The sequence below is a fragment of the Sinohyriopsis cumingii genome, chromosome 1 (genome assembly GCF_028554795.1).
Source record: "Sinohyriopsis cumingii isolate HCF-2022 chromosome 1, ASM2855479v2, whole genome shotgun sequence".
Classification (NCBI taxonomy): domain Eukaryota; kingdom Metazoa; phylum Mollusca; class Bivalvia; order Unionida; family Unionidae; genus Sinohyriopsis; species Sinohyriopsis cumingii.
This window is the reverse complement of record NC_142961.1, coordinates 134717371-134789459: the sequence shown is the minus strand read 5'-3', so window position 1 is coordinate 134789459 and position 72089 is coordinate 134717371. Positions and strand designations below refer to the sequence as shown.

General features: G+C 36.4%; 2 protein-coding genes and 1 pseudogene across 2 annotated transcripts; all 3 read left to right on the top strand.

Annotated features, from left to right (window-relative positions):
- Positions 1 to 21695: 21695 nt before the first annotated feature.
- On the top strand, positions 21696 to 27200 carry LOC149807899 (protein CFDP2-like). The gene is made up of 2 exons (XM_089962627.1): positions 21696 to 22231; positions 27083 to 27200. The coding sequence occupies exons 1-2, from the start codon at positions 21696 to 21698 to the stop codon at positions 27198 to 27200; spliced, it is 654 nt and encodes a 217-aa protein (XP_089818753.1).
- A 16741-nt stretch (positions 27201 to 43941) lies between these two features.
- Positions 43942 to 56302, top strand: LOC149807898 (tyrosine-protein kinase Src64B-like). Its single transcript, XM_089962499.1, has 4 exons — positions 43942 to 44238; positions 49224 to 49362; positions 54933 to 55064; positions 56295 to 56302. Exons 1-4 carry the CDS (start codon positions 43942 to 43944, stop codon positions 56300 to 56302), a joined length of 576 nt encoding a protein of 191 aa, XP_089818625.1.
- An 8871-nt stretch (positions 56303 to 65173) lies between these two features.
- Positions 65174 to 68108, top strand: LOC149807897 (tyrosine-protein kinase SRK3 pseudogene; annotated as a pseudogene).
- The last annotated feature ends 3981 nt before the right edge of the window (positions 68109 to 72089 follow it).

The window sequence follows — 72089 nt, the reverse complement described above, 5'->3', positions numbered from 1 at the left end:
GAAAAAGGAGAAGAAGAAGAGGAAGGGTTTCAAACTCCACCAGAAAAAGTACGCAAGTTAACAACACCACCTACCTCCAGAATTGGATGGATTAAAAAGATGATGGCCACCCCTTCTTCATCACAAGAGAAAAAGAAAGTGAAGACAGAAGTGAAGGCAGAAGTGAAACAAGAACCGATATCCCCCGCTCAGACATCCTCCTCTTCGACACCTATTGCCGGCCGCACACGCAAAGCATTGCAATCCAAGAAAGTACCCCAAGAGAAAAAGAGTAGCATCCTGCAAGAGTGGGTGTCTTATTAACACAAAAAATAAAAATGGAAAAAGTCTTAGCCAGCATTTACTACTATCCCTCCCATCCTGCAGGTTACGCAGGAGTTCAAAAATTGTATCGTGCTGCCAAAACGCGACTGAAAAGTCTCCGTTTACCTCAAGTGCAACGATGGTTACAAGAACAAGCTACCTACACTTTACACAAACCCATTCGAAGCAAGTTTGCCAGAAGTCGCACCCGAGTGGAAGGCATCGATCATCAATGGCAAGCCGATTTAGCCGATGTCTCTCATTTGGCCAGCTACAATCGTGGCTACAAATATTTGTTTTGTGTCATCGACGTCTTTTCCAAATTTGCTTGGGTCGTACCCTTGACTTCCAAATCGAGCAGCGAGTTAGTGCGAGCCCTGCAACGGGTGTTGAAACAAAGCAGTCGTCACCCTCTTCGATGGCAAACGGACAAAGGTACCGAATTTCTGAACCAAGCTTTCCAAAAAGAATTAAAGAAACGTGACATTCATTTTTTACCACCGAGAATCCCGAAACCAAAGCCAGCATCGTGGAACGTTTTCAACGCACTTTGAAAGAACGCATGTGGAAATATTTTACGCATCACCACACTCTGAAGTACATCGACATCTTACCGCACCTGGTGCAAGCGTACAACCAATCTTACCATCGAAGCATCGGACGTGCCCCGCAAGAAGTGACTCCCGACAACGAAGTACTGGTGTTTGAGCGCCTGTTTGGTATGTCCCCGACGAGGGCTGTCCCCAAGAAAATTGGAGAGTTGACCGTAGGAGATTGGGTGCGCATTGGCAAAACCAAACGCACTTTCGACAAAGGTTACTTATCTAACTGGACGACCGAATTGTTTCGCGTCACTGGACGAGTGCATGGCCGTCATCCTACCGTCTATAAATTGGAAGACATGAACGGAGAAGTGCTCAAAGGAACGTTTTATTTACCCGAGTTACAACGTGTCACCAAAAAAGAAGACGACTGTACGACATCGAAAGCATTCTCGAACGCAGAACCCGTAAAGTGGGCAAACGACGTGTCAAAGAAGTCAAAGTACGTTAGAAAGGATATCCACCCAGTTTTGATTCTTGGATCGACGCTTCGCAAGTCATCGACTATAAAAAGAAGTGACCATCATGCCCTTTCACACAGACGCAGCTACGTCGACCACTCCTCCTTCACCCAGTTCTTCTGTGCAAGATTTACAAAAACAACCCTTGTGGGTGTGGTGTGGAGAACGTGTGCCTAAAACGCAAATCGTCTTTTTCTGCCAAATCTTCGTGGTGTATTGTGTCATCGGGGCAGCCATCGCCAATTTGAGGTTGCAACAAGGAGACAAACAATTGTGGACCATTTTATTGAGCAGTTGCATCGGTTACCTGCTTCCTAATCCCTCCCTGAAATTCACCTCGAACGGGAACCCCGGGAACTTTGTGTCCAGTGCCAGTGCCAGTCACCACTTCAATCACAACCAGAACCCCATTTTAGACGGAGACACGCCTCTGACGTCCAGTAACCCCTCGGACAGCCACAGAACTCTGGAATTATGAGTCACCAAAACCAATTTTACTTAACTTTACCCAGTGACAGTTCCATGGAGGTGTTTCCCAAGAACACGTTGTGCTGTTACACGGCCAAATTACCTCAGGCCATCCCCTTAGATCACGAAGCCCATTGGGAAGTGGCTTTAGTAGAAATGATTCACCCGACCCAAGTCCTCAATGTCCTTCCCAATCAAAATTTTTTTGATGTGGAAGTTCATGACGAGCAAATGCAACAGTGGATGGATAGCAATGTCAAATATGACAAGAAAACCCGTACACAAAGGTACACCACCTATCACTTGTTCATTCCCCCAGGCTATTATTTTAGTGGTCAACATTTGGTCAGCACCATAACCTCCAGGTTTAATGTCGTGTTTCTGAAAGCTTTGGAGCATGTCAACAAAAATGTCACCATGGAGTACCACAAAGCAGCTCGTCGCTTCTTGATGAAATTTGAACGGAGTAAAATCATGTCCATTTTATTTTGTCCTGAATTGTTTGACATGTTGGGCGGAGACATGGACATGAGAAAGACCATGATCAAGAAAAACGAATTACCCATCGTTTACGACAACGAGTCTTTTAGCAAGTTATTTCGTGCCCCGGTAGAACTGAACCAAGGACTGAATCTGATGTTCGTGTATTCCGATGTGGTGGAGTACAACGTGGTGGGACACACCTCCGTACCGTTACTGCGTGTCATTCCTTTCAAAGTAGATTCTGCCACGAACGCTGACGAGGAAGGTGGAAACACTTACCACGTCCACCGCGAATTTGTCCATCCTCACTATTTGCCGGTCAGCAAGTCGTATTTGGACACGGTCAACATTACTATAAAAGGAGATTTGGGACAAAATATTCCATTCACCAAAGGAAAAGTCACGGTGAAACTCCATTTTCGAAAACGGTTCTCTCACGACTCTTAAGTCATGTATCCAGTGTACCGAGGGGTTGCTCAACAGCGAGGACACGGCTTAGGAGATATGTTAAAATCGGCCTTTCGTTCGGTGGCCCCGGTGTTGAAACCGATGGTGACACGCGGATTGCACGCCTTGAAAGATGCGGCACTGACGCAAGGCAAAGAATTTCTCCAAAATGTCATCATCGACAAACAAAACCCTAAAGAAGCCTTCATGAGGGCAGGCAAAAATGTCTTGCTGCAAACGGGCAAAGACATTTTAGGCCAACGAGAGACACCTATAAATGCCCTGCACGCTACAGAGTCAGGCATTCAGCAAGGACAAGGCAGAAAGAGACGACGAAGAAAATACCCTTTCACCAGACTTCAAGCGAGAAAGGCCAAGAAAAGAAGAACCGTTCGAGACTTAGACGTTTTCGATTATTGAGAAAAGAGACAAAAAAATGATGCACCGAGAATCTTGCGCTTGTTCCAAGACGGAACTGGACCTGTTTGCCATGCCCCCCACGATGATGACGATGCAAGAATCCCAGTGGGTGGAATTTCACCCCGTCTCCTCACTGACCGATTCCGCTCCCATCGAGTTTGAAATCAAAGGACAGCCCGAAGATTACATCGATCTGAATAGCAGTTACTTGTACCTGAAAGTCAAAATTCTAGATAAGACTGGAGGTGCTATAGACGATGAAGCAGTAGCTCCCGTCAACAATTTCATGCATTCCTTGTTCAGTGGAGTGGACTTGTACTTGAATAACAAACTGGTCAGTAGCAGCATGGATACTTACCCTTATCCTGCCTACCTGGAAAATCTCTTGACGTACGGAATAGATGCCAAGAACACTCATCTCAATGCCTGTGTGGTATGGGAAGCTGACGAACCTACCAAGTTTGAAATATTGGAAACTGATGAAAAGAAAGACAACAATGATGGATTTGTAGAACGAAGAAAGAGAATCACGGGAGCCGACACAAGTTTAGAACTGATGGATCGTTTGCATTTGGACATGTGGTTGCAAGAAAAGTATTTGCTGAACGGGGTGGATGTCCGCCTGGGACTGAATCGTAGCAGTGCCGCTTTCCATTTGATGGCTGATAGTGACGGTTACAGAACCAAAATCCTAGAAGCCAGACTCTACGTACGCCGTGTGGAAGTGTTACCTAAAGTGGGAAACGACATCAGTCAGACGTTGAGCAGAACGACTGCCAAGTATCCCATACGACGCGTGGAAGTGAAAACCTTCACCATTCCCAAGGGATAGCGATCCATGATCGAAGATCATCTGTTCCAAGGACAGTTACCCAAACGTTTGATCGTTGGTATCGTCGAGAATACAGCCTTCAACGGAGCTGCCGAAAAAAATCCTTTCTACTTTCAACACTTTGGCGTGTCCAAGATCGAAGTCCGTCGCGATGGCAAGACCTTGTGTACCCGACCTTTCGAACCTGACTTTACCAAGAAGAATTACTTGAGATCGTACTTGTCCCTGTACGAAGCCACCGGACAGTTAGGAACCAATACCAGTCACGGTATTACGTACGAGGATTATGCAGGAGGCTACGCTTTGTGGGCTTTCGATTTCACTCCAGACCAAGGCAGCGACGAGGGACATTTCCACCCTATAAAATCCGGCCAGATTCGTGTGGAAATTCAGTTTAAAGACCGAGACCCTGATGAAACGGTGAACGTCATCCTGTATGCAGAATTCGATAATACAATAGAAATCAACAGTTTGAGAGAAGTCATCCTAGATTACTAGAAACCATGGAAGAGTGTTATCCCTCTTTACCTAGTGGAGAAACTTTTAGTGTTGGATTATTGTTAAAAAATGTTAGAGTTGTTGTTTAGTGTTAAGTGATTTTTGAATAAAAAATGCTGTGTTTTGAAAAAATTGTTTGATGTTATATTGTTGGATTATTGTTAAAAATGTTAGAGTTGTTGTTTAGTGTTAAGTGATTTTTGAATAAAAAAATGTTGTGTTTTGAAAAAAATGCCTTTGTCTTTTGTTTAGCTATAAGAATGTTGGATTGATGCTCTTTCATTTCTTACTATCCCTCTCATGACACTCACTAAACGTTTCGACTCAAAAACCGTGTGGGGGATGTTTTCCTTCACGTCCGCGCTTTGACTTTAAGAACCGGGGTTGTTTCCAGTCTAACCATCCATTGTCGACTCATCCTCCTACGAAGATGTGCTCCAAACTAGCTAAGCTCAACGAAGCCTACGTGAATTTGCATAGGGTCAGACCCAGTCTGATACCGAAGCCAGAAGAAATAGAGAATGTGAGAATGTTAAAAATCACTGAAGACCTGATAGAAGAGCTCTTCAGAGAAGAAATGAACAGGGAAAAAGAAGAATGGACAGAGAAGTACAGACTTCAGAGACAGCAGCAACAGCAGCAACAACAACAACAGCAGCAGCAACCTGAAGCTGACAGAGGCTTTGTCGATTGTCGTATCGACACCAAAGAGTTCTTCTTCTCTTTTCGAAGAAGCAGACCTATCACCAGAAAGTCTATCCTCAGAGGACATCGCATTCTTAGAAACTAAAAAAGAATGCCATAGCAAACAAAAAAACAGCCCTTTTCAGGGCTACCCAATACTCTAGAAAAGAAATAACAATCCATTTGCCAATGTGTGTAGGTAGAGTAGTGTGAAGATAAACAATAACTCTTTTTTAAAAAAATGTGAGGGTATGTGTTTGTGTTTGTAAGTGGTTAAGTAAGTTGGTATGGATAGTAGATTAAAATGATGTCTTTTCTTTTGGTGTTTGAGGTGTAAATTTGGGGTTAGATTGGATTGCTTTGCGTATGTGGATAGTCTATTGAAGTGATTTATCAAAAAAATTTCAATTAGTGATGGGTAGCATAAAAAAGTGAGTGAGTGTTTCTTTTAGGTCCGCGCGTTGTTGTTTTTTGGTTATGATCTAGGTAAGATCAATTTTATGTTTTAGGGGGATGTTTTCCATCACGTCCGCGCTTTCACTATAAATTGAAACTCGCTGGGCAGTCTAGCTACCCTTGTTGATTGATCAACACAAGAATGAATAGCAGAATAAGCAAACTTCTTGAACTCCAGATACATCTGGAATATGTCAGGAGCCTGTTAAATGAACTGGCCGCGGAGGCTATAGTAGAAGAGGAAAGAATGAAGAACGAAGAGGAGGAGAGAAGACAGAGAGAAGAGGAGGAAAAGAAACTAGAAGAGAGGATGTCGTACAATATTCCCGAGACAGAGGATTGGGGTGTTGAAAGGAATCATCCTCCCTCTGCGCTCCCCAGAAGAAAGGTGAAAGGAGACTGGGGAATAAGATGCGTGTGTGGCGCCAGGCCAGGAAGGTGCAACCATTAGATAGGTGCATCTGGAGTTCAAAAGAAACAACAGCCCTTTTAAGGGCCACCCAATACTCTAGAAAAGAAATAACTATCGATTTGCCAATGTGTGTGTGTGTGTGTGTGTGTGTGTGTGTGTGTGTGTGTGTGTGTGTGTGTGTGTGTGTGTGTGTGTAGGTAGAGTAGTGTGATTATAAACACTAACTCTTTTTTCATAGTGCAAGGGTATGTGTTTGTGTGTTTGTGTTTGTAACTGCTCACGTACGATTGTGTGGATAGTAGATTATGGATTTTGTTTATTGTTTCTTAGCGTATGTGGAGAGTATAGTTTGGGTTTTGTAACCGCTCACGTACGATTGTGTGGATAGTAGATTATGGATTTTGTTTATTGTTTCTTAGCGTATGTGGAGAGTATAGTTTGGGTTTTGTAACCGCTCACGTACGATTGTGTGGATAGTAGATTATGGATTTTGTTTATTGTTTCTTAGCGTATGTGGAGAGTATAGTTTGGGTTTTGTAACAGATCACGTACGATTGTGTGGATAGTAGATTATGGATTTTGTTTATTGTTTCTTAGCGTATGTGGAGAGTATAGTTTGGGTTTTATTATATGAAATGAGAAAAGTAGGGGGATGTTTTCCTTCACGTCCGCGCTTTCACTATAGGAAGCCACAGTATTTGTCGTTCAAACCATTCTACAAAGAAGATGGCTTCTAACCAAATGGATAAAATGCAAACATTGCAAGACGTTTTAGACAACTTAGGAATGATGGAACAGATGTTAATAAGACTCGTTGAAGACCATTATTCCTATAGTCCCCATCGTGTAAAAAGATGGAAATTAATAACTTGAGAAAGGTAAAGGACAAGATAAGTAGTGTAATGAAAGAGATAAAGGAGAAGAAGGAGGATGAAGAGAAAAGGATAAGGATGAGAGCATGGAATGAAAAAATTGAAAAAGAAGAAGAAAATGAAAAGAGGAAGAAAGAAGAGGAGGAAGAGAAGAAGAAAGAAGAGGAGGAGAAAAAAAGAAAGAAAAGAAGAGAAAGAGTGTTGGAGATAAAATAAGAAGTTGGTGGAGAAAAAGAAGAAATTAGAAGCAGAAGAAGAAGAAAACCCAAAGGCCCTTTTCAGGGCCAGCCATATTTCTCGAAAAGAGATAGCCTTTCCATTGCCTACCCTTTTTTAAATTTAAATTTAAATTTAAATTTAAAAAAACTTTTTTTTTTAAAAAAAATCCCATATTCAATTCCCCTTGTCCCTAGACAAACCCAAACTCTATTCCCATGTTCAATTCCCCTTGTCCCTAGACAAGCCCAAACTCTATGTTAAATTCCCATTGTCCCTAGAGTGGCCCAGCGTTTTTCTCCATGTTAAATTTCCATTGTCCCTAGAGTGGCCCAGGGGTGTTTTTAATGCTAAGTCCCATTGTCCCTAGGGTGGCCCCATTTACTACTTATGGAGACATGTCTGAGTGTTTTGCAATAGTACATAAAATCGAAGATCAAATAATGCAGTGTGAAAAAATATTTCAGACAAACTAATCAGGAGTAAAACATCTGAATTCCAAACTTCAGCTTCTGAGCCATTTTGAATTGTTAAGGAAGATGGACCCTAGTCAGTTTGCAAAGGTCAATGTCGCAGAAACTATACTGTTAGCCTCTCCTGATCCTTTCATAGTAAGAAGGTCCACACTAAAATTGGCAAGTACTGGAATGTCAAAGAAAGGAAAGTTCAGGGAATAACCGTTATAGTTATTCGGTACAAGATGTTTTATATTATATTGATCGTACTATAATAATATAATCAAAGATACTATGCCAATTTCTCCATCGTCAAAAGCGTCAAATGTTTATGTGTAGGAAACGATACTATGTTGATCTAATTATAAGCACTTTTTATTATATTACGCTGTTATCTGTCTTTCTGTTTCTAATTTTGTTTCCGAATAACTCCAGTTGTACAACGTCAAAATATACCAATCTCTATGAATGTCTGGCTCTAGGGGTCAGGAAAACCCTATTGATTTCAAATATTAAGGTCTCCGTGACTGAAAGAAACAATAGTTTCTGTATAATAACGAGTGTGTTCTACTATACACAGTTTTAAGCCTTTTCGGATATGAGAAAGCTAAGGAGTAATTAAGAGATAAAATATTGATTTCTCGAAGCATTAAAATACTTATATACTATCTGCGCCGTGGAGGACTTAAAGAATCCTATAATGAGAGATTGTTTGTGCCACCTCAAGTGATGCTTCTAAACACGTTTCTATGTTGGCATGTTTTGATCAGATATCAGTTCTGTCCCCTTATGGTACATATAAAAATTACTTCTAAGCGCTATTCAGCTGACATTCATATAATTCTAGAAGACATTTATGAAATAACTATCACTTTTTTAAAGATGCTAGGGATTTTCCAAATTTCATGAACTAGTGTTTTATGTTCAGTAGAAAGTATCTTTAATGCGTTTTCTTCTCGAAGGGTGTAATCATATAATGTAGATGAAAATTCATTATAGCTCAATGTCTTTATGTTTCCTTCAAATTACTATACAATTTAAAACGTTACTGCCAACATATTCTGACAAAAAGATATTTTGAAAACATCACAACAAATATGCGTGATAAATTATCATGATAGCCCAAATGGATTAAAATATCTATTATGATTGTCGGTTTATCATTTGACTTGAAAGTATAATAATCTATCTAACGATATTTAGTCAGCTAAGCTTTAAAGGATGTCATCATATTATTTTATTGAAATGAAATTAGGTATGTAAGGATAAGGATTCCCTTATTTTGGTAATATGTATATAAACTTGTAGAATCAAATAAATTATTATTTCAAGAGCTTTTGAAATATTATTTAAAAAGAGTCAAGCATATCATTGTATACAACATTTAAATAATTATTTAAGGATATCTACTTTATTACTTTTAGTCCACGAAAAAAAAACGATTTTGTAAAATACATTTTAAAGAAAGCGTTATAAACATATTTGTAAATATTATATAATAGCATTCAAAATACATCTTTAACATATCAATATTTCCAAGACACATACATGCCTCATTACAGCTATAGCGGTGAGATGTATGGGATGAGAGAATGAATTACAAAGAAACGTACTTTGACAAAGCCTATTTGTTGTAGATTTTTGTTTGTAAGCTTTACGCCTTAGTGTCATGGAGATACCAGTCTCTCTTTCAGTGTCTGCTTCTCTCTTTCTCTCCCTCTGTATATATAAATCCTTTCAAATGTACTGGATCCAGCAAGGGATCACGTGTGTCAGGGATTGATTAAGATAAATGCAATAAACTGACAACGCTACAAATTTTCTATGGCCCTTGTGGCGATAAAAGTTACAAAACCTGTCAACATATGATAGAGACCAGGTCATTTTGCACAGGGACTAGAGATACATTAAACATACATGGTCCAAACAAAACGTGCAAAACAATGTCATTTATCTCATCACATGTAAAATCTGCAGCCTTCAGTATGTCGGAGAAACTGAAAAGCTACACAAAAGGATCAACTGTCATAGATCTTATTGGATAACAAAGAAGCTGTACAGAAGCCTGGTAGCAGATCACTTCTCCCCTGGCCACACTTTCAGTTGCTCACAACCCTAACTGGAGTCCACAAACCACGAAAGAAATGGAATCTTACTGGATACGCCGCCTTAGAACATCGAAACCAAACGGTTTAAGCCAACAAGACTGGAAAAAAGACAATCATGCGCAAAAAAGTATATTTTGCAGCCGACACATTTTCTTTTAAAAGAATTCTCTAAATTTGCTTAATAGCCTATGACTACTATAACAATGAAATATCCGAGATATAATCTGCACTTACATAAATTTACATAAAGTAACAGATGTCGTTATGGCTCATCATTTTCTAGGTCAACACGAATAGTTTCCAGTATCAGCAACAAGCTGAAATAAACTAGTTGACACATAATATAAATAAAGGGTTGAATTTATGTAGAAACAGCCACGTACAGTTCTGCAAACATAACTGTTTTTCTGTTTTATTTGTTTGTCTTGTCTATGTTTTTGTATTTTTTGCCTTTGAAAAAGACTAAATAACGAGCCGACAGCGCTCAGGCTAGCTAGATACTAGTTTCACAATGCTCGTTGTCATTTTATTGCTTATATATATATATATATATATATATATATATATATATATATATATATATATATATATATATATATATATATATATATATATATATATATATATATATATATATATATATATATATATATATATATATATATTATATGCTCATTTTTTCCCCGTTAACTTTACATTGTCAGAATCGTTCAATCTTCCCCGATACTGAACGCGTGCGACAATACACATATAGCATTCACGTGAATAAAGGAACTACTTTCTTTTGTAAACAAACAATGGACTCAGACGCCAGCACTTTTGATTTGTAAACAAATCATGTACACTCGCGTAAGAGGCTCTTTACGTTGTGGTTGCTTAAATTTGTTTCTGAATGAACTAAAACATGTTTCGTGGAATGCAAAAAAATGTTTTCTCGCATTCCGCGTGGATATAATGTTTCGGATTTAGGCTAGCTACATTATATAAATGACGGAAGATTAGGTCCTTACAAATAACATACACGTGACAAGGCATATACTGTTTTTTTACCTGGTGATAAGAATGGCAAAATAAAATATACTTAGTTTTACATCCTGAATTTCCTCAAAATGTATTTTCTAAATTCTGCAAATCCGAATTACATGAGCCATGTCATCGGTTTTCAATCTGGATTACACATTTCGAAATTGTGCTGTAATTTCGATGATAAGTGCAATTGATTCCTCCTTATTGCACTCAGAATGAAATAATCATTAAGTTCCATAGCGTCTTTTTGATAATTGTAATTGAAAGACTTCATATCTTCCCCACATTATGATTTCAAACATTCAATGACAGAAACAGACACATTTGCAGACGTAAACACGCTTCTCCCGGGCCACTTCAATCCGATGTATTTCATGTATAATTTGCACAGATGAATCCAGTCCAAAATCATAAACTTTCGTCGAATCGAAACAAAATACCAAAATATATTCATTCTAGATCAAATCGAACAGTTGTTGCAATGCGCATTCATTCAAAATATGACTTTAAATTTCAATTTTAACTAGACACGCCATTTTCTTTCGAAAGTTATGTCCAGCGCGCGACTAAGTTCAAATTTATCTGGACGGAGTTCTCTGCGCATTAATAATGATGTCATTGTGTAATGACAAATCTGCGCTTGTGTATTTAGTTTGGAATACGGCATTCATTCATTTACTTTATTTCTTGTAGTGTATTTTGTTTATATAATTAAGCCTTAGGAAGAATAAAAAAAATGAGCATATAATAAAAAGGTTACTGGATTTGTATGGGAAAATATGAACTCGTTTTGTCAGAAAGGATATGTTGCACTCACAAGTTCGTGCAGTATTCCATACAAAAAACTCATAATTTCCCATACAAATGCAGTAACCTATAAATATATGGGCTTTGATGAGTACAAATACTCAGCTGTGTGATTCATCAGAACGGATGTTCCAGAGAAACCAAGGTGTAGCTGTCCACACTGAGTTAAAACAGTCGCAGTACAGTGTACTGTTACTTATGGTAACAGGCGTTGCTTGACCTGACATTACTATGATTGCATATATAATACGAAAACGTGTCTTCATCTGACATTCCAAAACCTCTCAGTAACCGCTGGAAGACAATGTAGATTAAAACCATTATTGTACATAGTTTTCGTTTGGACAATTATTTTGCTAAGTTTGGTTGACCTCTATCCATCAGTGGTTTTTGTTAGACAAAGTTACAAAGAGACAACACCATATACATAACTGGTACACAAAATCGAATTCCAGATGCAACTTGCCTGGCACATACGAACCTCAAAGTTCCTGTGGTTTGTTTACGGGGTGTATTTTATTACAAGCTCTCGCGCATAGCGATACAACGATTGCAAGATTGAAGATCAGCCTGGACAATCATCTGAATCTCTAAACATTTCGTTTCGCACTTAGCAATTCACCAGGGGGTATGTTCAAGTACAATGGAAAACTCTAACAATTACCCAATATTTAAGAGATATCCAACGTCATTCAACCTGACCGTCAGGTACTTCCTTTTGCTATTTTTTAAGAGCATGGTGGCTCGTTCTGTGGTTTATATTTCACTCAATATTTTATTATGCTTATTTTCACACAAAATTTTGCTAACCTTTTTTTTGAAACGAAATCGCTGGCGATTTTACATAAAATTTAATGAGTATCGTTTATCATATTTCGCAACTCTGTTCGGTATCATATCTACGAGCATATCGTCAATGACTCGCAGTTCCTGTATTAGATTTAACAAAATAAACTTTTCACCACGCAGATAAGCTCCAAGTTGATAAAGAATTTTATTATAAGTCGCTATTGATATTTTAGAGGACATATTTTTGTTCTTGTATTTTGGCCAGATCTTTTTATTCACCGTCGATTTAATAACACCTATCCCGGGTACTATCAGCAATAACGGATGTAATATCCCCCACCCCCAAATAATTCACTTATTGTTAATATCATAGAAAAATAATTCAGCTCGTTTGTTATTTTAATATAAAATGTTCTAGCTTGTCTGACACAGTACATTTATTTTTATGGTACTATCTATAGTATTTTATTAGTTCGTCTATATCGTAGTCTTGGAACCAGATGAAAAATGATTGAAGTCTACTATTTTCATTTTTTTGTCATTGTGAAACTGTTTCTGTAACTGTTTCAATGGCAGAAGTAAAAATGTTTTCAGCTGAAGTTTTATTGATTAGGGAACTAACTTTGTTATTGACAGGATCGGCATAAAACTCAGATGAGATCATCATATCTAATATCTGGTAAAACTAAGGATGAAAATGGAGGGTTAAAATGAGTCGTAATTCAGTATTATCATTGACTCAGTCACGATAGGTATCATATATTTCGTCGATATAACTAACAACATATGATAACTGACCCAGATTAAAAATTTTCATTACTAAATGCTGTCTGAGAAATGCATAAGCTGTTGCAAAACTTAAAAGACCGTGAATATAAGCTTCCCCTATGTATGTCAATGGCTGGTAGGTATAGGTGTCCAGCAATCAGCTCTTTGATATTTTTGTATTTTGCTTCTGTCAGTAACTTTCCAGCTTCTATTTTTATAGTGTTTCAACAAAATGATTTTAGAAGTAACGTATTTCATAATCTTCGTCAATAACAGGTCTCACAGTTGTAATATAGTCAAGTTCGTGATAAAATATATCTCGTTCGGCATCATCATATAACTCAACCCTATTCTCAATATCTGATACTTCGTTTAGTGCAGCACTATGACTAGATATTATGTTGTTAGCAGGTTAGTGTCAGCACTGTTATCTATTATTTCTAACAGCGTCTTTATATGATAATAGCCTATGCCTAGCACACGAAATACTAGCTACGGTGTCGACGCCTCAACTTGATTTGTTGTGGTTGAGGCTACGAACTGATCCCGTATCATATAATGGAGCAAGAAAAATCATCACTAAAGTGAGAAAAACAAACAGTGTAGAAATCTACTACATAAGTATAATCATGTTGTGAAAGAAGTTTGACTTATTTTGAATTTATTAAGCCCTTACACGATAAAATAAATTGGCATGGTTACTCTAACCGTATCCTGTCCCCCATGACTGATAACGCGAGACTCTCGCCGTGACCCCTTTTCTACGTAAGGCTTGCCAGACCATATTTTGGATATTCTACGCTATATTATTATCAATCAAGTGCGAATAATCGCTTCTTGGTGGAATTTCAAAGTTGCCGAAAAACCGTATTTACTTTTATTGCGCAGAATTTCTGACCCAAACGGCGCCAAAATTTTACTACGATTTGTTTACATTTCCAAATAAGGCGTCAACGTCCTTATATGTCACACAAACAAACGAGGCTGAGAACGGAAGTAATCATTATTTGAAATAATATGTCGGACGACCTAAACCAAAATATCGGCTAAAAAAGGTAAACGAGATTTTAAAACTATTTCTACAATGATTTTCGATACTTCCGGTATTAAATAAGAGGACTACTCAATTTATTGGATTATATGCAAGGAGTATGTTTAAGGTGTTATTATTAGGCTAAAAGATTGTCGGGTGTGAATCACACCCGGCTTGCTCCATTAACACGTATATGGTCATGTTAGTACCCTGTTCACGAGGTACGAGTAAGGGTACTAATATTAATACTAACGAAATACTAGACGTTTACTAAATGTGTCCTTGAACTTGCAATGTTTAAAAAACTTCTGTTTCCTTGTTTCAGCTAGTTTGTCAAGATGTTGGCATGATGCTTGTTATTGATGAAACATTGGCAGATATTAATTCTCATCTTTCTGCGACATCGTTTCCAGCTGCTGATTGTCAAAGCCGAATATGTTCGTATCTCCACAGTAATTATCCTCACTTTTTTACCATGTCATGTATACAGTTTCGTTTCATTTGGCTAAGCATGTTTGTCATTGATTTTGTTTAGCAGAGTTCTAGCCCTTAGTTGTGAAACCTTTGTACTTCAGTTTAACAGAATATTAAATATCAACAAAATTAGAATCATGTTAATGAGGTTATCACTCCTGGAATATGCTTGTTTAAATAAACCTTAGAAACATGGTGAAATCGTATAATAGATTTTGGTTTTTTAAGTCCCAGGAAAGAAAAACGTTTTAAAATTCTATCGTATATGATAAATATTTATATTTTAAACAGTACGAATTTAAGCAGCAACAACAAAAAAATTGAATTCTACTCTGGAAAAATAATTAATCTTCTTAGTCCATATCCTCGAAAATATAAAGAGTAACAACAAACAAAACACAAATTAAAATATATACGATTCATTACATTATGGGATGAAATGCTGCAACAGCTTTTATAATTGTATACATTTTGGTAAGACTATATATATCGTGTTGTTGGTGTGTATAGTGGAAATATATTATATAACAGTACTTAACTATGAAGGGCAACACGATGTATTTTAAGTAAGCCTGATAAGGATCAAGATAGTATAAATAATAAATACAAAGATGACAATAGCATTACTATTGATACTAAATTCAAAATATGACACTATTCATATGATAAATACTTTTTACAGTGAAATTAAGAAAGCACATGAAAGCATATGAATTATCAAAAAGGTATATGCCACCATGATACATAATTTAAAATGTCTCCAAACCCTTCTTTCTGCGAAGAAATCCAGTATGAAAGCATCATGTATACCTGATGAAAATATAATTCCTCCTTTGTATATAATTCCCGTGACTAAAATACTTCACAATGATTTCATGAAAAGTCAATTATAATGAATGAAGATTAACTGACTAGGGATATTATACTTTTAACAGTGCAATAAACCATATATTAGTCTAATGTTAACACCGATGTCTCTGTTTTTAATTGGGCATGCTTGCAATATTACACAATGTAATATAATTTGTGTTCCAGGGTAATAAGTGTTATTTCGTAAATGCGTATGCCAAAAAAGTATAGGAAATGGCTATCATTCCCCACAAACTTTGCTTTTGTGACCAGGACAGTGATACTTTTAAATTTATCTATCTCCAATGTGAAAACGGACGATTGTGTGTCTTTTCGTTCACATAAAGTCAGGAAAAAAACATATGAATAAAAATTAACACGTATTGATACTAATGTAATGCAAATATGACCACAAAAAATTTTAGAAGTGAGTAGTGTTTCGAGATTTACTATTATGCTGCAAATCACTTTCACGAATCAGCCTCAAAATGTAGTCTCCCATCATGTTCTCGTTGCACTGTCCGTGGTTGGAACAATCCTAGTCCAGTATATACGGGTGAAAGCGCCCACCTTGCTCCTTCAAGTACGCTCCCATGTTCTCCTTGAATTTATCAACATGTGCATCAAGAATATGGATAACTAATCGTTTTAGATTCCGTTTGGAAAAGCTGTAATTTACATAACAGGAAACCGTCTTATTTGTAGCGTCTTACTTGAGCCATATGAAAATGACCAAAGGCCTCTCTCTCTCTCTCTCTCTCTCTCTCTCTCTCTCTCTCTCTCTCTCTCTCTCTCTCTCTCTCTCTCTCTCTCTCTCTGGACCATCATAGCCAAGAAACTAAGTGAATGCGTCTGATACACGAATGATACTTCTCCGTAAATATTTAGTGAAATGTATTGCTGAAATGAATTAAAAAGACGATTTCGGGGGAGAGGACACTTTACCGCCAGTTTAATACTGGCATATATGCCTTGTTACTGTAGTTGTCTGTCTTCAGCAATTTTTCTACATAGCTATCCCTCTATCTGACTATGTCTCTCACCCTTCATGGAAGATGAGCATCCAGTAAATTGTATATAATACTGACTTCTACGTGATATAAAAATCGACAGCGTCTAATTTTCACTTTATGTGATGTTGGCACTGTGTATAATTTCTAGTTTTGCCTTCCATTCTCTTTCGTTAGTCTTCCGTCTTATCTTTGTTAGTGTTTCGGTTTAATTTTACATCGTTTTCCAATCATGGTTAAGTCAAAATAATTATATATATATATATATATATATATATATATATATATATATATATATATATATATATATATATATATATATATATATATATATATATATATATATCACATACATTACAAATAACATGGCTTTTAAAGTGTTCGTATAAAGCAATTTGATATATCAATATTGGTATATCAAATTGTGTTCCGCCATGGCGCAATAATAAGAATATATAAACATTCCCGTGACCGTGTGCAGTTGATTCTAGATCACTGATGAATTCCCACGCATTAATTATTAGATACTTAGGAAAATAACGATAAAAAGTATTAATAATCCCCGTTTTCTAAATGAATTTGACATGGTACACATTTTTATCGCAATCCTCTCTGCTTTCTGTTCCACCCTCCCTCTCATGCATAACGGACAAGCTAAGAAGAACTGGGGAGTTAGAGAGAAATAGATTATGGGAAGGATTAAAACCTTGAAATAGAAATTACACCAAATAGCATAGAAGAACATGGTTCGTTGTAACGATATGTGTGCACTTTCCTTGGGATTTATCTACATTGTTTATCAATGATACAATGTTGCAAATCATGTCGACATTACACGGTTAAATTTCACGTTTAAGAGGTACACATAATGCAGTTGGGATAATGGAGAAATCCTGCCAGTCATTAAATATTCATTTATACAAATATGCAAATGACTTTGGTTGAAACAATGGTTTTCATTGGACATTATTGTTTTTAAAAAAATAACATTGACATTGAGACTTGTGCTACTAGAACTTTAGCATTTATTATGTTATCAGACCGGCAGTGTATATACTTTAACCGTTACTAATAATTCATTGTACGTTTCATTTCAGCGCTGGTAATTTCATTTTATTTTGTTTATGATTACAATTTTTAAAGTACTATTTGAAATTAGACCGCCATTGGTGGCGTTATCAATTTTCGTGGATTGGTTGAATTGCAAGGTTATTTCGTTTTTAAATTAGAATTGAAATTAAACGATACAATACGCCTCATACCCATTTATGACCATTATCAGTTTTCGTGGTTTAGTAATAAGATAGCATTATTGTACCTGCACGGCAGTACTCGTAGTAGTATGTAGTCTGACACCGTTACTAAGAAATAAGTTCCATTTTATTTGGGTACTGGCAATTACATTTCTTTCCGACTAATCCACTTTAAGTTTATTACCGTTATTAATTTTCGAGGACTGGTAAAAAAACATTGAAAAACCCACAGGGGCTCGTTATTTACTTTCTTGTATATAATCCTTCTTAAATCACAGTATTAGATGCTTCTTTGTGACTGTACAATTATCAATGCGTCATTGTCTAGGCATGGTGTTTTTCATGCAATCTGTGGTTTCTACAGCTTTGAAGTACTAATATAAATTACAGTGTATTGTCCCAGCGGCATAGTTTATTATAAGCAACAAGATATTTGAGAAGCGTCATTCTGGGCATTATAAGCAACGGTAACTTGAAGAGTATCATCACACTTTATTTTCTTTCTACATGCTAATCTGTAATCTTTAATATTAAAGCCGAGTCTGAATTGCTCAAAATAATTATATTTTCAGATATTATTGCATTAGTTCAGACGCTGAATGCTGTAGTTACGCACTGACAGAAAATGAAAGATTAATACAAAAGGAGTCTAATTGTTTTACAATGGATCGGGAACAAAATGATCAAGATTTTGAAAAGTATTATAACAAATTCGCGTTGTATGACTGAACTAAGGTTTTCGCATCATTCTAGGTCACATACTTCTTGTGCACGTTATACATCAGTGAATATTCTAAATAAAAACGTGGTAAATGGCGAGCATAGCTACTAAATTTCAAGAGTCTAGGAGGGATATTTCAAACATGAAATTTTAGACCATCAGTAAATTTGTATGCTTTGGGCGAACACTATGAGAAGCGTCATACTGGTCATCATAAACAATGGTAACTTTAAGAGCATCATCACAGTTTGTTGTCTTTCTTTATGCTAATCTGCAATCTTTTATGTTAAGGCCCAGTCTAACTTGCTCACAATAATTCTATTTCCAGAGGCATTAGTCTACTACCTGTATTAAGCAAAGTGTTTGCATATATTTTAAATAAGATAATAAATGAATTGGTGGAGGAAAACGAATTACTGAGCAAAGAGCAAGTTGGTTTTAGAACGGGGTATTTCTACCGCAGATAATATATTTGTATTATACATATTTATTAGTAAATATTTAAGAAACCTTAGGGGTAGATTCTATGCAGTATTTATTAACTATGAAAAAGCATTTGATAGGATGGAGATACGTTTACTGCACCAAAGCTAGTTAGTGAAAATATTAGTGGACGAATCCATAATTCAATTTAAATTTAGGTAAAAGCATGTGCTAAGTCCAACAGTCTTAATAACGATATGTTTCATTTCCCTTTGGGCGTGCGCCAGGGTTGTGTTTTATCTCCTGTACCGTTTTCCTTATTTTTGAATGATTTGAAACCCATTGTAGCTGAAGGAAGCAGGGGAGTGTCTGTTGAAACGTTAGAGCTATTTTCACTGTTGTATACAAACGATTTAATAATCATCTTTGCTGATACTGCTCGCCAGTTGCAAAATATGCTCAATAGGTTGCATACATATTGCCTAAAGTGGAAATTAAAGGTGAATTTAAAAAATACAAGAGTGGTTGTATTTCGCAGAGGTGGCTATCTCAGAAGTTACGAAAAGTGGTACTATGTCCATACAAAGGTAAACATTACATGCTATTATTTAGGATGCATATTTTCTTCAAAAACTATTGGTATATGTGCCAGAAAACTATCGTTCCAGGCGCTGAAAACTGAGCAATTATTGAAACAAAGTATTTCAAAATGTAGCAGATTACCCGTAACTGGATTGCTTCGTCTGTTTGACCCGAAGATAGCTCCTATACTTAATTATGGAGCTGCAATTGGGGTTTTCAATGATGTCAATGATATTGAAAGAGCTCATTTGTCATTTTGTAAATATAACATTTGTATATCTAAGTTTACTCCAAATGCATTCGTATATAACGAATTGGGAGAATTATATGCAGTGTATAAGATATAAACGTATTTTGAAATATTGGATAAGAATTCTAAAAATGCTAGAAGACAGATATCCTAAACATTACTAGAATTTACTGTTACGATGGGGGATTGTGATTGATGGACTATGTTAAAAAGCATATATATACATTTGGATTTGTCAATGTTTGGTGTACTCAGGGCATAAATGATAAAAACATTTTTCTTAGATTGTTCAACCAGAGATGTGGATATATTTTTTGGAAAAAAGGTGCCGGAAGAAATTAAGTCGATGGAAAGACTGCGCTTCTATAGGTCATTGGGAGTAGAATTTACTTGTCAAAATATCTAGAATTGGTGGGAGATAACGATCTTTGTTATATAATAACTCTGCTTAGAGTGGGGAAATTGCCAGTCAGATGTAATGTGGGAAGATATGAAAGTATATGTTATGAGGAAAGATTGTGCCGAATTTGTAATGTTAATATCGAACATGAATTCCGCTTTATTACTGGATATCCGCTATATGGAGAAATGCGCAGAAAATACATAACCACCTTCTAATATAAAAATTCAACTTTAGAAACATTTAGGTCCTTTATGCACAATGATGCTAGTGAAATTCTGATGTCTAATTTAGCAATGTTTACTATAAAAGTCTTAAAGATTAAAGAAACCATTTTTTCAACGACGACTCATTATACCAATACTGCTCCACACAATTTTTAGGGTTATTACCCTTAAGTCAGTGTTCTTGGTTACCTGCAGTATATAATTGTATCTCACCTATATCCGACAAAAGTAATAATTTCAAGAGGTACATTTAATCATGCAGCATACTGATGCCTAAAGTTACATTTGCACCTGGTTATAAAATTGGATAAAGACTGTATCGATTCGGTAATTTCAATATATATATATATATATATATATGTATATATATATATATATATATATATATATATATATATATATATATATATATATATATATATATATATATATATATATATATATATATATATATATATATATATATATATATATATATATATATATATATATATATATATATATATATCAGTTATATATTTTGGGTGGTGTTCGGGGTCATCTGGGAGGGTTAGTACCTCTGGTGGATGGGCATGTCGTCCATCTTTGGTCCTCACCAGGCGCTCAGCCCTCACCTGTGGCTCCAAGTAGCTGTAGCATGCGCAGCGGCCACACCACGGGCAACGGCTTCGACTGGCCGGCTAAACCAGGTAAAAGGTAGCCGACGGTGACTTTGGAGCTTGCCTATCCTTGCATTCAAAGCCAGTTTCGGCAGACTGGGCGGAAGAGATCAACTGAGTGATCCAACGGTCACGAAGGCGAATCTGCAAACGTTCTACGGAGAGCGCAGGGTATGACAAGGCACGGAAGACGTCATAGCCATCCAATGCAGCCGAAGTAGTCCCCAGCCGTGACGAATCTTCCTACCACTGAGTTCTAACTACCAAGGCCGAGAGAGTGAGGCTGTCTCTGTGCAAAGGCTGTTTCACTTTAATCTCCTTCACGCACAGGTTATGTTGTGCACCTATCATTCATCCTCATCATCACACTCATTGTTCCTTACCTGCACCTACCAAAGTCTTACGGCGATGGGCGACTGGCGACGCAACAGGTGGAGATGACCACTGGGAGTTGTAGTCAGAGACCTGCACGTAGGCGGCCCTTGGACAAGTGGTCGTTTTGCTCTGCACCCAGGGCAGCAGAACAGTTCGGCAGCATCCAGGGGCGACTGAGCAGACATTTTCAGGACGGCGCTGCTCACCCTGAATACGGCTAGGCCTAGAAAAGGTGGCCTAAAAAAAGCTTGCCCTAAAATATCGGGCCAGCATGCCAAGATCATCCATATCCGTGGTCGAAATAATCAAAGAAGAAACATTCTTATTGGAGCATGGAACATCCGTACTCTCATGGACAAAGAGAAATAGCAAGATCACACAGGAGAACAGCTCTAGTTGCTAAGGAGCTTTCACGCTACAATATTGACATTGCAGCCTTGAGTGAAACCAGGTTCGCAGAGGAGGGTTCTCTTACTGAGCTAGGAAGCGGCTACACATTCTTCTGGAAAGGAAAAGCCCAAAATGAGGACAGGATCCATGGCGTCGGCCTGGCTATCAAATCATGTCTTCTGAAGCAGCTTCCGGAAGTGGTTGTTGGTATCAATGAGAGGCTAATGAAATTGCAAATACCTGTCAGCCACAAACGCCATGCAACAATCATCAGTGCCTACGCCCCTACCATATCGAGTCCAGCAGAAGCCATCGAGCAGTTCTATACCGACCTCAGCTCTGTACTTAGCTCAGTTCCAGCTGACGACAAGATCATACTACCTGGGGACTTCAACGCCCGTGTTGGCTGTGATTATGGTCGATGGAAAGGTGTGCTTGGCAAACACTGTGTCCCAAAGAAGCGAATCCATCAAGACTGGTTCGACGAGAACAACGATGCCATTGAAGATCTGCTTGCCAGAAAGAACAAAGCATTCATGGACTGGCAGAATGACACAAACTCCATCAACAAAAAAGACCGCTTAAAATTCTATCAAGCTGAGGCTCAGAGGGAAATCCGCAAGATGCATGACCATTGGTGGGAAAAGAAAGCTGATGAAGTGCAAAGCTATGCTGACACTAACAACTCAGAGAGTTCTATAACGCCATCAGGTCAATCTTCAGCCACGCAAAGTCCAGCTCTGCGCGCTTGCTCGCTGCAGATGGCATTACACTAATAAAGGACAAGAATGGCATTAAGGAAAGATGGAAAGAACACTTTAGTCAGCTCCTAAACATGCCCTCATCGGTCAGCCAATCTGTTCTTGACCAAATACCCCAGCAGCCAACGCATCACCAACTGGATATTCTACCAACGATGGAGAAGTTGAGGAGGGCCATTAAACAAATTAACTGTGGCAAGGCACCTGGAAAGGATGGTATCCCAGCGGAGGTGTACAAGGCTCTCAGTGAACAGACTCTGAAGGCATTCCACGATGTGCTAATCAGCATCTGGACGGAAGAAGAGATGCCAAAACGACCTCAGGGACGCATCAATCATGACCGTCTTTAAAAATAAAGGCACACGTGTGGATTGCAGTAACTACAGAGGCATCTCCCTGCTGTCCATAGCTGGCAAAATACTTGCTCGCATCATCCTCAACAGGCGTATTGCGGCAGTGTCAGAAGATAACCTCCCCGAATCTCAGTGTGGTTTTCGCCCGGACCGCAGCACCGTTGACATGATCTTCGCAGTGAGACAAGTCCAAGAGAAGTGCCTTGAGCAGAACATGAATCTGCATGATGTCTTCGTGGACCTGACAAAGGCTTTTGATACAGTCAACAGAGACGCACTGTGGGTAGTACTCAAGAAACTTGGTTGTCCTCAGAAGTTTACCAACCTCATTCGGATCCTCCACGTTGACATGACTGGAGAGATTCTCTCAGACGGTGAACCTTCTGAGAAATTCCCAATATCTAATGGTGTCAAATAGGGCTGTGTACTTGCTCCGATACTCTTCAACCTCTTCTTCGCACATGTACTGTTCCATGCCATCCGTGACCTTGACATTGGCATCTACATTAGGTATCGCCTGGATGGATCAGTGTTTGATCTCCGTCGCCTAGCTGCAAAAACAAAGACGCTACAAAGACTCATCATTGAAGCACTCTTTGCAGATGACTGTGCCCTCATGGCCCATGAAGAGACTCACCTACAGGCAATCATGGACAGATTCTCTGAAGCCTCCTACTTATTTAGACTGACAATCAGCCTAGGAAAGACAGAAGTCCTCTTCCAGCCCACCCCAACCACTGTCCCCTCACAACCTTGTATCACCATTGGCGACACGCAGCTGAAGAATGTGAACAGTTTCAAATACCTTGGCAGCACAATATTTAGCGACGGCTCCCTGGACAAAGAAATCACTGCGAGGATCCAAAAAACCAGTCAAGTACTCGGACGACTTCTATCCAAGGTTTTGCAGCACAAGGACATACGCCTGTCAACAAAGATGAAAGTGTACAATGCAGTTATCCTCACGTCTCTCTTGTATTTCTGTGAAACGTGGTCACTCTACCCAAGACATATCAGTCAGTGGGAAGAATTTCACCAGCGCTCCCTGAGATCCATTATGCGGATCAAGTGGCAGGACCGAATCACCAACCAGGAAGTCCTTGACAGAGCCAACACAACAAGCATCGAAGCCAAACTAATCCAGGCCCAGCTTCGTTGGACTGGCCATGTCATCCGCATGATCAAAGCAGAATCCCAAAGCAGTTTTTCTATGGCGAGCTAGCCCAGGGAAACCGAAACCAAGGCCGCCGTCATAAGAGGTACAAAGACAACCTCAAGATGAACATCAAATGGACAGACCTCCAACCACGCCAGCTCGAGCTCGCTGCCTTAGACAGAAGCCATTGGCTAGTGCTGACCAGAAAAGCGTGTTCCACCTTTGAGGATGACCGCCGCCAGCGTCTTGCTGAAACTCGGGAGAGACGTCACAGAACTGTATCACAAATACCACCAACCACTGGTGTCCCATGCCCCACCTGCAACCGCCTGTGTGCATCGGAATTTGGACTCAAGAGCCACATGCGCGTCCACCGTTGAATGAGATCGCACAACTTGTCTTCCTCGACTCGAGAGACTACCCATCATTTTTTGGGGTTCGTTAGTAAGTTATTGGCTAGTGTGGATCTTTTGTGTCTATTTCCCTTGATTTTACATTATTATACAAATTATTTGCATGTTCTTTAGGTACGGAAATTCCCTTGATAATCATCAGTTCTTGTACTGCAAAACATGTTTCCTAATTAGATTGTTGTCTTCTTTTACTGCGAAGATGCTAAACATAGCGAGAATACGATCCATTGGCAGCGGCACTGACTCAATATTAAAATCTTTTATCAACCCTATATTGACAAGACACAGCTTCTGCTGAATTCTTCTTGCCCAATACATGGAATTTTATTTACTGTGACCGTCGCAGCTGTTTTCCCATGATGTTAGACTTTCAGTTTGAAAATTACTTTGAAGTGACGGCGCAAACTTAAACGTCTTATTTTCAATACAGAAAGTTTATAAGTTTATATATATATATATATATATATATATATATATATATATATATATATATATATATATATATATATATATATATATATATATACAGAAATTTCCTCCTATGCAAACACTAAAATGCTGGTTTTCAGTCAGTATTAAGCAAACTAGTTTTCGTGTAATACAAGGCAAACTGATATTGAGTAAGCATTGGGTAAGCTAAGGTGATTCGGTGCTCTAAATCTAGGGTAGATATGTGTTGTATTATCTTATATTTCAATACTTTCGAACGGAATAGAAGTAGTTTACATTTTACAGATAGACATAAATCTTTCATTGTTATAAGTAGAAGGCACTCCATATAAGATGAAAATCTTCAATGTACTTCAGATCTGATGTTTTCGAACTTGAACAGAAAATGCTACTAACTTGCAGTAAAATGTTACTTTCACAACAAATTCTGAGTCAGTTTATAAATGTAGCAAATTTAACTCGGTGCACAACAGGTCCTAATACACAATTCATTCATCATACAATAAGGAAAAGAGAACTGTTTGTAACGATGTGAACTGACCATGGGTAAAGTTGGTCAGTGTACTAAATCTCGGACAGCAGAACATAAATTTGTAACAAATTGCCGAAGAATCAAATCTACCTCATTTGACACTGCATATTCTTTGTAACAAATATTTCTACCAGGGGGTTCTAAAACAAAAACAGCAATACAAATCATAAAACCATGCTTGGCTACAATACAGTATTTACAACAACGGATATGTTTGTGTTTGGATTGTGAAAGTAAACTAACGCCTGACTTAAAGTGTGTTCTTTTCTCCATTGTGGCGAGTGTCTACTCTTTTCTCTTATTTCATACCATAAATTATTATATTTACATGTACATATGTAAGGTGTATATTCCTATCTTTTTTTTTGCTCTTCATACACGCCTGTGGTAGGGTTATAAAACTGATCATGCTAATAAGGATGTCCGCTTTGTTTACAATGTAAATTATAGGGATTGTTTAAACGAATAACTGTCTTATTTTATTATTAATGTGAATACTCTGGAAATTATCTTGGATAAAGAAGTTAGTTATGATAAGGGATTTAAATTTTGTCATATCCCTTCTTTTACATCTTACCATGTGTGGTCAACATATGAGGTGGTATTAGTCACTCCAAATGGGGTGTTGAATAGAAAATGTGTGGTATTGGTCAGTTTAAACATGTTGAATGCTAAATATGGAGTGTATTCGATAGAGAATTGCTATGTGTTGGATAGTAGATGATCAGTGCTAAATAATATATGCGGACGTTTTAACATTACATTTCCTGTTTGACCTTACACAGTCCCAATCAAGTCGAAGATGTGGAAATTTGTAACATGGGATTTCCGACCTTACCACCAGAACACCTTCCCCGTGTTAAACCCGTGAGCAAATTGTTATCTTGTTAAAATGACAAGAGTTTTAATGTTGTAAATTCACTATTATATCCTGTATAATCAGAAACTTAAAGAAGTTTCAAACATAAGTTTTATTTTCAACCACAATAGAGTCGGGGCATATAACGTCGCCACTGACATTCTGTCTATACATCCAACTTTCTCGCTAGTAAAGGTTTTGAACTCAAGTGTGGTTTCATGCACTATGGTGAGTTTTTGTTAGGTTATGTGTTTTATGGTACAGCAACACATATATATTATTTAGTGCCAGGTCAATTGGTTTAAAGTGCCTTGTCCAGTGGTATAACATGGTAGTCGACAAAGTCCGTTCTGATGAACCAGCATTCCTGTGGCCACAAGCTGGACATGTTAAACACTGATTCACTGTGGCTCCGTTTGGGTAACAATGCATGTACCATGAACACAGTTCTAATTTATGTTACTATGTTTTTGAAATTTCTTCGTTTCGCCCATTTTAATAAGTAGAGACATCGGCATGAGTCTACATCAGTTTAAACCTCTTCATTATAAGCATTGTCATTGTATTGTTAAAATAGTGATATGGTAGGCAATGTTTAAACGTTCATAAACTGTACCTTGTGGCATATTTATAGTCAGATATGGTATTATGCAGGACAAATTAGATAATTAATTTTTTTTATTGTAAATAAACATATTTGTATACCATTTTCGCAATATTTTTCATATTTCAGTACCATTCTTAAAGAAAACTTCTGTCTAGTACAGACGTCTGTAATTTCATTATTTTTCCTTTAAATTTTCAGTGACAATGACTGGTGGCTTGTCAGACAGACAAATCCCAGAGATGCCAATACATTTATTGAGGGATATGTTCCTCGGAATTACGTTGCTGCAAAAGACAGCGTGGAAGCTGAGGAGTAAGTTAATTTAAATAAATCTTAGAATCTTGTAGATATATATCATTGTCGGTGAACCTAAATGCGCGCATTCGATTCTGTTATTTAGCACCAATGAGTTAACAAAAATATTTTTTCTTCTATTTTTAACATCGCAATGACATGAACAGCATTATTTCTTAAAGCAGTTAGTATAAGAGAAAAGTGTTACAGATATAGTATTTATTTATTTATTAAAGAATCATTAAGTAGCTCTTTTAAAATGAGATATTTTAAAACATTAATTATAATCTATTATCTGTCTGGAATTTGTTAAGGATACATAAAATACTTGTCGTTTGTGTTTACTGTAGAACAGTAACGACATCGAGATTTTAGAATGGTATTTATAGGTTGATTGCTTCCAAAACAAGACCATTTCCAGGTCATGGTGATTTTGAAAAACTTTATTAATTTTAGTGATTAAATTATCTCTGCTTGATTCAAATGAAATTTATCAATCTCTTTTCTTGTATCTTGAACATCAAACGAATCACAAAAACCAAGATGGGTTGTCATGACTTGCACAACACCTTGATTCTTTATTTAACCATATATCATACAACGCCTCTCTTTATATAACTTTCTGTCAGACGACACCTGGCTTCCCTATGTGACATGATGTCCTCTTCTGGTTAGGAGAGAATCTTCTTAACGTAATACATTGTAATACATCTAGGATTTGTGCCATTTGTATTTACATTTGTATTTTATTGATTTATTAGGTTTTTGTTATTATTTTATTATCGTAAGTCGGTGTTGCGGATTTTTTTCAGCCCTAGTAATTAGCCAATGTCTTGGGAAAAACGTCTTTTATTGTTGGCATTATGGTAATTCAAGGGTAAAGTCACATGTGATATGAGGCTGGAAATCATGGTTCGACTGACCTAGAAACAGAGTAGGAAAATAATTCGAGCGTTTTGAGTTGTGATTTGTATGTTATGGTATTTAAGTACTTATGCTACTCTACGCAATTCTAACACGGGATAGTCCATGCGATTGTAAGGTTCTCATGCAGTTATGAAGTTGGGTGTGTATATGAAGTTGGGGTATTTTGTGGTCATTGAGTGAATAAAGGAAAATTATTTTATTCTTGGCGAGTTTTTATAAATTTCATTGAACAATGAATGTTGTCAACAAGTTTTTGGAAATAAGGGTAAACAATTGTCTTCGAGCCAAACCCAAGCGATTGTTCGATTCGTTCGGTAATAAGGCCCCTTTGCGTATAGGATTATCTTTTCCAATTTGTGAAGTTGGACACTGAAACTTGCATCAAACAAATCACAATAAGATACAAATATCATATCAAATGCCTACAAATTATATGAAGACAAAGTGCGTAGCTAGACGTAATTTGTGCCTAAAATAAATTTTCTCCATATATTTGCACAATATAGGCTAATTCGTCCATTGCAAACCTTTCTGATTAAAAAGATAAAAAGAAGTAAAGATAAATTAATTAAAGTTTCAATTAGTTGAATTAAATCTGTTTACCCTGTCGTGATTATGGAAGTGGCATTTAGTGGTACCCTGGTTTATCTGTAATGAGTGTTCCCAGGTTTAAGTGTCCTTCAGTCCACCCATATGTCACATGCAATAACAATATTTAAAAGTAACCTGACTAGAAAGACTAATCTGTTTGAATACCAGCTGTAACAAAAGACTGGTATTTTAATGTACAGATCAGACGTTTTATATAATTATCGAGCATTGGTGAGAGACCACCCATATCGAGAAATCACTTTGATTGAGAGAAGGGTAGTCACTCCAGGCACACATACTGTGGCACTCACTTATTAATTGTGTTAAGTTTAGACATTTCATCCAATACAAAACTATCATGGTTGATTAAAACTTGTACTGTTATATTTAGGGCATTATATTCATTCACTGAACTCGGAACCACGACTTATTTAGTGTTTTATTCAACTATGAAACATATGCAAATGAATGTGTCTCATACTATATGTGATAGAATGCTATCTTTATTTTTTGATAATGTTGAATATTTCATGAATGCCAAAGATCAAAGAACTTGCAGATTTGCGACATTCAGCCACATATTTCTTTGATCATTGGTACTTATGAATTATTAAACAGAATTACTCTGCAAACATGTATTGGCATCTATATTTATTCTACAGATGGTTCATGGGCAGGATGACCAAAAAGGAGGCAGAATTGTTGCTGTTGACTCCCGGGCAAGAACCAGGCATCTTTCTAGTCAGAACGATTGACAGTTATCCATGTATTTTGCAGCACGTGATATTGTACAAGGCCTTTACACCCCTTTGTATCCACACAAACACGGCAAATTTTGCCTAGCCTGGAATGTACAGGCAAGGCAGAGATGCACTTGGTGTTATGCTAACGTCCATTTGTGTAAATGTTCCATTTAGAAGCTATATTCATTTAGAATAAAACCATCTGATTGGAAAATTGATTTTATTTGGGTGGTACATTACCCAGACACGTTGTCTCAGGCTAGTGTGATGCTTCAGATCAGAATGCCAAAATCGGCCACTCAGTGTAGAGTCTCTGGTTATTTTTATGTAAAGTAGATATTAAGTTTCTCCCATGAGGCTGGAATTGCAAACCTCATAACAAAACCTTGCATCTGAATTATACTTATGAAATAGAAGCCACTTCAGAATATGATTTGCTTGCAACAAAAACAAGTATATATCACAATTACACCAATCATTCGAGAAAAATAATAGAAATCAAAGTATCTACATTACACGACTTGTTATCTGCTTTTACCATCAACGTTTATGGATCACAGAGTATGAAATAGAGAGCAAACATAAATACATGTAACTAGATACTATTACATTTTGACGGCTGGTTTAGAATGGTTGACCAAAAGTGTCTAAATCAATTGGATTTAATTTGAGGTGTAAAGTCATAAAATATTCTTACATGAAATTTCCATTTTTAAAAAAATGTTTCCAATTAGAATTTTATCAAAAATTTCCCTGGTTATACATTTTACTAGCTTGGACATACAGGTTATTTTACTCGCAGAATAGACCCTGCTTTTTGGAAAGATGGTTGTTTGATGATGCAAATATGTTATACATTTGTTTATAAAAACAGAGATAAAATTACTAGTTGAATTTTGAAATCACTAAAAGGCTCCTCAAAATTTTCGACGAAATTGAATTATGTCCTGTCAATCAGAGACCATAATCCGAACCAGGTAGATTGTGTAAAGCACTACAGGATACGCAACATAGATAATGGCGGCTGTTACATAGCAGCCAGGCGAACATTTGCCAGGCTGACAGATCTGGTGGATCATTACAAAGGTATATAAACATTTTTTTCTTCCAAACTTAATATGTGTTTCTTGTCTTAGTATAGCAGTGGCCTACTTGATGCTTGATATTTGTATTTTCTTTTATCATCAATTTATGATTTTTAAATTTCCTTGCTTGTGACACTTAGCGACAACATTTAAAATATTTGCCTAGTATGTTTTCGGTCTTCCAAAAGGTTATGATGATGATGATTATAATGGTAATGAAAAACGAAACAATTTGTCTTCAACAATGTCGACCTAACTTTCATATGTTGAATGAGGATTGTACTGTTTCAAAATTTGGTTATTAGGCGGATGCGAGTCAATTACGGGATTGCAGGTTCTCTTGAGTCTCTTTTGTTATTCTCAATTCTAATTGAATTATTGAATTGATTACTCGCCTCATTCAATTCATAATATGAGAGTTAGGGAGACAGTATTGAAGATAAAATGACGCTATAATTTTCATACGAATTTAAAGTTCTGCAAACACTACTTTTACTAGTATGAATCTTCCATTTATTGGATTAATCTTCATTCTTCCTTAAGTCTCCATGGAAACAAGCAAAATAAAAATGAAATAATAATGAACTGCCTGCCACAAGCACGCTTGCATTTGGGCGTTGCATTAGAACTTAACAAAGTTTGATATCTCCCTTCTTCTTGCTTTCAGCAAATGCAGACGGTCTTTGCAGGGTCTTGACCAATCCATGTCACAAACCGAAGCCTGTAATAAGTGATTTGTCCAGAGCAACAAAATATGCCTGGGAGATTCCACGTTTTTTAACTTGAGTTTGTGACAAAAATTGGTACTGGCAATTTTGGCGAGGTTTGGAAAGGTAGATAGCTTAGGCTGCCATATATATATATATATATATATATATATATATATATATATATATATATATATATATATATATATATATATATATATATATATATATATATATATATATATATAACAAAAATACCATAACATATATATCTCTAAAACATTACATCATTATTCACCTCCATGCTCTTCCGATGTAAGAGGTTTGATCATTCTGCAGTAATTGGATTGATTAGGTAAGTTAGAAAATGCTATAATCTGAATCAACGATGATGCCCTTTCTGCATATATTTTCAATTAAGCAAGCTTAATACTCAGCCCGTAATTAGTAGAAGACGGTGATGTATAGGCTGCTATATAATTTAAAAATAAAATGGCGTATCTTTAGATTTATATCAGCAATATCGCCAAAGAGAAATTCAAACCACATTTACATGAATGGCATTTATCCAAGAAAAGTGCTCAGTTATATGTATGGGAGGACAGTGGGGATGTAATATCGGGTAAGGTTAGATCAATTCTGATAACTTCGTTAGTTAATAAAAGCATAGTGGATTATGTCTACACATGACGAAGCACCATTGTTGGATGGATGGGTTTAATATAAGCTGTTAGATTGCGACTGATTTTATTATTGCTTATTCATCAGTTATTTATACATTTCAAATTGTTTGTGTACATGCAATGTAATTAGTAATAAATGTGTGGATTTGTTTTCTGTTTACTCTGTGGACTAATGAGTATGCTCCTTGGGAACAGTATAATTAAACAGGTAGTAAAAGTTATTGTATTCATACAATGACTAATATTTGAATCAAATACTAATTATTTTCACATTCAGTTACCTACTCAGTATGCTTTCACAATAATGTATCTATTCGGTATTGAACAGTGTCATACTAGATAATGCAGTGCATTTGTGATCCAAAGTATGGATGTTTTCATGAGTAAAATATAGCATTATTCAATGACACGTTTACTTAAGAAAGGTACACTATAATGACATTTTCTTTTCTTGTTAAGATGACAAAACTAACAGCTGTGAAGAACAGTTTTATTCACTACAAGTCAGCATGACATCTGGTTACCAAAAGGTAAAAATGGCGCATTAGCCATCAAAATTTCTCTTTCTCATATATATATATATATATATATATATATATATATATATATATATATATATATATATATATATATATATATATATATATATATATATATATATATATATATAATTTTCCGTGATTGCGGGTGATCCCTCTCTGTATTTTGACATGATTCTAAAAAGAAAATAAGAAGTTTACTTGAATTTGAGTTCAAGATCTGGTTTTCTCCCTAGGAAGTTATATTTTGTCTTAGTCTTGTAATTTGAATTTGGAATAAATATGTTTGTTCTAGATGTGAATGAGTATGGGAATTGTTGAGCAAAAAGACTATTTTAATTTCATGCGAAGCCTCAACTTTAGTGACTAATTGTAGTATTTACTGATGCATGAACATGTATGCATCTGTTTATAGCCATATTGGCTGCCATTTTAAGACTACTCAAATCCGGAAACCTTTACTCAGTAAATTCTTTTGTTTTGCGGGATAGATAATACTTATCGGTTACTATATTGGTACGTGAAAGTATGAACGATTTGTTTTCGGATGGATACTGCATGACAGAAGCAGGCGGGTGAACAGACTACTTGTTACAGAAGTCCCTTTTTTGTTGAAAATATAGCTTCCTACAAAAATGAAATATAAGGTCAATAATGCTAAAAAGAGGCCTCTGTGTTAGCTCATTTTTGTTATTTTATCTGTTTTCAAATTTTCATGCACTATCGTTTACCGACGCGGGACACTCCTTTTTGGTTGTCGCTCCTTCTGCTGGTGGCGTAATTAAATCAGTAAATCATTAATAACACTAACCATGGAATCTTACACATCTAAACTAGCTCGCCAGCGACTAGAGGTAATTAAGAAATATCTCCCGGTCCGTAATTCTGTCAAGCAACAACTACAAGCTCGTCAGGAGTGTCAGGTGGAATTTACAGAAGTTACTGAACAGTTACTATAAGCACTTGCAAAACCAACAAAAGATGTTATTACAGCAACTGAGGCAGCCCAAAAAGCACATGAAACATTGCCTGTTGATATTGCTGGCCGTATTCTAGCAAGTAGACTACAACCCTGGAAGCCTCCTCAACCACAACCTGAAGATCAGCCTCCTCCAAACGTTAGGACTAATATCACAGATAAATTTACGCCTGAAGGAATTGCCGCTGTCAATACCCCAGATAAATTAATTACTATTGCCGCGTTTGAATATAATGATAGAGATAGGTATGTAAAACTCGAATATGTTAAAACTATGAGATATGATGATTAGGTTAAGGATGTGTATTGCAGAAATGTGATAGAGATCATTTTTGGAACCTAACTTGCAGTTGTGCGTGCACGAAATCCTTACGGCGATGATGCAATATGCCGCCCTATCGGTAATGTTGGTAAAATAATGGTGACAGAACTTTTATTGTGGATGCTACCAATGTTACCATCACTCGCTGAAGAACAACAGTTACTTTCTATTATAAACTCGGGTGGTAAATCAAAATTATCATGGTTGACGATAACCATAGATAGTATTCAAAGTACAATTAATGATTTATTCGCATGGCCGATAGCATCCGAGCAATGTGTCACTCGTGATCTGTAATTAAATCACCTAATGATATTTTAATGTCATATCATCACGTTAGTGTCGGTCTGACTCCCCGTCAGATTAAAAGCCACAATCAGTATCAAATAAGAATTCTAGTGTAATAAAATAGTACTGAAATCAGTACAGATCGCAGGTAGTACAAATAAACTATCACGGACAGAACGTCAGCTCAGGCATTTCAATGACACCAAACGATCAATGACCGGCATTAGATTTAACCGTTCTCCCGGTGCTTTTAAAGACGTTCGGTTTATTTCCACTCTTCGTTAATAGCCACTGAAGCCCCAGCTTTTGCAAAAGCAGCTGAACTTCGTCATGTTGGAACTGCTGCTGGCTTGGCATTAAAGAAATCAACAGGTCACGGAATAAAGGCTTCCAAAAAAGTCAGATCCATTCCGGATTGGGTCTAAGACTGCCAGGAACCCCTCATTCATGGTACGGTCAAGGTATAATACTGCCCGGGTCACACCGTTGATGTTACCCATGTCCAATTTTGATTTACTTGATGCTCCTAAAAAACTTAAACGTAAAAACCGTCAAGTGTTTTTTATGCGTGATGAATTACCAAAAGAACCAAACCGTGTTGAAACCGGTATCATTTATTGCGATGGAAGTACTCGTACAGGTACTCACCGAGTTGCATACGCGATTGACCCAAGTGGAGTTGTTTATTTCGATTTGTTCGGGTTGGCGCCACCAAAAGAATTTTTAAAATATGTCATTGGACTTCAAAACAATCCCGTCTGGTATTCAATATTACCAACATTGACAATAACTTATCCGCCAATGTGTGGCCGTGAAGTACTGACATCGTCAGGGACACCGCCTCATTAAGTCGTCCACGAGTATACCGCGTGCCCAACGTTTTAAACGGGTCCTAGTGAATATACATTGGTAGTAATTTTCAAGCCTCATTGTGAATTCTCCAAGTATACAACAATTGACCAGGTTAAGGATGAGCTAGCTAATCTTTTCGCTTTGGGTAGATTTGCACCACACTGAAGTTGTTGTTTTTCAGGATCAACAAGGACGATTAAAGACGAGCAATACCCCGTTGACACACATTATTCTCCGATTTCCAAATGCATCTGAAGTGTTTGCTCAAAACGGTAAAATTTAAAACTCGGAGGAATCAATCTTAACACTCATGGGACACATTGTAAGAGATGTTAAGTACGGCGATCTCAACATGTGCAGGAATGCAATTATTAAAGTGAGAGAACCAAACTCAGACGATGATGTGGCAATAAAACTTTCTCTCAATATATTGCTAAAAATAAAATTACTGGTCTTGGAGAACCAGGATCAAACGATAACGCTGCAATGAAGAAATACGTCGATAATATCATCATCCCGATCATGACCTCGTTAATGACAATCAATGATGGATTGACCACATTTAGGTCTGAATATCTTATTCATGTAAACGTGTTTAGAAATGTTGGTAGAAACACAAATAGAACCATTAAAGAATTTTTGGAAATGCAGCAGTCAGGGACATTTAAACATTCTGACATATAAAAATTACCGATAGTAAAGTATATACAGAAGTGTATGGATCAACATTATAGACACTACTCAATAAATCCATCAAATATCGCGCTGAGGTTACCGGCATATACAGGTTCTCAGTACTCCGCGTTAAAACATTTAAAGTATATACCACAGTTTCACGGCGTTTTCCAGTCCTGACTGAGTCAGGCGCATCTTTTGGATCTGTTTAGTAGTACTGGAACAAAACTACGTGGGAGTATTCGAGGTGGAAACCAAAAAAGACCTCAGCGTGTTGTATTAGTGGTGTATTGAATTAGTCGCTAAACTACCACCTACTTAAATTATATAATAAACCAATTGATTGACGTTGTTGTAGTGAAACATTACAGATATGAACATGTGTGCTTGTTGCAGACCCAACTGAAATACATTATTGATGAGTATACAGAAAAACAGAAACAAGAAAACAAAAAAATACCGTAGACTAATCGTCGTTACCATTATAATTGTATATTCTGCATCTGCCGTAGTCGCTGAAACAGCAACTATAATTGGATCATTATCAGTCATATTCATAATAGCACCAGTAATAAGAATTGGTGTTGTTGCTATAACTGGTGTTGCTTGTGTTCTCAATATCATTGCAAAAAAGATATCCACGAGTGAGGCTGATACATTACACGAATATACAACGTTGCTATCAGAGGAAACACATGCACACGCCAAATTATCATCGCTGATATCATCAGGTCTCAACGATGGAATACTATCAGATCAGGAATTCACAGAAATGTTTAAACCAAACCTCCCTTGACAGAGTCAAGGACAAAGTCAGAGATTTAGGTCCATAATTCAAATCAGGAAGCAAATAATAATGTCACAATAATTGCTAGAACTAATCATCGCTAATGCGACACCACCAACAACCACGATGACAGCAGCAAGCTCAATCAATCCCAAGTTGATTAATTATTATTATAAGCTAATAAATTAAGTAATATTATAATCTATTTAATGTTTAAAATCTGATACTGAATAAATATTATTATTATCAGAATAAAAATAATTATGATAAGAGTCTGAATAAATATTTAAACTAGAACAAAAAAAAAATTATAATTTGAATAAATAATATAATCTGATCCCTAATAAATATTATAATCAAAATGAAAAATAAATATTATTTTAACAGGATGGACCAGAATGGATTCTTGGATCAAATGACAATACAACACAATATGTTGACAGATAGAAGTTAATGATTTGAATTAATAAAATAAATGTATATATAAAACAAATACACTCTAAACATGCGTCTCATTCAATTACTACTTTATCCAAAGATTCACAAATAGGAAAACAAAAACTGATTCATATATTCAAATTTATAACGGTAAGATTCGTATATTCTCATTTAATGGAAGTGAGATTCACCTAATCTCACGTAATTTCATGTAATGATAGTGAGATTAAATAATCTCATGCAATGTAAATAAGATTTAAATAATCTCATGTAATCAAAATGACCCAGTTGTACTCATTTGATACAACAATCAATTGAAACAAACATATGACTCGGTCATTAATACAGCTGTATGATTCTAAATATTTGTAAAAACTTGCAAATGTATCCATTGACAAACTACACAGTTCTCCCAAATTAGTGGGTTGGTCCACACTTGATGATTACATCATCTTCCATATCCATATAGACAAACAGACGGCCAGACAAACAGCCTGAGATACCCGCACACACATACGCACAGGCAGCACACAGTTATCTTAAATTGGGTTGGCCCACTTGTATTGGTCACGCCCACCCTTGATGGATCCACTATGCGCACAGACACACATACAGACAGGTACAGACAGCTACAATAAAACCAAACAGGTCATAGCAACAGGTACGGAATTAAAATCTATAGATACATGCTACTAAATTAAACCCTTTATAGCAGCTTATAACACTTCAAAAGTTCACAACGTTTCAAATCCGTGTAGTAGTAAAGGCATCATTTCACGATACGGCATTAAAACTTAATATGCTTCACATATCAAATAAAATACAAATATAACACTTACCCCTATGGCTGGAGAACAAAAATGGAGAACGTTCACTCCTTGACAAGATCCAAAGACCAGTCTGTCAGTTAGAAAACAAACTTGCCTTAAATCTACAGGAGAGTGAGTATTAGTAAGGGTAGAATACCCGTGGATACCGTGCTTTTAGTGTCACTGTCCGCAAGCTATCTACGACGAAATAGATGCTAGTTCAGTTGCTTAGCTAGAAAAAACAATTAGTCACCATAGGTAACTTTGTAGGCAGTTACTACGGACATTATCAAATCGTTCTAAGTCGAAACCAAGTTATCTCTTGCATTTTTTGTCACAATTATATCAGAATAAAAATAAATATTATAATTTGAATAAATATTATAATCTCATTCTGAATAAACATTATTTTCAGTATAAAAATAAATATTACATGCGCTATTATTCGGTGGTACAAATTTCACTTTCACTTAGAATATCGTGTTGTTTTCATTTTGAGTGCAGTAAGAAAAATGTTACTGCATTTGGAATGTTGTTGAAATTACAGTACATTTTCAAAATTTTTGCAGAACTAAGAAATTACATTTCGATAAAGTTCAAGATTAAAAACTGTATCTTTTTTGCCATTCTTATTACAAGAATAAGTAATATGTTTTTTTTTTTTCCTTTTTTGCTCCCTTAAGCTATGTTATGAGATGTATGGCTTCTATTGCCATAATCAATCCGAAACATTGTATCAACAATCAACAAAGTAAACGCAGAAAATTGCCTAGCAGCTGGTGTGTGACATTACATGCAGGCAGTGGAAACAAATTATTCGTCGCCTTGACTTATTGCCCGAGGACCTTACTTTTCTACCACAAATCTTCAGTTACATATTTTCCCATGAATTTAGTACTTTCGCTAATAAAATATTGTGATCTGATAGATATGCGATATCCGTTGCCCTCACTGTGCTTGTCTATGCTATTTTTATATACAACAGAGAGAGAGAGAGAGAGAGAGAGAGAGAGAGAGAGCACTGATCATATTCTGAATCATCCCATTAACACAAAGTTAGGAACAATTCTCCTAAATAACTGTTTAAACGATCAGAATAGTATTTTCAAAAGTGCGCCTCTCCCTTCTGATGTGGTCATTGCGAATATCACGTTCATTTGTTTGCCTGTTTGCAAGTTTCACTTGTGACTCAGTAAATCTGTCCACGTTGTTCACTATATCATCTGTACGTTCTAATAGACGAAAAAGCTGTTTTAGTTCATCCATAAAAAAAATGTACACACTGAAAAATAAAGTCTACTACATGAGTGTACATGGTTTGTTTACAAAGTAGGTCCAAATACATTATACAAAGCACACGTGTCGTGAACGTGCAAGGAATATCAAGGTGTTCAATATCGTAGAATACTGCACGATTCTGACAATTTAAAGCTAACGGAGAAAAGAGTATATACTAATAATAATATAACCTAAACAAAGATCTCAATGAAACAAAATAGCATTAACCTTTGTTTCTTATGTACTTGGTAAATAGTACCTTTTCTTTACATGACAAAAGCAGTTTTCCTTTTTATTGTTTTGTCTTTTAAATCCGATCACAGGGGCCAGCATTTTATAGTTAAGATCACTTGAATTATGTTTGCATAAAAATTTAATTTTTGCAATAGAGACTAACAACTGCTGAAACCTTTATGCGGGTGAGCTATGTTGGCATTAATATGTTGGAAGCATTTCCTTCTGAGCTCACATATTCGAAAAACTCTTCAATTCAATACAGATTTTTCCACAACAAACATTGTATATATTAGGTAAATTTAGATACGTACCGTGTTTTGCATGAATCGTGAGTGATGAACAGTTCAGGAATTCTTTTTCTAGGTCGCTTTGGTAGTATAATTTCTTATCAAATACGATGTTTGGCAACTTGTATATCATCGTATGCAATAATGCAATCCTTTTCCTGTAGCCATTTCAAGTTACCGGGAGGAGCCCTAAGTGGTCTAACCTGTGTCTGCGTGGATTCGAGTCTCAGGTTTGGCCAGTGTGGGTATGTGAGAAGCTTGCCAGTATCTTCTCTTGGGTCGGTGGTTATTTCCGGGGCTTTCCAGGGTTAATTCTCCTCATTAATACTGGCTGCCATGTATGGCCTATCTTGTGCTGAAATATTGCGTTAAACAACAACAAGTTACCCTGATATTATTGGCAAATATATGATTGTGATCCATCAATATAGAAGCACCAATCAGATGCGACTTTGTCAATTCAAGATGGTTGTTTTGGTGATGTGACTGGATTCGTCAATTGACTGTCATCATGACCATTATCATGGCTCAACATCAGATTACAAAATAAATGGATTCATTTTACAATCTTCAGAACACTGCCAATTAGAGCTTTATGAATAGATCTTTCTCCAATTACATGCCCATGCTTTAAAGTAAGCCCACCTACTGGGCTCGAACTTAAAGAGAATCGATGATCTGTAAATTTGCATAGACTCTTAAACCCCTTCCCATAAAAAACCCGTTGGATCCGTAAAAATATTTGCTTGAGGCTAGCATAAATGAATGAGTGATTTTATATTGTATCTACCTATCAAACTATTAGATAGTATTTCTTTCCACAGTTACTAGAGCTGTTATTGTGTCGAGTACCTACCTGCAAAGACACTGCCCCTTTCAAGTGATATGTATATTTAATTAATTCTTTATTTATTAGTTTAATTTTTTATTTTATTACATGCTATTTTTTTTTCAACATTGTATGCTTGACTTGACCTTGTCCAAACTAAGTTCATTTCTGCTTGACCTGATTGACATTTTTATTAAAAAAATAGTCATTAACGTTAACAACTAATAATAGTTTCATTATTCTCGATGTGTATGAGGTCTATATCAGGATTATTATTGATGGAGTAAATAAGTTGACTTCGGTCGGGGTTTGGGAATATTGTGCTGTAAATAAACAAGGCTCGTTAGATCATTCAAGAAGGGATTTTATTCCCATTAGGTAATACTTTTCTTTAAAAAAATGTTAATTGTGATCTGAGGTCAAGTAGAGAAATGTATAATCTTGTGATTGTGAGGATTTACTCAGTCGTGCTTTAACATCTAGAACCTTCTTAAGTTTCATTAAGTTATGACCAGTTTGGACTGAATTTTATTTTCTTCAAATTATTGAATTAAAGTGAGTATTTTCTCTGGAAATAGAAAAGTGCTCTGATAAAATTCTTAGATAAAGTCATTCAATGGAATTTATACTGAATTCAAACTTGGAATAATACTTCTGTGATTCCACAAGGGAATGTTGACACACTAGCACTCGGTAGGCTATAACATACACGTAATCACCTTCAGTTTTGGATCTCTTTGGTATTTGTACTGAGTTTTATTCAGGACTTTAAATTACTAGGACTTGTGTCTTTAATTCTTGGATTATTTTGGGATTTATTTTGCAATACCGCAAGTTCTTTTTTCTCATTTACATTTTGTACTCTAAGGAAATAGATTATTTTTTAAATTTTACAAAGCTTGTTGTCTTTTATTATTTTTAGTTACTTATTTAAGAGCATAGACTCGGAACAAGAGGTATAGTGAATGCCCACATGATATATATCTATGTATTTATCCCTCCACATTGAACTGGCCTGGTACCCTGACAGAAGAACCAATTAAATATTAATGTAATACATACCTTGGGTGTCAGGATAGTGCCAGTGAGAAAGATGGTGTTGGCTGCCTCAGTAAATAAATGCAAAATTAAACCGAATAATAGGTTTCAAGTTTAGGTCACTGCACTGAAATGTTATATATTAGATGATGACAGGGTAGAATATGATTGGAAATATAATCCATTGAAGCACGTGAGAAAATAGAAATAATGATAGAAAAATGTAAATAGACTATGCTGAAACATGACAAGATAAAGGATGTGGTGTTTTGCACCTTTTTAGCACTGAATATTTAAAAAAATGAATGTTCACAGGTTATTGAAATAGGCACTATCAGTAAAAACGCTGTTATGATCATGTGGATCAACGAAAAAATTAGTATTGGTGAAAATGGTCTTGCAATCCTGTGGATCAGAGAAATTTTATGTATTCTCAGTAAAAATGTTATTATGATGATAATGTATATCAATGTAATTTAGGCAGTATCAGTAAAAGGCTATTTTAATCCTTTGATCAGTAAAATTCAGCTCTATCAGTGAAAATAGTATCATGATGATCTTGTGGATCAGTGAAACAAATCCCAATATCACACTTTACACTTACTTCTTTTCATAAATTTGTATCAGGAAAGGATTTGTCGGTTTGTGTGGAGGTCTCCCATAATAAGCACACATTCACTTCTGTAACTAGGGAAGACAATAACGTCTGCAGACATTTATAATGCTTTTTAGTTTAATGTAAGCGAATTACCGGTCTCCCCTACTTTTTCATAGCTACAGCAGCATACAATATCATTTATTCAATAGAACGTTTAAAAACCGAGATACTGTTTCATAAGGCGACATTCATTCGGTCAGTAAAATCAGCTATTAATAATATTTCATTTCAGTTTCTTAAAAGTGAATAGACTATTCATATATCACACTATTTTAGATCAGAACAGTAATGTGTTAGAGTGACTGGTTTCACACATTTTCGGAAATAAAATTTGACACGGTATATGGAATATACAGATCATGTCCAGCTATATCAGAAGTGTGAATACGCTGAATATTCATAAACAAAGGGTTATATAGACTATTTCCCGCTTGCAGGTACTTGGAAGAAGTGCAGTGATAAGAAAAAAAAAAGACGCATATGTATCACTGCAGCAAACTAAATTGGATACCTTCCATACATTTTCTCAAAACAAAATGATTCAACATCATTGTTTTAAATTAGCTGTGCGTATGCCTTATAATGTTGACACCCATCAGCAACCATTTGGCATTGTCAACCGTTGAGTACCCCCATGGAAGTAGATATGGGAGACCTACACTCCTAAGAAAATTCCTGGCAGAATCTCTCAGTCTGTGAGTTGTTAGTAGGGCTGTCTTGCAAGACAAAGACTATGACTTGTTAGCAAGCTGTCTTACGATACAGGAACCGTGAGTTGTTAACAGGGATGTTTTACAAGACACTGAACATGAGTTATTAGCAGGGATGTCTTACAAGACATTGACTATGAGTTGTTAACAGGGATGTCTGACAAGACATTGACTATGAATTGCTAGCTGGGATGTCTTACAAGACATTGACTATGAGTTATTAACAGGGATGTCTTACAAGACATTGACCATGAGTTGTTAGCTGGGATGTTTTGCAAGGCATTGACCATGAGTTGTCATCTGGACTGTCATACAAGACAAACTGGTGGCCATGGCTCTGAAAGGCATTAGGTACCAAGCGTTTCCTTCCAGATTTTAAATGCACTCCTGCATATGAAACAAAATACTTAACCGTTTGCTGCATCAAAAGACAAATTTTCCCTCTGTCTCTATTAGCAAAACGGGAAATCTCAATATTCATCCAGTGAATTCTGTAACGTCATTTGTAACTATGTAAGGGACCAATTATTTTGATCATGGAGTAGAGAGATGTGTGCACATAACAAGAGAAATGATAGGAAGTTAGTCGATATCTCAATGTTATAATCTGACCTTGACATCATGATTTGACTGTATTATTGACTTACCTAACACTTAACATTTAAAAGAAGAAAGGATAGATATAAATCATATTTAATGTTCAATATGGTTAAAGGAAAATCAAAACTACCCGAGTCAGTGCTGACAAGAAATAAGGAGACTTATACAGTAGCATGGCCATTGTGGAAAGTATTTTCTGTTATTTATGTGGATGTTATTAATGGAGAAACGAAATGTTTGTGACTAGGTCTGATTAATTTTGAATCTTGAACTACGTCAGGTAGAGAATAACGTAAGAGGGATGTTGATTTTAGATAAATGAAAACATTAGAATCCTGTGCATTGGGGAATTTATATAATAATATTTTTATAAACACTGGATTTGAAGGTTTTGCATATTTACTGAAAGTTAGTGATAGTAAATTTTATATTTGAGACTAATGAAGGCAAGGCATTATGTACTATGAAATTGTTCTTTAGGTCCAGCTAAATTGCATAGATAATTGGTATTGTTCTTTAGCAAAATTGTGTAGACAGTTATTGTTGTGCTAGCATATATTATTGGTAAGCTCAATTGCATGAACACAAAATGAAAGCAAATAATAGGTTATGAAGATACTGATCAAAGGCGAGGCATTTCATTTAGTCTTTCTTAGGTGTAGTTTCTTTTAGGCTTATTGGATTTAAATTTTCGCTGACAAATGTGCACCGTCTATTTCATCAAAGTTATATTTTCAGGCAAGTGGAAACAGACAACAGATGTAGCTATTAAATCAATTAAGCCAGGGACGATGTCATCAAAAGCATTCCTTGATGAAGCCACAATAATGAAGCAATGTAGGCATGCTAATCTTGTCCGTCTGTATGCCGTCTGTTCACAGGAAGAACCGATTTACATCACCACAGAACTAATGTCTAAAGGAAGTCTTCTTAGCTACCTGAGAGAGGGCGAGGGAAGAACCATAAGTCTCGAGGGTATGGTGCTTATGGCTGCCCAGGTAAATCTTGGAAGTTTTGACTAACCTTAAATCAGATGCATCTGTCATTAAACTACTTGATGCTTGGAGCTATATATTTTATTCTAACACGAACACCATACACGGAACTGACAAAGGTACTCTTTTCGATGATCAAAATATTTTCCAATTAGATTTTGGAGTTGTGTAAAGTATTTTAATGGCAATTATTGATAACAGCAGATAATTTGTATCATCTGCCTTTTGGCAAAGTGTATTTTGCTGTGACTCGGTCTGTCCATCTTTACATCCTTGCGTTTGCCATCGTTTTCTATTTCTACATGATAATGTTAGTTCTGCTGCACACACTTTCGCCAATGTTTTAGAGAGTTTGCACTTGGAACAAGGATGAAGCCTCTCATTGCTGGGCCAAAAGATCAAAGGTCTAGGTCACTTTGAGTTGAAGGAGTTAAATGAGTTTTGCCCTCTAACATGAATATTTCATCTTATCAAGGGTTGAATGGTAACACCTGCTGACTGAATGTTTTCAAATTTTGATGATGTCTGATTGAATTTTAAAACTGTATACATTATATCCTCAATATTGTATAATCTGTTCATCAATGAAACATGTATATTTGTGAATCAAAGGATGAAAAGGTTTATATTTTGACTGAACTGTAATTTCACTTTTGAAGAGCAAGTTTATATTTTTTTTTTATTGTAATGCTGGTAAATGGAAATATATGCAGTTAAAACGTTTCATTGCATGTACAACAACTTGTTTCTCCTTTGTCGAATTTACTTATTAAATATTACAAATACATTTCGTCTCATCCACAGGGAAGTAAAATGATGTGCTAAGCAAGTCATGTTCATGAATGTGTTGTCAGATTTATATGTAAAAGTAGCAAACACCGATTACATATATTACTGACTGGTCATCTTCATCTGATGAGACTGTCCGTATCGTCAGTCAAACTGGTAGTGGGAAGAGTACATTTCGCTGGTCAGCAAATTATATGCAATTGTTGAATAATAATTGAAGAAAAAGGCACCCATCTTGTTGGAGCGTCCTCAAGTGATACAGTAGGTTCTCAACTTGCTATAACATAGACAAATCCATAATATGATGTACACTGCAGCAGACGTGTCGTCGTTCGTTATATTCTTTGAAGCTGGTGACAGCGAACATCTTTTAATAGCTTCCTAATTTTATTTCCAAAATCCAGCCATTTTGGGCTGAATACATTTTGTGGGTTTTATTAATCTAGTCAATGGAACCAATTACTGCTTTCGTCTTTAATCCACCAAAAGAGGAAGTAAAAGAGTTTAGCTAAGAATACATTTTAGTCAGAGAAAGTAAATAAAATTCATAAAAAAGACATCGTAGAATGTGAATCTGGGGATTTATAAAATTGGATTCAAAATAATACACGTGCTGGTATAATTTAATAACGACAATTATTGCAATTAATGCAATCTGTTGCTCTAACGGTGTTTATGTTTTGGATGGTATAATGGTCACTATTAAACGTTATGAAAACTTGCTAGCACAAATATTCCTCAGATTGCTCGTCATATTGTTATTATGCCTTAGATGTGTTACAACTAAATTACATCAGATTCACATTGTTCCTTAAACTATGTAAAGTGATTAAACTTTGGGCAAAATAACTATTTAGATCAAATATGATGTGAAATAAAAATGTCCAAAAGACAAATCATAAGGTCAGGAGAAAAATGTATTTTAATCAAGATGGAAATCCATATTAGGGAAATTTGTATAATTGGTGTATTGTTTGGTAAAATAAGCAATAACAACACAATTTAAAATACGCATGGCATGAAATAACGTCAAGTGCATTTCAAATTCTTATATGTCAGTTGTAAACGTGTAAAAAATGCAAGAAAGTATTTGAAAAACTACAAGTGAAAAAATACAAGACTTTAGCTACACAATAGTGGCTTAACAATAACTAAAATCACAATATGTACAAATATGCAAGACCAAAAAAGATCATGTAAGTCATGTAGATCATTTAAAAACTCTCTGCATAATCTTACGTTATCAGTCTTACTTAAAAACGGTGGATTTGTAACGTCTTAAAATACCAGATAATATTGCTTCGTTTCTAAGTAAATAAGTGATTGCATCCACGCTGTGGAATGGGATTCTAAATTATTTGTATATCTTTTCTGGTGCTATTTAAGTAATTAAGAGAATATAATGTGATATTTAAACTGTTTGCTTCATTTCCAGAACAATGACAACAATGCTAACCCCCTAATAATTAGATGAGTTGAGCACATATGTAGCAGGTAAAAGTCGATATTGGATTGAAGCAAATGCTACTATCCAATAGCATTAATACTTTTGCTCTGAAAAAAATTGTTTATGTATTATAGTATATTCTACCAGCGAATTTTGCTACCTATACCATTTTATCTCAAGGGATATGTGCTGCAACAAGAGATCCATTTTTTCCTATTCTGGGCAAAGTATTATATGTTGATACATGTTCATCATTCTCCCAATAAAAGAACAACAGCTGATACCAATTATGACATTAACCCACTAACCCAAATAGCAGCATTTATGGTTCGACCTTAGTCAAAGTGTGTGATAGCTTCCACCGGCTGATAGGGATTTTGGGGTCAAAAGTAAAGGTTACTAACCAAAGGATGAAAACTTTTGTGCGCATAAATGTAAGTTTCTGACCATGTACTTCAACAAAAAGGCTGTCAATGATATACATGTTGGGTGATAAGGAAGTCCATTGATTTGGCTACAAAAATTGAAAAGGTCATGATTATTAGAACTGAATATAATTAAAGCTCTTTGCATAATAACTTATGATCTAGATATGTACCTTGGCCAAACTTTGAAGGGGGCTTGCACTTCAAGTATGCAAAGGGCCTGTTAGTTCATGGTTAAGGTATCAAAGCTCAATGCATTGTGGTTATTAGAAAGACAGGATTTTGTAGAATATTTTTTATTAAGGTTTGTTTCCAAGCTTTGTAGATAGGATTCATTTAGGGTGAAAAAACCTATAAACATTATGAAGTCAATATGTCTTGATCACAGTCTTTGAAAATCTAATAAGAAATTATTGATTTCTGCACAGCAACTTTGTTTTCAGGATTCATTATCAAGTTGTAAGGAAATGCATCCATGTGCAAAGTGCTTATATTTTCATGTCATTTGAATGACTGGGATTCTTAAGCTTTTTTATTATATTTTGAATTACTTTGACTATGTGTTAGGATTACAGTGTATTAGAATTATTTTGGTTGATACCACGTTCGCATGATTACGATAAAACTTCTGGACATACAAAAATCGGGTTTATGTCGAATAGAGAAAAGACAAGCAGAATTATTGAAAACATATTTATTCGGTTTCCTGTCTATAAGATCAAATGAGTTTATAATGTGCTAAATATCTACCAAACATCATCTTTCTGTTGCGCATCTTTAAAGTATTACTGTTTAAACATACAATTCAACTAGGCAAGAATCATTTCATTTTAAACATTAACACTGATGCTTAAAACATAAAATCATTTATACGACTCCTCAAACTTCTGAACGAAATTAAACCAAAATTAACAGAAATCATACCGGCATAAAGACCGTTCAAGTTGTACAAATTTTTTATCTTCCAATATTGCTACCGTTACATCAAATAGGAAACCTTTAAATGAGTCATTCTTGCAAAATACTCAGGATAAAATACTTTGATTACATTTAACAGAAAACATCGCGTGGTCTGACTCTAAGTATTGATACCATAACAAATAGATGGGAAAATGACCTTTTAAAAATGTGACCATATTTTATAAGAAAGTATTCTTATATAAATTTCTTTGAAGTTTATAAATGTTGCTGACTAGCCATCAGATCATACCACTGTTACTAACATAATTCAAGAAGTATTAACAGATCTAAGCTATTTAATGTAATCACAATTAAAAAATAGTTAATAGAACAACTTCTCAAAACCACTTAACAGAACTTAAGATTTGAAAGAAAGGGAAGAGATTGAACAGATTCCAACATGGAGGATGTACCAATTATACCAATTCAACATCAAGTACTGATAGCATTATTAAAAATGGAACCACCCTTAAATGACTCCTAAAAAGAAACCTTTAATGCGAATTTTACGAAACGTGACAGAAATATCCTGGCACAAAGGTTTTCAAATTGATACGAATGGTTTTATTTAACTGCCTGATATGGCTGTTGATGCTCATAATATAAAAATCTTTAATAACTTGTAAAATCTCTGTTTAGTGGAAAATGAACAGAATTAGCAGAATGCCTCCTGGCATAGAGAAATTTCAGCATTAGACCTTGAGTCAATAAATATCTGTGAAGATACAAAAATCTAAAAAAGATTTGGAACAATTGTTCGTTTATTGTATGCTATGCAAATTATTTAAAAACAGTTATAGAGAAAGCATCCGTACAAGTACTGACTACGATTTTTTTGCCATATGCTCAAGTATTTTGACTCTTAGGCCGATGTTATCCAGATGAGTGTTATTAGGACCACAAGGGCCTCTTGTATAATAATGAATCTCAGATCATAACAAAGTTGGAAACATACAATGTAGTCATGCCAATCTGATGTCCATTTATCTAGCTATTGTAATTATAACAGGCCCTGATTAAAATAAATTATTGCAATTTATTGTAAATTCCTTGAAATTGGTGGGTTTCAACATTTGTAGGTTTTAGGAATGAGATTCGCTTGATGCTTATATTTGTGGAAATGCCCATAATAAGGAAGGAAACTTCGCGGACACTTCATTTTAGTTGGGTCATAAATTGGTCGTTAATAGAACCACAAAATCCACGAAAATTGGTATCCTGTGAATAATGGCTACTCATGGTATTAAACCATTGTGTCCTTTTATTAAATTTTTGAATAATACCAACAATTTGAAATCAAAGAGACTGCACTGAATAGAGGAAACTGGGATATTTTATACTGACAAACGTAATTGTAAATATTATAGATTGCCAGTGGAATGGCCTACCTGGAGGAGCATAAATTGGTCCACGGAAACTTGGCTGCAAAGAATATTTTTGTTGGGGATAATAATGTTGCCAAAGTGGCCGACTTTGGTTGGCCCAAACTAGTTGAAGATGAACAAGGTAAGGAGATGTCTACGGTTTGTCCATGCAAAAAGAAATGCAAATATCATTTTGTAATAGTCCATGGTTCGGACTATATTGCAAAATTATTGAATTTGAGAGGTTGATTTGCAAACTCCTATAATTTGTTTAAAGATCGGTTTTATGGTCTAAATATGTTTGAATGTTTAACAACAACATTTCAATGGAAATACAGATTGTTAAAATTAGATACGATTTTGTTCACGTTTTAAATGCAGAAACTTTCTAATTTATATATTTCCAAAAATGGTAAATTTAAATGAAATGGGTTAAATTTGGTCAGACCAAACAAATACAGGGCACATGTGTTGCCAGTTGGAGTAGGCAGATAGTTGTTGTAGAGGCAGGCTAATTATTAATGTGTTTTCTCATCTTTTCTGAAATGAATCTTATATATGATTTACGTAGTAGAAAGATGTCGATAGAGAATGAACCTTTTCAGTATAGGGCTTCGAATAAAATAAAGAGATATAACGTTTATTATGTAGATATATATGATGGAGAAATTGTTTTTGACTTTACGAGCGTGCGCCTGTCATTATCTTTAAAACATGAGCTATGTTTATCGCTTCATGAGTGTATACTTATCAAAAAATTAGGAAATAAACTCTGCTAGCTTTCGAATCCAGCTCCTCCGTAAAGAAAAAACACTAGTCTCATCTTTGCAATCCTTCAGCACTGACCTTCATTATTCTTGTCCTATAGGCACCACATGCACTCATATGCATAAAGTGCCAACATGTCACGCTTGGTTAGAACTTTGCAGTGGTGAGTATATCAAACCAATTGTTTTGAAAGGCAGATTGCAGTGTTTTTCATGTTAGTGCAGAATATGATTGCGACCTCTACTATACCTGACCTGGTGCAACAATGCATTTTTAGCCTTAATGAAAAGTATGGCAGTGAGATTGGTAACCATGGCAATTAACAGGGCCACGTGTCTAATATCGTCACTTCATATCTATCTCGTCAACAGTTTAAAATACTAGTTGCATATGATGGTTAGCAATTTAGTGATGCCACGTGTACAGGTCGCTTTTAGCAATTCTAAAACAGAATGACAGAAAATCAGAAAAAAAGAAAAAACTTGCATGCATGTATATAATCTATTTAAAATCGAATGATGTTCGAAACATTTATTCACAAAAGGTACTAAACAAAATACAAAAATCACTTTTCACTCAAATGATGTTTATTCCATAATTGAACTATTTCATGATTTTATATTGTTTGAGATCTTGCCATTATTTTTTCTAGCAAAGTCTATGATAATTCTCAGATATAATGTTCAGAGGCTCAATATCCCGACTTTCTAACCACATATGTCTTCTCCCAAGCGTAAAATTGGCTTTTGAAAACAGCAAGAGTATTATCAGCTGGTCCTCATCATTCCTGTCGATTGCAGACTCTACATCCTTTTGATGGGCATTGAAGTTTTCTCTTTTGGCGCCTCATAAAAACGGTGCTGAACACCATCAAATAAATTAAAATGTCCCCGTGGCAAAGCTTCAGCCTGTTGAACCTCTACCACGAATCCAAACAAATCTTGGTCGTATTCATAAGATCATCTTTCTTGACTGTTTCATTTGTTGGATTAAATGTCTTATTTTACTTGCAAGTATAGGAGGCACTTTTAAATCTATCTGATTTCACAAGAACGTGACACCTACTTGTTTTAATGGACCTTATTTGTAGATAAACTATGCAAAAACAATCAATCAGTGACTGCCACTTTCTCTCGGGTGGATGGATAATGCATTTACGGCTACATTGCAACAGACTAAGTGGCGGCAAGTTTGTATGAACTTCCGCAGTTAATCCTGTTATCGGTTGCTGTCCAGTTGTCAATAAACAATGATCGGTGAGCTGTGTTTCAGAGATTAAGCCATCGATCTGCTGGTGGGACTTTAGTAATAAATGCAAATTCGACATTCCTGTGTACTTTAACCGAATAATAAAGTTGGCGTGGACCAACGAAAATGATGGCTTTTTAGAAACATGGGTAATTTCTGGTGTCAACATCCTCTTTGAAATACAATATCAGACACAGCTGGAACACAAATGTGGCTAAAAAGAGGTAAACAGTGACTGTTAAAACATGTCCAAGTAATATACAAATCAATTACAGTGATTTTGATGTAAAATATTCTGCTGATGCGTGTTGAAAATTATTATTTTTTAAATTATAATTTTCATAAGTTTGGTTATAGGTTTCTTTGCCTCGCTTCTTTATATCCGGAAACACGTTATAGCAAAGCGTGTTAAAGAAGGGGAGAAATATATGCAGAATCAGGGAGTACAAGAGTTGCTTTCCAGCTTTCCTTACGTCCTTCAATGACTTTTAAACAATTTAGGTAACATAAGTCTCAGCTACATCAGAGACAAAAGACGAGAAGTCAGAATATAACCAAACAGCAGCATTTTCAACAGTCCGATTTCAGGCAACAGTAAATCCTGTAGTTTAAGAGTCTTTTTACCAAAAGGGATATGATAAGAAATTTCTTCATTGCACGGTGATTGCTTTTAGATTTCATTCCAGAGACTTTCTACTGCCCAAAGCCAATAGGAAGCACAGGTCAGCCATAGATATCAGCCTATTTAATAAGTAAACAGCTGCACCAAGGTCCAAAATGGAAATAGCACGGTCTGTCAGGCTATCTTTGCAACCAGTATAGATTTCGCCAGGGTGTATTATCACATCGCTTTAAGCATTGCTACTTGCACGTTACTTTGGTTTGGCTTCCAAAGAACTATATGCAATGTTTGTGCTCTCCTATTCAATTTCATCATCAGCCCAAAGAGACATTCACAAACACCATCAACTACATCCTTACCCTGTTTAGGTCAGCATTGTCTACAGCATCTGCGACATATTTAGACGACAACCTTCAAAAACACAGTAAATTCGTCTTTCTGAAGGGAAGGAACAATCTTCATTCTCTCAGCTGTACTTTCTAGTGACAAAATCCCAGGTCATATCTTACTCCATCTCAGCACAGCATTTGTTTCATCTTGGTATGGAACGTTTTATCAGTCTCACCTTCATGCATCACTCTCATGCACTTGGTATTTATTAATGAGCTTACAGAGTCAATTGACACCAAGGAGTGGATTTCAGCGAGAGAGATTTTACAACTTGACTTGTTCGTAGTGACAGTGAATTTGATTCTCAATGCTTTTGCAGATGGCACTACTGACCAAGTGTTCCACATCTTCCAGTCATTCAGATCATTGTGTTAATATCTTGACCGAGATAACACAATCCCGGCATCAAATTGGCAAGACAATCTGTAACCTTCAACAGTAATTCATATATAGAAATCAAGTTGGAGATTAAGGTTTGTTCGTATATCATAAATCACTTCATATCAATCTTTTAAAAAGAACATACAGTTAACACATTTCATTTATGTAAGGATCATTTCTTTAGCAGGTTAATACTCATGGTTTCAAATACCTCAGTACGATGACCCTATAATCCATCCTATGCGTTCTGGTCTGGGATTTTCTGCGCTGGTGCTTCCAGCTAGAGATCGTTGTCCAGATCACATTTTCTGCAGGTTCAGTGTCCTAGACTCCTACATTATTTATCGTTGAGAAAAGGACAGACTCTTAACAACAAGTTGTCCGTCCATGCGTGGGTCTTTCAGTAGATTTGTGCACTTGATAGATCTTTTTTGCAGCGAGGTGGAACCATAAGCTCTCCACCTTTGTCTCTGCAGATGAATTGGTCGTGGATGTTCTTTAAGTGAATCGTACAGCTCTGTTAAAGGTAGATGCTGATTTTACTTCCCTGTGATCATGCCGCACAGTCGGCACCTGTGATTTCATAAACTGTATGATCAAAGTGTCATTTAAAAACACAAAATCAGTTTGGACACTGTATGATCAAAGTGTCGTTTAAAAGCACAAGATCAGTTTGGACATAATTAATGGCTTAAGTGTTACTCACCTGTCAGTTACAGCGTACCTTGTCACTTGAATATTTTAAATCGTGACTTGTCAAACTTACGTAGTTTCACTAACATGGGGAAATGAAACTAGTTTGCTCATTATAGAGCACTCAAGTTAAAAGTGACAGACTTTACATATAAACTATGCTGAGGAACATACATTTTGTGTGGCTGAGAAAAAGGTACATGGAAGACCGTCACCGAAACCCTCACCGGTATCTGTATAGTCAGAAAATGTCTATGAACAGCAGACGATGGTGAATGTTTGCAGAACATTTTGTGGTTATTAGAGGATGATATTGAATTCGTGGACTTTGAACCAGGTAACATTCGACAATAAAATGCATTGTTTATTTGTAATATGCTTGAAATTATCATACTACAGGCTATTGTGAATCGCATAGTTCTGAACATCATTTCATATGACCTATAATCAGATAAAAGTACTTATCACATAACTGGACAAAAAAATGTCAGGCATTTTGCATTTTTTAAAATAAAATGTAAGTTATGTATTATTATCAATTATATAATTGCAATTACTCTCGACATCTTAGTTGTTATTTTTCCAGTTTATTAAACTCAATCTATCCGAGCATTTGGGGCTTGTTTATTTTTCGAAGGTACAATTCGGAGATTTTGACACTTACGGAAGTGTTTAGTTCATGGAGTACAGCCTGACTTATGGGAGGGCCCAATATATATTTTATCAGCTCCAGAGTGGTTGGGAGTGCGGTGGGGGTAGGTGGGTGTGTATGACTTAAATCTTACTTTTCTTGTAATCGAGTATTTACAGTAAGTGGTGTTTATGGGTAAGAGTTTTGTCTCTTTATCGATATGGTGCATGGCAAGAAAAGACAATAGTTTTGGATTTGAAAAGTAGAGGAGCTTGTTTTCTAATTTAAATGTGATCGGGTGAGTATTCATGGAATAATATAATGTGCTGAAATATGTCTTTTTTCTCTATATTCTGAAGTTCAAATATTTGAGGTTGGAGGGTTTGGTAATTTCAGGGCAAAGTAAATATCAATGAGATTAGTGCTGTTTTATATAGCCGGAAGTGTTTAACGTTTGAATATATCAAATTTAGTCCATGTTAATGAAACTTAATGCAAAAGGACATGTGATAAAATTGGAAGCTGTAGATCGGTATAAAAATGACAGGGCAAGATTAGACACCACGAAGAAACGTTTTTTTTGCTGCCGTCTCGATTTCAGCTAAAAAATCAAGAGTAGTATAAGTTATAAAGATCGCTGATCTCAACTCGGTCACATTGATTTGATAAGTAATTAGTAACTGAATATCTTAACTCATTATTAAATTTGACTTATGTCAGGGTATTCTGCTTACTTGAAGGTGATGCTAAATATACACAGCTCCATGACATGACTAAAACAAAACTTTGTACAGGGTTTGAAGAAGAGACCTTCAACGCGCATATTTATCGATGTTCAAATTACGCATGCTGCTCAAACATTTGAAACAAGCTGAAGTTGAAAAATATACGCATAAAACAAGTGGGAATCTGTTTAATTGTATATCTGCCCCTAATTTGCCAAAAGTAAACATTTCATGACATTTTTATCTTCTTACAGGTGCCAAATCCTTAATCAAGTGGATGGATCCTGAGGCAGCCTTGTTTGGCAAGTTCTCCATAAAGTCGGATGTTTGGTCCTATGGCATATTACTCATGGGGATCGTATCAAAGGGAGGTGTACCATATCCAGGTACGAACTTTATTAACTTTATTAACAAAACTAATTAAAAAGGTCCTCCCATATACTAAATTTAGAACAACTTTGATGCACTTCTCAGTCATAACTGCGTCCATAACACAAAACACATTATAAGCTGAAGGCACGAGTCACAGAGAGATCTCTTAAAAATTAAGCATTTAATTCCATCTCGGCTGGACATCACCAGTAAACCAGTAAGAAAAAAATGGGGTGGTGTCGTTTGATGGTTTTGATGTTCATTTTATAATCACATTGAGACTAATTGCCATTTAATGTTTTTAAAAATGAAGTTGTTCATTTTTTTAGTCTAAATTAACTTAATTTCAAAATAACCAACCTTTGAATGATCTCTAAAACCATCACTCCATCACACATCACTAAGTGTACGTGTGAAAGCATCATATATAACACCACTGCTTTCTGCTTTTTGCTTGTGAATGTTGATCTATTCAAGTCTAATTGTCGATTCACAATGCAATAAGATTTATCCGTATCAAGCACTAGGGACAATTATTTTATGAAACAATAAGTGTCAATGTCAAAACTGGATTTTTTAAAATCTTAATGTTCTGTTTGTGGAAGATTGATGATGCAATTACCTTGCATTAAACAAACATCAGAGTGCTAATTCAGGAATTTTAAGTTTACTACAAACTTTGGAACTTGTTTCGCAATAATGAACGCTAACTTTGAAACAAAGCTTTTCATATACCGCGCACTCTGCGCTTCCTTCATTTGCTGTCTTGGATCACATTCGTGAATGATTAGGATAAACCACTGTCTAATGTAAGATACTCTAATCATGTTACTTACATGATAATATTTGTAAAGTGTTCGATTAGTCAATGTATTTTATTCTACCTACTTTAGTTTATTTGATACAAAGACGTTCTTCACGTGATTTATAATGTAATTCAGGTCTATTTTTAATTTGTTATAACATTGCAAGAAACATTCCGTAAATTGGAGATCAAAACAGTCAGTTAGGTTATCTTGCAGACATAGCTTTGATAGTAAATCGCGATCTTTTCAAATGCGAAAACAAGATGATATATCGAATTTATGATTATTATACTGAAACCGAGTTAAAAGATAGCACTAAACAGGAATTTTACTTGACAAAACTTATGTAATTGGTATTTATTTATTACAGTGCCTCTGCCAGTATGCGTTACAGATATCTTCATGGATTTAAATTTTATAAACTACTGCTATTTTCAGGGTACTGAAAATTTGTTTTGTAAAGAAATTTAATAAATTATGTGACCTAACAAAGTGAAACATTTTATGATGTTGATTCAAGTTTTAAGGTACTAACCGCTCTTTGTAACGATAAAACGAACAACATTACAAGCTTTTATTTACCAGTTTTGATAATGATTTTATCCACATGTAGTATACAAGGTCAATACTGAGGATAGTTTCTAGACAAAAGAATGTGATCCACGCCTGAAACTGAATTATATGCAGGTTTGTGAGTTATCCGGGTGTTAATTATTGAGTGAGAGGTGTAATTCAAGACTTGTTCAGGCTTATTCAAAAAGCATTCTTTCATCTGCAGTCACAAAAGGTCCTAACAACCGAAACTTGAACCGAAAATTAACGCCACCAGCACATTGCATTTTTTAAAAAAGTAAATATTACTTTCATATTTTGTAAGGTAAGAGACAACATTAAAACAAAAAGTAGTATGTTTTAAAATAATAAATAATAATATTAGTTTCTGACAGAGATATTTAAGCCTTTTTTCAAGCCCAAGTTAGTGGGAACCAAGACATAACAGTCACTTTGGTATCGCTTGTATTGTCGTCATCATTTAAAATGTTGGTTAAAATTGTTCATTTCCAAATATGAACCCGTTCTATTGTTTTGTTTGTCACGAGTCAGTATGAAGTGAAGACTATTCATTTTTTGATACACTCTACTCCCTTTTTGAAGTTGGGGTCATTGTCACAGTTTTAGAAAACTTTCAGTAAGGCTTTAGTGAATGATTTTCATTTTCTTATATTTCCTAAATCTCAACATGAATTGTGTTCACGTTTGTGATTATTCATAAAAGTCTTAGATCATCCCGATGCATGCTTACTTGCCCCTTGGGATAAAATTTGTAAACGAATTGCATGCTTACTTGTCCCTTGGGATAAAATTTGTAAACAAATTGCATGCTTACTTGTCCCTTGGGATACAATTTGTAAACAAATTGCATGCTTACTTGTCCCTTTGGATAAAATTTGTAAACAAATTGCATGCTTACTTGTCCCTTGGAATAAAATTTGTAAACAAATTGCATGCCTACTTGTCCCTTGGGATAAAATTTGTAAACGAATTGCATGCTTACTTGTCCCTTGGGATAAAATTTGTAAACAAATTGCATGCTTACTTGTCCCTTGGGATAAAATTTGTAAACAAATTGCATGCTTACTTGTCCCTTTGGATAAAATTTGTAAACAAATTGCATGCTTATTTTCCCCTTGGAATAAAATTTGCAAACACATTGCATGAAAGGTGTGGTTAAAAATTTTCATTGGCTTCTATTTTGTTTGTTAATGGATTCCCGTTTTGCTTCGGATGAATAAGACTTTTCATTCTGTAGAACATTTTTTGAATTGTTGGACATTTGGGTAAAGGTCAAATGTTTTAAGCCAATGCTTAATCATGCGTTCGACATGCATACAGGCTTTGGTTTGTAATCTATATTAAGGCTTGAATAGTTAGCAATTTATATTATTGAAATAAGATCCAGACCGGTAAGAGGAATCTGCATCCAAGCATCTAAATATTTTTTAAAAAAATTTGTAAAGAGAATGCAGATAATGCCAAGAGTGTACATTGCATCAAACTGGGGGAGAGCCGATGATAGGTTTCATTGTTACGTCTCACTAGCTTCTAGTAAAACAAGAAGAAAAAATAATATAGTCCGCATGTAGCTGGCAACAAAGAACGTATCTGTCCAGAATCTAACCCTTTTCCCACATACAAGTCCTTCTGGACACACTTATCTAATTTCATTGTAATAGCATTACGACGACTCTACTGCATTATTGTTCAATGTGTATGCAACTGAAGCCCTATGTCATATCTACATACTGGTGGTTCTGGAACTTCACAGTAAAACAGTTGCCATTTTTTTTTGCATGGATGTGTCTTAGCACATCTAGATGTGAGTATCCACTTGAGGCTTTCTTGACGTTTCTAGGACACAGTATGTGCTGGTTTATTAAATGAATTCCAAATATCAAATCACACTTTAAAAAGACATCAAAAATTACCCCAAAATTCAAATAGTTGATGTCATATATGCAAGTAATATCATAATATCCTGTTATCAAATTAATTTTTGAGGATTATATTCAGACATTATCAGTAGTCATAAAACATGTTTACAAACAAAACAAAAGCAAAACAAGTAAATATATCACAGAAATTAGAATGGTCGCAAATTCGGAAGCCCAACATTAAGTGGAATATGTTTATATTTTATCTTGTTGTTTGGTATATCAAGTAAGAACTAATGTATGTGTTCATCACTTTATACTTTAAGAAAAAAAATCATGAGCACTATATATTATACTTGAATGCTTAAGATATTCATATGTCAATGTGTACTTTGTCTGAGCCATAGCATGGTGATACTGTCAACTTGTGGAATGCAGTTTTTGTTGGTAAAACATTATATAATCTTGCAACATACATGTATACTGAGCTGTAGTTCTGTGGTCTTCTTGGCATCCGTCCGTCTACGAGAGACGATGGCATAGCTCCAAAGTACACTTTTGCTTATCCTTCTTTTTAGCTCTCTTTTCAGCTTGCTTTATTCTTCTCTTTTCCTCTGCGTTTTGAACTCCCTGCCTGACAGCTAGACGCCAGCTGGAACGGTTGTTTGCATAGCTCTCCTAGTCGTTGACATTGATGTTTGCTGTCTTATTATCCTTCTTGCAAACATCTTTGTAGCGCAGATGTGGTCGTCCAGTTGGTCGTGCACCTTCTGCTAACTCCCCATTTAACAGGTCCTTGGGAATGCGACCTGGGTCCATTCTCTTGACATGGCCGAGCCAGCGAAGGCGCCTCTCGCTGAGTATGGAGAACATGCTGTTCATGTTGGCGCGTTCTAGAACCTCTGTGTTGGGTACTTTGTCCTGCCACTGGATGTGCAGAATGCGCCGCAGACATCTCAGGTGGAAGCTGTTGAGTTTCCTCTCGTGTCTTGCATAGGTGGTCCATGTTTCGCTGCTGTAGAGAAGTGAGCTGAGCACGCACGCTTGGTAGACACGCAGTTTGGTCTTCTCTGTGAAGTTGGGGTTGTTCCAGACCCTCTGGTTAAGTCTGGCCATCACTGCTGCTGCCTTGGCAATCCTGCCGCCCACCTCAGAATCAATGGAGAGTGAGCTGGAGATGTTAGACCCGAGGTATGTGAAGTTCTCGACAACTTCCAAATTGTAACCCATCGATGGAGACAGAGGGAGGGGAGTCTGTGTCCTGTGCCATGACATTCGTTTTCTTCAAACTGATGGTCAGTCCAAATTCCTTACATGCATGGGAGAGGCAGCATACCAGCTGCTGAAGTCCATCTTCCGTGTGTGATGTCAAGCCTGCATCGTCGGCAAAGAGCAATTCACGGTTGAGTACCTCTGTGACTTTAGTCTTAGCACGGAGACGGGCGATGTTGAACAGCTTGCCGTCAGCCCTGGTATGGATGTACACTCCCTCGCTGCAGTCCTTGAATGCCTACTGGAGAAGCATGGAGAAGAAGATGGCAAAGAGCGTCGGTGCAAGGACACAGCCTTGTTTGACTCCGCTTATGACTGGGAATGCTTCAGATGTTGCGCCATTGAAGCACACTGTGCTGTGCATGTTCTCGTGGAACGACATAATGACAGCAAGCAGACGTGGGGGGCAGCCGATCTTCTGCAGGAGTCTGAAGAGTCCACTCCGACTAACCATGTCAAACGCCTTTGTCAGGTCTATGAAGGCAATGTAGAGGGGCATCCGCTGCTCGCGACACTTCTCCTGCAGCTGACGTAGTGAGAAGATCATGTCTACAGTTGACCTGCCGGCTCGAAATCCACACTGGGATTCTGGGTAGACGCGAGAGGCTAGGATCTGCAAGCGCGCCAGGGCAACACTGGCGAAGGCCTTCCCGACGATGCTGAGGAGGGAGATGCCCCGATAGTTGTTGCAGTCGCTACTGTCTCCTTTGTATATGTACAAAGTGACGATGTTGGCGTCACGCATGTCCTGTGGGATGTATCCCTGTTCCCAGCAAAGGCAGAGGAGTGTGTGTAGGGGCTGGAGCAGTGCTGGTTTTCCGCTCTTGAGGACTTCAGGAGGAATGCCGTCGCTTCCAGGAGCCTTCCCACAGGCAAGGCAATCGATGGCTTTTCCGAGCTCTTCCAGGGTGGGCTGTGTGTCTAGCTCCTCCATGACAGGCAGGTCTGGAATGGCGTCCAGGGCAGTTCTAGTGACATTGTTTTGGGTTGCATATAGCTCGAGATAGTGCTCAACCCATCGCTACAGTTGTTTCCCCTGGTCTTTGATGACTTCGCCCGTTCTGGACTTGAGGGGGGCGGTCTTGTAGCTGGGGGGGGGGGCTGTCACCTTTTTGATACCCTCATACATTCCTCTTGTATCCCCGGTGTCAGCAGCTGTCTGTTTACTGTTGCAAAGGTTCAGCCAGTAGGTGTTGGCACAGCGGCGGGCGGTCTTCTGGGCGTTATTCCTTGCAATCCTGAGGGCTTGTAGTGTTCTGTGGCTAGGTGCAGCCTTGTATGCCAGGAGGGCTTTCCTCTTTGCCTCAGTCATGGGCTCCATCTCCTCCCAGTTTGCCTCATACCAGTCGACATTCTTTCGCTCCCTCTTCCCGTAAGCTGAATTGTACACAGAGTCACGGATATGGGACCACTTGGAATAAATGGTGTCATCAGGTGTCACTTTGGTGAGGGCTTCCTTCAGTTTGCTGATGAACTGCTGTGTTTTCTCTGGGTTGCTTGCACAGCATGTGTTGATACGTGGGTGACCCTTCTTCTTGGCGTGGTGCAGCTTCTTGGGTAATATTCGCACCTTGCTAGCCACGAGGGAATGGTCCGTGTCACAATCGGCACTGTGGTAGCTGCGGGTAAGGAGGACACTGGCCAGTTCTGCACGCCTGGTGATGACGAGGTCTAGCTGGTGCCAGTGGCGTGAACGTAGGTGTCTCCACGACACCTGGTGGATCTCCTTGCATTTGAAGAAAGTGTTGGTCACACATAGGCTGTGGGAGCAGCACATCTGCAACAGTCGCTGACCATTCTCGTTGATCTTGCCCCTTCCGTAAAAGCCGAGACAGGTGGACCAGGCCTCATGGTCAGCTCCCACTCTAGCATTGAAGTCTCCTAGTAAGTAAAGGCTTTCATTGTTGGGGATACTGGACATTGCCTGATCCAAAGCCTCATAAAACATGTCTTTCTCCTCGTAGGTGGAGTAGAGGGTTGGGGCGTACACACTGAAGATGTTGACAGGGCCTAAGGATGTTGACAGCCGGAGGGCAAGGATTCTCTCAGTACCTGATGATGGAGGTTCAATGAAGGCGATTAGCGTGTTCTTGACGGCAAAGCCTACACCATGCTGCCTAGGTTCATCCAAGGGCTTCCCCTGCCAAAAGAATGTGTAATTGGCTTCCCTGATGGTGCCGCTGTCAGCCAGTCGGGTCTCCTGGAGGCAGGCAATGTCGATGTTCAGTCGGGAGAGTTCTCTGTCAATGACGGCAGTCTTCCGTGCATCGTCGATCTGCTGTAGGTCAGTGGTCAATCCAGGACACATGGTCCTGATGTTCCAGTTTGCAAAACGAAGAGTTGGAGTCTTTTTATTTCTTCTTTTAGTCTTTCCTGGTGCAGAGTTTTGTGGCCCACTTGGTTCTCCAAGCTCCACGCACCCAGTGAAGCAGGCAGGCCATGGCGGGCAGCACCTTACTGACTGGGGGCTGCCCAGCTTGAGGCGGGCGGTAGCTTTCCAGTGAGACCTGATGATCTCTCCCACCGTCAGAAGTAACCCCTGGCGCCAAGCTCTACGCCAATCGAGCTTTGACTTAGAACCGGTAAACTGCTACTTCTCGTGTTGTGCCGACACCGTACGACGACGCTGGAGTGTCCTCTCCAGTGGAGCTATGAAGCCTGGGCAGGGTGGTATGGAGAATCAGCTGTTGCCCATGCAGCAGATCTCCCCTCTCCACGCAGCTGGTGTGCCCAAGGGAACGACGAATGCCGATACAGCTTGGCACCAACGGCGTCGCAGGAGTTGCCGGAATGACGTTGAAGTCAATGTCATACCGCCTTAGGGACTCCATCTCCGGATTTTCTGTCGGGGTTTACTCCCATAGCCTTTCCCATGAGTGGGTATAGCCACAAGGCAGCAGAGGTTTGGAATCGGAGTTTTCCTTCTCCTAGATGAGCTACCATCCAAGGTTTACGAGTCCCATCTACCCGAAGCAACTGGTTTTAAGGCGCCAGTGGGCCGCCTTCACCCCTTCTCCTGTTAGTAGAAAACATGTCCTGCCGGGCTTCAAATCTAAGCCACTCGCGAAGGCCAGGAGCTGGATTTTAGTTGACAGAGGCAGTAAGAGACGCAGGCCGTATGGGGCATTTTGGAGGATTGGGGCGCTTGTCTCCCACTCCCACCCCGGGCAATGTCAACCTTAGGCCACTACTGTGGTAGATGCCAGGTTAAAAGGTTTGATTGGTGAATCTGTCGACACACAAGAGATCACAGTGTCAATGAAGATAATGAAAAAAGATATAAAAGTAATACTTTTGTTATAGAATTTGTTCAGACATTATTTTCATAACATATGAAATTGATTTAGGAACATTTAAATGCTTTTGATGAAATTGCTACTTTTATGAATTCATCATTTCATCTCAATAAGAACTTATTCAGAGCCACAGTAATAAGCATTCATTCTGTTATACGAGGACTGTTTCTGTTTTTCCATTGTTATAAATTTTCAGTTTTAACATTTGCATTAAGCTATCTTTGCTGTAACGCCATGCTTAATGGGTTTAATATTTATCTACTATTGAACGACAGACCAGTAGAGCTTACTGAATGGTTTGATGTCCTTGTAAGTCCACTAGTTTTTTATTCCTATTCCTCCTAAAATACAGGATTACTGTGAAACTTTACATACACATTTATCTCATGGTCGAGTTGTTCCAATATGAAAATGGTACCACTCAGGCATGCAATATGGCGACCAGAAAGGTCATCTTGAAGATATTGCTATCACTACTCCTCTTTAATGGATGGTTTCTCTAATGGCCTTTTTAAGATGTCTAGTTGGTCCTAAATGAAAATAGTGCCAGTCTGATGTCTAGCCACTATGATGACCATCTGGAAACTCTTATTATTGCTGCACCTCCAGAAAGATAAGTCATTTCAACATTTGGTTTTCATCAGAAGATCTGTTATGATGTTTAGATGCTCTTTTATGAAATTGGTGCTCCAATATGATGACAAGCCCATAATCGTGAGTCCTTTATAATGAAAAATCATATTAACATGAGGTTTGCACAGAGAGATTCGTATTGTGCATACTTGGTCCTACGTGAAAGTGGTGCCGATCTGAGATCCTATATGGTCACCATGGAAGCCATTTGAAAATCATGTGATTGCCACTCCTCCCGAATGGAAAATCATATTTGACATAGGAGTTCGTACTGTAGGATTTCGTATCATATCCAGTTGGTCTAATATGAAAATGATAATGACCTAACCTTTAATCTTGCCACCACTTTGACCATCGTTAAACACCTGTCATCACTACTCGTTCTAGATGGATGGTCATATCGATCTTGGGTTTTCACAAAACAACTTCTTACAGAATTTGTTTGGAACTAAATGAAAATGATGCTAATCTAACATTCACAATTGAATTACCTATACTTCACCAGAAATGAAAGTCACAGGTGACATGGGTTTTTCCATGAAAGAATTATGTTGTTTCACATTGGTCTCATATGAGAATGGTGCCAATCTGCCATCCAATATTTCAATCACTGTGGCCATCTTTAAAGTCTTGTTGTTGGTTGTTTTTTGTACAAAAAGACTTCTTATGATGTCTAGTTAATTCTAAACGAAAATGGTACTGATCTTACACGCAATATGGCAACCAAGGCGGCCACCTCGAAAATTGTAATATCACTTCTCATACTAAATGGAATGTCTTATTGGCTTGGGGTTTTAACCAAAAGACCTCGTATGGTCTTTAATTGTTCTTACATGAAAATGATATCACTAAAACATGAAAATCTTATCACTACTCATCCCAAGTGGATGGTCATATCCACATAGTGTTTTTATCAAAAGACTTTTACTGCTGCATTTTCGGTGACAAATGAAAATGGAGTCAGTTTTACAGCTGCATATCCGTTATGGCTATTTTTGAAAACCTTGAATTTGCACATAATTATCAAATATTGTGTCAACACCCAGCAGATATGTTGAAGATATGTTGAAGACATTATCTTATCCTGAAATATCTGAATTCTTTTTGGTCAGTAGAACATCAGTCCCTTTTAAGGATTCTTGTTTTTGATGTGTGACTATGATATGAAAATGTCCAGAAAAATTCCTCAAATCTTTCCAGTCAATTTTCCTGTTGTCCACCAGATGAAGTATTTATGGTTATTGCCACCCTGTGTTCGACATGACAATATTAAAACCATCATTTTTTCTGCACCATTGTAAACAATGTCATATACAGTGGTGATACGACATATATATACAGGTGAGAGACTCATGATTCCATGATGTGCGGCCCAGGTGACCTTGTGATCTAAAGCGCTTGCCTTTAATAATCACTGCCATCTCATCTCTGCTCAAATTGGGTCGAGTCTTGGGATCGGCCAGTGTGGCCATGTGACTGAGCTTTCTAATTGGTTTCCGGTTTCTTCCTCTACCATTTACACTGGCCTCCATGTAAAGCCTATATTGCGCTGATAATACTTTTAAACCCAAAGCAAAAACAAAGCTTGATTCCTCAATAAGTTGTTGAAATATTTGAAGCGTTTTGTGACATAGAATGTAACATATTTTCATCAGGCTGAAACAGTTATATATTCTTCTTTTAGGCATGTCAAATCAAGAAGTCTTAGACGGCTTAAATCGTGGTTACAGAATGCCAAAGCCTTCAGATTGCCCAGATCCCATTTATGGAATGATGTGCAAATGCTGGGACAGAAACACAGAGAAGAGACCAAGATTTGAATTCTTATTTTGGTTTTTTGATGACTATGATTTATAGTGAGGATCCGATGAATTATAAATAGAAAATGACCAGTTAATAAAAATGTCGAAAGAACTCGAGAATCATTCCAGACATACTGATTGTGACAGTAAATAATGTAATGAATGGCACAATTATGGCACACATAATTTGTTTCTTGATCCTGAACTAATCAACAAATAAAGCAAAATAAGGTTAAAATCGAGTAAAATGAGGATGAAAATTTACATTTTGAATTTATTTTTTGCATTGTCATGACCACAAGAAAGCTATAACAGCACAAGAACTATTTATTACAATGGCCCACCATCCTGGGAAATGCTGTATACACTATAAGTTGCTTCCTTCGTTCTAATTGCTGTTTTGGAAGCAAAATGAATTTGTTTTGTTCATTTTCGATCTTTACTCGTTGCAGAAGATTCGTATGAAGTCTTTTCATAATCTTTGGAAACAGCTAGTTGAAAATTAAGTGTGTCAGGCTATGTCTCCAAAACAATATAACAAAAGCTGTTACACTTTTTAAAAGTAGCTACAATGTTATAATTTGCAAAAGTATACAGATTTTGAACAAACTGTCAGCTGCTACAGAGAACTCCGAAACTAATGGTTAATTAATATATAACCTTTATTCAAAACTCAGGCCATAAAGAGAATAGGTTATGTTTATTTTATAGCAGATTTTCAATATGCAAATGTATATGTTACTGTTTTTAATTGTTGTAACGGTAACGGGAGATCTCCGCGTATAATGGAGTCTGCCCATAACAAAGTCGGTCCGTTACAGTTTCGCCCAGCCATATTAACTTAATAAATTTCCTTATATAATACGCGACCCATTATGTAGTCGCCCCAAAACTAAGTTGGCCTTACCCTTCATCTTGTTTAGCTTGCTAACAAAAAATTGCTATCGAACAATAAATGACAAATAAGGTCCGTTTCGGATCAAAGTTTGTATTTTTGTGCTCTTTTATGGCTTTATTACACGTGAAATATTTAATAATAAAACATGCTACATAGTTAATAATTAATGATTGTGCAAAATGTAAGGATATATATATATATATATATATATATATATATATATATATATATATATATATATATATATATATATATATATATATATATATATATATATATATATATATATATATATATACTGACCCAATAATGTAACATGGGAGCTGACAATCGTGATGCGTATTCAAGAATAGTAACTAGAAGCTACGAAAATTGTCCATCCCATAGCATTTTTACAGGTACTAAATTGGGTCAAGAAAATGTTAGTGTAAAATTGTGTTGTTTTGACAGTCTTTGTCCTGGCTTATTCCTTCTGTCAATACTGTCATTACATCATTTATTTATATAAATTTATTATCAGCACTAAATATGCAACGTTTTCACTGTGAATGTTACTTCTAAGCATGCACGAGATGATGAATACAGAAGCACATGTGCAAATTCCATGATTTGCATTTTGGTAAAGTATGGTATTCTAACCTTGTTTGTAAGCCAAATTAGATACGGGTGACGTATATAGTGTTCTCACAGACCATTGCTTGAACCATATCCTATCACTTGACCCACTGCGTTCAGTCATAAGTGTACAAAAACTATTTTTAACACCATATAATGAAAATACAAAGCAAATATAATCATTTTCAGTGCTAGAATTTAACTTTATTTTCATGCTTGGACTTTTTTCGTAAGTGAATGAAATATTTGGGCATACAGACGAGATACTGTACCTTATTAGTAGGTAATGGCCACAGTATAGCTACATATGAAGTAGTCTCACAAACAAATGGCAAGATAAGTTTTGCATTATGCTGCAGACATTATGTATCTGCTTTCATTTAAATAATCCAACATACGACGATCGAAAAATTTAACTTTTCAAAACAATAAAAACTTCAAAGGTCAAGTAATATTTTTCAATTTACTTGCATTTTGTTCAACTGCTTTTTTTAAATTTGAACTTTAATTATTACACTATGACAATACCACAGTATGATGACATTGCCAGTAATTACATGTTCCTTTAAGGACCACTATTTAACGTCAAAGACCTTTTTCTAGCATGCAGTGGAGCATGTAAGGCTAGATACCATTGTTCTGAGTAATCAGTTTTGTATCTTTCTCAGTCTTGATCAAAGTTCAGTTATGCACCCTTCTAGCTCATTTCGGATTTCATGATGTCTGAAACATGGCCTCTAGTTTACTGAGATATCACATGTACAAATTAATTACTTTTTAGTTACCAAAGAGTTGGAAGAAACGTATGAATCATATATTTTCTTTGATTCTGTACGTTTTCCCTAGATAAATGTTACATACCAGGGACTATTGCCCTTCATGCACAGACATAACAATTGGTAGAAATTGGTATTTGAATATAAAAAGCGGCAATTTTTCATTTCTTGGATGATTATGCAGCTTTCTAATGATGCTGGTACATGAATACAAATACCAGGTAATATATGCAAAAGTGAAATAAAAATTCGATAGCTCGTGGAAATTCGACCACGTATTGCTTATTAAGAAGGAATGTTAGAGCATATTGAACTGTAAATATCTTTGACTAATAGATCGATATTTAAATCCTCATACCTTGATCATTAACCAGTAACATTTTCATATCTATGAGTAGACATCTGTTGCAATTTATTTATTTCAAATTTGCTACTTCATTACGTTTGCGTTATGAATGTTGAGTGCATTTTAAAGCTTTTGAATTGCATAAATAATTCTTGTTTTTTTTTTGTAGTTCGGTCATGTAAACATTGATGTAGGTTACTGGCATAATGTATTATATTTATTGGCAATTTGTTTTGACACTAGAAAAACAATGTCATCACTTATTTCTTGTTGATCAAGACCATAATATATATAATGTTAATCCTCTGTCGGACTCTTTCCTTTATAAACTTAAACTAGTATTTCAAAGAGACGGATCAGATTGTCAGTAATGTAAACCGACTTTTCATTTGTTTAAGAAATCTTTTTCCATCATTTTGCTAAATGACGAATCGAATCCAGATTAATGAATGGCTTGAAAAATTGGAGAAATATTTTGATATGGTATTTTAATAAACAAAGTTTTGATTAATCAAACATGGTTTTATTTGTTTCTGGATAAGTTGCCTTGCAGAAACCCAGTCCTATTGATTTAGAATTTACCAGGTATGAAAATGACGATTCCGTTGGTGTAAACATGTGTTTTGTCAGGTCGTTGGTAACCAAGCAACCAAATCACGAAACAACTATTTCTTTCTCTCTACTTGCAAAGCAACAGTTTTATTGTACTAATTGTCACTCAACTGTCAAAAACACAATTTAAATGTTTGCCCAAATATATCTGGAAAAAGTTAATAAATAATGAATTATGAATCTAAATTTATATAGGTCTAATTTAAATAGGTACTTCTCAATATACTTTCTGTTTTATTTCTTACTCAGTTCATTGTGTCCATTTGAAATGAAGTCCTTCCATAGGCCACATTGTGAAATACGAATAATGTTTCTTCTATAAAGGGAGTATGAGAAATATTGTACACTGGACCAAATGTATTGTGTTTAGCCTGTGGTTTCGGATGTCATTTGTTTGTAAAAGAGATTAGAAAATTTGCTGACGAGAAAAATAATTCCTAATAAAACTGTCCCAAAGCAGTGTATGGATAGGGTGGAGCAGCATCGACCTCTTTCTTTGTTTTGTCGAGTCAGCTTGCAGTGTAGAACCAGAATCATTCTATCTTGCAATTGACTTATTAACAGAGTAGAGAACCATGCGTATTTATTTAGCATTAAACATGATATAAAAATGAAACTTTTGTGTTCATGCTTACCCTGTTTGCATAAGTGTTATGTTTGCAGTATATATTCAGATGGATGTTATTCAGGATTGAATGTGAGACATCTGCATAAGATGGATGGTATTCAGGACTGAATGTGAGACATCTGAATAGGTTGGATGGTATTCAGGATTGAAAGTGAGACCTCAGAATAAGTTGGATGGTATTCGCGATTTAATGTGAAACATCTCAATAGGTTGAATTGTGTTTAGGATTGAATGTGAGACATCTGCATAAGATGGATGGTATTCAGGACTGAATGTGATACATCTGAATAAGTTGGATGGTATTCAGGATTGAAAACTAACTTATTTAGGTGTCTGACACCTGAATAAAATGGAATTTGTACTCAGGCTTGAATTAAAATATCAGAATGATTTGGATGATATTCATAATCAAATAGCTGGCATCATAATGAGTTTGATGTCCAACATTTGATTGAGTTGGATGGTATTCAGACCTGAATGTCTGACATCTGAATGAGTTGGATGATATTCAGATTTTAGTGTTTGATTGAGTTGTTCAACATATTAAAGAGATGTTTAGTCAGTCTACAGGCTTGAATGCCAAACATCTGAATGGGTTGGATGGTAATCAGGAGGAAGAACATTGGTTTAAGCTTGTGGTCTGCAGCAAATGCTCTAATCTCTATAAAAGAAAATAAATGCCTCTTTAGTTATAAATTTATTATAAAGGTCTATGTTGACCAGTTTTATAAATTGGTATGTTTGTAATTACAAATGTTGTGCTTTATCTGATTGGAAATGATTGAAATTCACGACAGAACTTTATATTACAATCAATACAGATGTCTTATTAATCATATCCATTGTATGATATTAATCTCAGAAGATAATATATGTTCAATACATAAGAAATTGTACATTTAATGCGCTATACGTGTGAAAGATGCTGCAATCATAAAATGTAAATTGTCGATAGTTTTTTCATCGGTGTTGTATATTGTTCTCGTTATAATGTTTTCGTGGAATTGCAATAATTTTGATTACCTATCTGTTTCATCTTTCAGACGGTAAATAGTATCATTTAGTGTGTCCATAAACTCAGGGCATTTGCAGGATTAAAGCAAAGATGGTTGTACATGTGCAAAAGAAAGAAAACCGTAGCATCAGATATGGAATACGCTCTTGAGACTACTGAGTATTCGACTTTCTGCGATCTCCTTTTACAAAAGTCTTTCTATCAGTCACCTCAATTTTCAAAATTGATTTAATGAAATCAAAGCGTGCTATAATGTTCATGAAACTCTGTATAAATACAGTTTGAAAGATAGGAGACAAAGTTACAGGTGTCATTGCAACACCACGTCACAACTTGAGCCATTTACTGGTCAAGCTTCAATTATTATGGCAGAACTTGCAGCTATACTTAGATCTTTTATACATTGATCCCGCTTACAAAACAATTCTCTACTTTTTCAAATTCATTTCACACTGGTGGTTTTGTACAACCATATGTTTCACAACCCATATTTTTGCAACAAAAGGTATTTTCTGATAAAATCTGGCAAAGTAGTATCAAATAATTGGCTTCCTAGAAACATTAGTCAGTCAATAACATTGATAAAGCATCAAGAACTTCCATGCATTTTACTGATGCCCAATATAATGGCTACAAAACAGTTTATAAATCGGCACATTCTGTCTACTAAACATGTAAATGAAAACACAACAAGCACATTTTGTGCAATGAACTCGCTCGACATTAGAGAGCAACTTTCCTAATATATAACAAATCAAAGATGAGTTGGTATTGCGCCACTTGCGTACAGGATACATGCCTTACTGCTTCGTGCCTCCTGAAGGTTAAAGTCGATATATTGCCAGGGTCCAATAACGGCGGAACACATGTGTGGGTGCATTAGCTTCCACACTGTGTGTCATGGGCTTTTTTATATAAGCTTTGTATGTACCATCGGAGAAAATCTTAGATTTTAAGAACATATATTCACGTATATTTTCTTTTAAATATATTTTATTTTATTTCATTCTCTTATGTTTTCATACGTTTGAGAGCATTGTAACATCTTCCATTGTTATATCTTCTGGAAGTAAATATTTGCATCTGGAAGGATTTATCTTCAAAACATTTCTTTGATAATAATAATAAAATACCTGCTATTATTGTATTGCTATATATTGATGGCGCAATTTCTCAGTCTATGTGTATTATTAGGCCATCTAATTTGTTGCTGGAGGTCTAAGATAAATTATGCCAGTCTGATATTTTGGTCCATTTCTGAAAAACCGAATATCTTTATTTCATTGGAAATCATGCATTTCTATAAATGTCTATCAATCATTCGAAACTTGGCAATTTAGTTGTCCTTTGACATTTCTGTTGTCACCTGTGTCTTTTTTGTGTTGTAAGCCATCTAATCAGACTGAGGCATAATTATCATAGCAGCAAGAACCCAAATTGTTCCACCGTCAAGTCTTCTAGTACCAGTCGTTGACAATTTAACCCCAACATTTTCGATCTCACTGGATCACCGTCTTCCCTGTCAGATTTTAAGTAGGGCATCCAACCTCCTTTATTCAAACTTCTATCCATTTTTCCTGACCCATTCTGATGCAAGTACCGTTAGTCTCGATCGGGCCGGCTCATATTTTCATGTCAATAATCACTCTGCGGTTTGATTATCAGTTCAAAGTCCTACACTGTGCCCGCAATATCGGTCTTTAGGAGTTACCAGGATTATGATGCGGAATAGTAGCGAAGTCAACTATATCTACAGCGAATCAGCGTACTCCGACGACAACCTCCAACACGCATTTGACAAGTTCAATTCTACTCCAAGACAGGAACGAGACTTTCATTTCTATAACAGTTTTATATCGCCTAGGTTTTCATGTGAACTGGGACAAATCAGATTTTTATCCATCTCAG

What these genes read in the sequence shown, in the direction of transcription:
- LOC149807899 (XM_089962627.1), top strand. Translation starts at nt 21,696, where the DNA reads ATGGAACATCCGTACTCTCATGGACAAAGAGAAATAGCAAGATCACAC. An exon ending in AAGCGAATCCATCAAGACTG is followed by an intron (nt 22,232 to 27,082) that starts GTTCGACGAGAA and finishes TTAAATTTTCAG; the next exon opens with TGACAATGACTGGTGGCTTG.
- LOC149807898 (XM_089962499.1), top strand. Translation starts at nt 43,942, where the DNA reads ATGTGCACCGTCTATTTCATCAAAGTTATATTTTCAGGCAAGTGGAAA. An exon ending in TGGTGCTTATGGCTGCCCAG is followed by an intron (nt 44,239 to 49,223) that starts GTAAATCTTGGA and finishes TAAATATTATAG; the next exon opens with ATTGCCAGTGGAATGGCCTA. An exon ending in ACTAGTTGAAGATGAACAAG is followed by an intron (nt 49,363 to 54,932) that starts GTAAGGAGATGT and finishes ATCTTCTTACAG; the next exon opens with GTGCCAAATCCTTAATCAAG.